This window comes from Lygodium microphyllum, chromosome 25 (assembly GCF_053477565.2).
Source record: "Lygodium microphyllum isolate KBCC chromosome 25, Lygodium_microphyllum_v1.1.10, whole genome shotgun sequence".
NCBI classification, from domain to species: Eukaryota; Viridiplantae; Streptophyta; class Polypodiopsida; order Schizaeales; family Lygodiaceae; genus Lygodium; species Lygodium microphyllum.
This window is the reverse complement of record NC_141159.1, coordinates 28,742,406-28,814,487: the sequence shown is the minus strand read 5'-3', so window position 1 is coordinate 28,814,487 and position 72,082 is coordinate 28,742,406. Positions and strand designations below refer to the sequence as shown.

The 72,082-nt window shown below is 40.2% G+C and overlaps 1 protein-coding gene across 1 annotated transcript; it reads right to left on the bottom strand.

Annotated features, from left to right (window-relative positions):
• Positions 1–12,517: 12,517 nt before the first annotated feature.
• On the bottom strand, positions 12,518–62,886 carry LOC148014018 (kinase family with ARM repeat domain-containing protein). The gene is made up of 10 exons (XM_087666474.1): positions 62,635–62,886; positions 61,691–61,780; positions 29,540–29,592; positions 29,274–29,349; positions 18,096–18,157; positions 17,902–17,980; positions 17,675–17,734; positions 15,773–17,506; positions 14,374–15,258; positions 12,518–13,876 (listed from the first exon to the last, which is right to left on the bottom strand). Exons 1-10 carry the CDS (start codon positions 62,680–62,682, stop codon positions 12,779–12,781), a joined length of 4,185 nt encoding a protein of 1,394 aa, XP_087522600.1. The 5' UTR covers positions 62,683–62,886; the 3' UTR covers positions 12,518–12,778.
• Positions 62,887–72,082: the final 9,196 nt, after the last annotated feature.

The window sequence follows — 72,082 nt, the reverse complement described above, 5'->3', positions numbered from 1 at the left end:
AAAGCATGGCTATGGCGGCTTGTAAGCATAGATTGAACTCATGATGACATTGACCAAGGATTGAACTCAACGGTTACACAAGTGAATTAGGTTCCAAGAGGACAACTTGGACTCATAAACACAATCTTGTGTAAGACTAACAAAGACAAGACACTTAACTGAAAGTACAAAACATAATGACATTGTAATCATTCTATATCAAAAGTGATAGTCAAGTACAATGCTTTATAGTTGTTGGATGGCTACAATTTTCCCTCTCTGTGCATATGGGATTCCTGCAGCTTGCATGTCTTTGGTCCAAATTGCCTCATACAAAGAGGCTACATTAGGTGTGATTGCAAATATTTCAACACCCCTCCTCAATCACAACCAGAAAGTACAAAGTGTGTAGAGGCTTTAGTGAAAGCAACACCTGTAAAGTGTGGGCACACCATAAACATGGCAAAACACTAGAGGCTGTTGCAAAAAAGGCTAAGAATGGGTGCCACAAAACATGATGAACATCCAGAGGCTGTAGCAAGGGCCTTATAGAGGCTATAGTACAAGGCTACATGAGGATTTTACAAGCTTATGATAAAGAAATTTGGGGTAGACAATACATGGCTAAAAAAGTCAGCAAAAAATTGGATTAAGGATCGGCAAGCCCTTGCAGTTTTCAGCATTACTTTTGACATAGATATTCAATTTATTGTAGGTCTTCTTGTTGGAGCAATCTAGCTTGCTCTTTTTGATCATGTACTTGCTCTTTACTTTGCTTGCCGCTTTAAAGTCTTCATGATTGATCTTTTTCTGCTTCTTCTTTTGCTCCGTTTTGATCTTTTGGTCGTCTTCTTCTTCTTCTTTATTGACTGTGCTTGCATCAGTCTTTATGTCCCCCTCAAGCAAAGATAATGTCACTTTTGAGGTTTGCATGATGACCAAGGTAGCTGGAGTATCTTCAAAATCTCCAAATGAAATCAGTGATTGCACTTGAGTGGTGTGAGCAACTCCATTTCCTCTTGCAAATAGAGTAAAAACATCTTCTGCGTAGTACAAGTGAGTAACAAGAGTAGTTGTGTTGCCCTTAATAGTATGTGTCCATATGAAAAACTTCATTTTGGTCATTGAGTATTAGCTTCAAATTTGAGGTAAATCAATAGTGACTTGATTCTTGAATGTGCTAACAAGCACAAGTGATGGGGCAGTGTCAATCCCACTATGTAGTATCAAAAGATACTATGGTTTTGCAGATGGTGATTCTTGTTGCTTGGTGTTTGATGTTACCCTTTCAGCTTAAAACCCCTCCTTGATGGTAAATCAATTAAATATTTGTTGGAAGACTGAGTATTGTAGCAGATTTTGAATGGTAGTAACTCTACTTGACTGAAAAGAGTCAGAAATTGAAGAGCTTGAGACTTGTAGTAGCAATGATGTTGTCCTGTTGAGCTTTGATTTTTCCAGATCTTCCAAAGCTTGATGATTGGTTGATGAAATATTTGCTAAACACTAAGTGATTACTCAGTTTAGAGTGGTAGGAGCTTGAATGTGCCAATAGGAGTGAGAAACTGAAGAAAAATTGAAGCTTTGGTGAAGTTTGGCTATGGCTTTCTAGATTAGGGTTTTGACCCAAGCCTGGTTTTTTACTGATTTTAGGAGCTATAGTGGATCGTTTTCAAAAGTTTTTTTATAGAAATGTAGCTCTCTTTGAGCTCTATCAAAGCTCTATGCTAATCGACCAGATCGCTGGCGGATTCAAGCACGCAGGGTGGACGATGGCGGCAAGCACAGTTTTTAACAAATTTCATCATTTTCTACAATGCTGAGATTATAGATTACTAATGTCATTGAGTTATGGGCCAGGAGGGAGCGCAAGAGGGTTCATGAAGATATGCTCTGTATTTAGAGATCCAGCTCCTTCAAGGTGGGTATGTCCCTACAGGCCACAAACTGAGGTTATGGTAGCAACTAACAGAAGTGACAATGCTGAGCTCCAGATAGGGCAATGTCAAGATCTTATGTGATAGAGAGAACCTTTGGAAGTCAAAGAATAAATCTCTAGAAGAGAGCTTTGAGAGATATACTCTATACAGGAAGTTATGGAAGCTCAAAGGTGGGGATGTATAGGCTAGCTATGGCTGCCACCAGGTACTTTGAAGATGAAGTTAAAAAAGAATGAAGTCATGCACTGATCCTGAGCTGTCCAAGGATGAAGATGAGCTAAAGGAGTAGAGAAGAGACCTGAGACATGCTAAGCCATACTCAACTGAGCTCTGATACCATGTTAAAGATGTGGATCTAGAGCATGGTTATGGCGGCTTGTAAGCATAGACTGAACTCATGATGACATTGACCAAGGACTGAACTCAACTACTACACAAGTGAATTAGGTTCCAAGATGGCAGCTTGGACTCATAAACACAATCTTGTGTAGGACTAACAAAGACAAGACACTTAACTAAAAGTACAAAACATCATGACATTGTAATCATTCTATATCAAAAGTGATAGTCAAGTACAATGCTTTATAGTTGTTGGATGGCTACAGTTTTTCCTCTCTGTGCATATGGGATTCCTGCAGCCTGCATGTCTTCAGCCCAAACTGTCTCATATAAAGAGGTTACATTAGGTGTGATTGCAAATATCTCAACATCCTTCCTCCCCCATTGTCAAAACGTAAACATTTTAGCCTATACCCATACTAGTTCTCAACAAAAGTAAGCCAACACTAAAAGATGGCCAGGACTTCCAATTTTTGCTTTATGGGGTATGCCCAAACCTTATGGGAGTAATCATCAATGAAAGTAACAAAATAGCTTGCCCTACCTAAAGACTTGCAAGGTATAGGTCTACAAACATCAGAATGAACAAGAGTCAAAGGCTCACCCATGTGCATAATGCTAGACTTCTTATGCAAACTACGGGTCCGCTTGCCCTAAAGATAATGATCACAAGAATCAAAACACTTTTAGTCAAGGGACAAAAGATACTGCAAACATGTAAGTATTTTCATTCCCTTTAAGGATTTGTATCCAAGACGATGATGCCATAATGATACATGTGATACTACAACCACTACCAAAAGATGATCAATATACCTAAATACAAGTAAGGGATAAAGAGTGTTAGACTTGGAACCTCATGTCAGGACAAGATTTCCACATATAAGCTTCCATGAGGAATCACCAAAAAAGACAATATAATCTACATCATCCAATTGTAGGTAGGCTTTTAGTCAAAGCCGGAACATGGTATACATCATACAAAGTAAACATATTGCCTGAAGGAAATTGCAGCCAGACATCTCCAATACCAATAATATCCAATGTTGATCTAGACATGCTACGATAGGAGTGGAACCACTCCTTACGAGAGATGGTATAAAACGAAGCCCCTGAATCAAGCAGCCAATACCGGGTATAGGTAGAGAAGGCATCATTCAAGGGCAAAACATCAAGAGAAAAATGTGCAAATATATAATCATCATCAAAATCAGTCTATATGATATTAATCTCTTCAATCTTGACACTCGACTTGCTAGGGACAATGCTATGATCATCATTCTTTTTGTACGCTTTGTTGTTTCTCTTTTCTTTGCACTTGTCATCATACATTTTATGGCACTGTGGCAGCTGAATATGACCTTGCTTCCCACAATAGTGACAAGACAATCCAGACTTACGACCACGAGACTTACTATGAGACTATCCACGTGACTGAGAATGAGACTTCTAAGAGTCTCTCCCATGGCGGTCATTGCCATCCTACCAGTATTATCTCTAACTTTCAAAGTATGAGAGGTGCAAGAAGCATTGATATTCTTTCTATTAACCTCGTCATTCAAGGGTGTAGCCTCTATATCCTACAATTTCAGCCCATTAATAGAAATACTTGCACACATAGGAATACAAAATGTGTCCCATGACCGATCCTCTACATCAAGGCATTCGAGCTTTACACCTTCATGTCTCAATAGCTTAATTTGCAATTTCTACACTATAACCTACCAAATTTGTGCCTTCTAATAGCTGTAATTTGTGCCATCCAACTTCTTAATGTTAAAGATAGCACTATCATTCGATCCACCAACCATAATGCAACAGATGAAAACACAATCCAAGACAAATAAAGTGCTACAAATTATAGCAAAATAGTCCCAAAATCACAGCCAAATCAAGGGTTGAGGAAGACAAACTAAAAGGATGAGCCATCCACTAATTGTAAGCAAGTAACTGTCAAATCCAAGTGATTGTTCTCAGGTAGAATGCGTAAAACTGAAATGACAAGCTGTTGTAATAAACTGTAATAATATGCCAACAACAAGTGTGAGCAATCAAGAAAGACCAGGAAAAACTGACACTGAAGGCTATCACAACTGTAGTATATGTTAGTAACCAAACATGCGGTAGGCATAAACATCATGCACATAGCAGATCTCACGGTAAAGAGAAGAGAACTCCCAGATGCATAACCCACTGAGAAAAACTCAAGATATAACCCAAAAGCATATAAACATTACTGACAACACACTGATAGACACAAGTGTTAGGTCCAAACTAAGCAATCAAATCAGCTCACTGTAGGATAATTGTATCCAATACATATCAAGAGAGTATGTACATGAAGTAAGTGTCCCACAGTCTCGGTGAAAGTAAGCTCAAGCTCAACTGCATAAATCCAAAGCTCTATGGAACATCCAAAGTAGGCTAGGTAAATCCCACTAGAATAAAATCAAATGTCAAATGAGCAATGCAAGCTCAAAACATCAAGTACATGACACCCAAGTATCCAAGATACCTAAAGCATAAGCCCGGAGCATAAAACCCAATAGATTCTTCAAGCTTGTAATTGTGTAAGCCACTAAGATAACCAAGGCATATAACCATAGCCAATATCAATGTAACGAAGTCCAAATCTTAGCTCAAAATCATGACATAGAATATCGGAAAGTATGCATAACAACCAAAGTAGTAGTATATCCACCGAGTATCCCATAAAGTATCGATGAGAAGTAGACATAAGCTTTTCACCAATAAATGCTTACTTCCCTATTATCACAGTATTGAAATGACACTAAAATCTGAGCTATTTCAAGCTCAAATCAGTCCCAAAATCATAAACATACTATCCATATACTAAAATAGCATCCCTGAAGCATCAAACATGCATTATGAAATTTACCGTTTGTTGTCCAAACCAAAATTGTTTTGTTTTATCTTTTGTAAAACAAAGAACAAAAAGCTGCATAGAATCGATTCTATGAGTGCCTAGATCTATAACTCTCGCCATGCTCCTCATTTCTAGTTATACGACGTCTAAATTTGATATCGTATACAAAAGTTATGGCCAAAATACAGCAGTGCTATCAAGCTACCATAGCTCTCCACAACTTCTACAGCATGCTCTATATACACTCAAAATGAATAAAATGGCTACTTCTCGGCTCAATAAGCACTCAATAAGGCTCAACTAAGCCTTGGAAAAAGTCCTCAACAAGCGCGGAGCAAGCTCAAATAAGTTGGAAGGAGGAAAGACTCAATGCATACATCAAGAGGAAGAAACAATGGTTGTCATGAAACTTTGAGTTGAAGGTTTGAATCTGGGCTAAAGCATTGGATGAAGAAGCTCCTCAAATGGTTGGCTCTGATACTACCAATTGAAAGGTAGAGCCTGAGTGGAACCAGCAAGAGAGAGAGACGTCGTATGTGGGAATTCCAATAGCCACACTATGTGATCGACCTTCCCTTCCCTCATTCAAATATCTTTTAAAGAATAAAGAATGAAGTGACATTGATGGATGCCTGCCACCTGTAGTGTACATGTGTGTGGGTACTATTAGTGTAATGAATACATGAGCGATTAGGCACAGGCACCTTTACCCCCAATATCAAAAAGGTCACACAACTGGCATTCTTATCCTAGATTGTATAAAATTCCAATGATATTGCATATGGAATAATCCTTCTGTGCATCCTTTGGAGGATATTAACATATATAATCGAGCTGGATAAGCACAAACTCCTACCAAAAAATAGTTACCAAACTCACCTTGAACATATCTTTGATCTAACTCACTTCCAATAAAATTTAAAGAGTCGTGGATTGACCCATCCTACACCATAGCTCCATACATAACAATTTCTTACAATTGTTAATTGCAAGAGGATTGAATGGAACCCTCTGCAATTGAAGTAATCTTTATGGATCTCCCTTTGGGGCAATGACAGGAATATGTGAGCCATCAATAGCTCCTAGAATGCAAAGGATACCTCTCAAGGCCTCAAAGTCCCTAGCTAACTTCAAAAATTGAGGAGGTGAAGGCCACTTAATATATGCATCCCTTAAGCTCAATGTGAGGACGGCCTAACAATTCAAGGACTATGCCACAAGTTGTACTCTTGGCATATCCATGCAAATTTGCTAAGACATCTAATGTTCTGGTAGATATGAAGAGTAAGGCAAACATGTGTACTAATTCTTAGAGTGGCAGGCATATTACTATTTTTTTTTTCCATTTATGGAGCAAGCTTGTCACACAAGTAATGAAAAGTCTCTTTATTAATGTAAAGACATCACTTGAACATACATGCTAAGAAGGAACCTAGCAAGTAATGTCCAAGAAAATGTTGCAAGCTTGGATAAGCCCAAGCCTTTCAATACTCAAGACCCTTTATGTACATTATTCTCTTTTAACATTGATTGAACGACCCATGTGTTGCAAAACATGGTTGGGCAAGGACAGAATCATGGACTATGCAAGAAAGAAGAAGAATAATAATGAAACCATAATGGCATAAGAGAGACTTGATTGATTTGATAGTTGAACCAAGTAAATTCTTTATAGTATTTTAGCTAGAACACACTCCCTTCACTTTGCTTATGGGATCCAACACTTTGTAATATATTGCATGTGCCTTTAGCACTGCCTCTAGCACCATACATTCTAACACACCCTATTCTAGATCAGTTCAAATCAGTCCCATACCTTCCATATTGACATCAGTTGGCGAGCATGAGGCAAAATATGATTGATCTACTGTGATAGAGCCTACTAGTCTAGTAAGCATATTATCAATAGAGATCCTAGCTCAGATAGCCATTATCATTCCGGGTGAATGTACTGCAGATACAATAATCAGCATATGCGCCTACACAGTTTAAAGAGACGGAAAACCTGGCAAAGTAGAAGGTATCGACAATAAACTCCATGGAGGCAGTGGGTTTGTGCCATTCAGCAGCTCACCCAACGTCCTAGCAAAGCTAGCTAATGTGCAGTAGAGCAGCTGAGCACGGGGATCCTGTCATTCATCCTCATCTTCATGAGAGGCTGAGTATTACCATCTTCCAATCATCCTTGAATCCATCTTGCTATAGACAGCAACTCAGTTTTATATGTAGTCTAAAGAATCTCGTGAGCCCCAATTGGGATCGCTGGGTATGCATCTTTCCAACCTTTCGGTTAGTGCAATCAGTGAGAGTCCTATATTACTAGCTATTTTTTAAAAAAGTGAAAGAGTGTATACATGTATGCCATTTTGTTTGTGCCTGCACATGTACTAGAATGTATACATGTGTTGTGGGGTGTGTGTGCATGTGTGTGTGTGTGTGTGAGGAAATAGAGAGTTTATACAAATGACTATCTAGCATGTGCAATGCAGAAGCAACAAATGGTTTGAAATATGGCTACAACTATATAATCAATATCTCTCACATAGAGGGTAGAAATGTAGTAAAGGGTCTAAGTGTGTAGGGCAAACAATTGTTGCAGTGTATCTAGGGAAAGGTGTAGAGAGAGAGAGAGAGAGAGAGAGAGAGAGAGTGTGTGTGTGTGTGTGTGTGTGTGTGCACGCAATATGTGTGTATGTTTGTGCTCAATGTGTGTGGATACATGTGTATATACACCACTTAAGGACTAAGAGCTTTGGTGTAATGGTAGACATAGTGATGTGTGTGTGTGTGTATGTGTGTGTGTGTGTGTGTGTGTGTGTGCAAGCGCACATGCACGTGCCCTTTAACTACCAATTGTAGATTATCAAGTATATAAAAGCAAAAGGTACGCAATGTACCTACAAAAAAATCATGGGTGTGTGCATGTTTAATATTACAAAAAGATATAAGGCAAGCATATGCCGAGGAAAATCCATTATCAAAGAATATGCATGTGTATTTGTGTGGATACTATGCATTAGAACCATGGGTTAAATTTTGGGGGTGTGTGTGTGTGTGCACATGCGCAACACATGACTATATGAGCTTATTGAAATAACACATATGGAGCACTACTTCATATATTATTTTGTCTATGTATTCATTTATTGACTATCTATGCCTTGACCTACTTTATAGACATCCTCTTAAGGTAGAGCACATGCACAAGTATACACATAAACTAAAGTATTGATCATGTGTGATATGGAACGCATGCACACGCACACGCACACGCACACACACACACGCACTCGCATGCACACACACACACACATGAAGAGAGAGAGGGGGGGCATTAAGAAGGGAAAAAAGATGCATGAGAATGAGAATTTGCAAGTTTTTCCAATACCCAACAAATAGAGCAAAAAAGTATCACCTACACGTTAAAATTGCCTCTTCCACCTCATTCTCAATACTCAATCCACATTGTGGATATTTTCATTGCATCATCCAATGCATCTATAAAATGTAGCTCCCATATGCATGCAATCTTATGGAAAGAAATTTTCTCGACATTAATGGATTCAACTCACTTGAGATTGGCTAGACTTATGGAAATATTTTGTATATGCTTTTACAGAGCCAATTTATACAAGCTTTAGCTATTGGTTGTGTACCACTTTATGATGTGGATGCTATTGTATATGAGAATGTGCAATCTGGTAGAGATGAGAAATACAACATTTGGTTCATTGTCCATGAGAGGTGCGTGCATGCGTGCGTGCGTGCGTGTGTGTGTGTGTGTGTGTACGCGCGCGCGTGCATTTATATTGCCATGTTGTTGTTAATGTCAAAACTATGGGCTTATTGTGCATATGTTATGTGGATAGGTTGTGCTTAGGCCCATGGGAGAAAAGAGACAAGGAGAGAGGATACAGACATGGTGGAGATTTGAGTTCCATGAATGAGAGTTTGTAAGCACTAAATTAAAACCTAAGAGAGGCTTTCTCACATGCATCAACATAATCTAATGATTCGAATCCTCATTTGATTTTCACGTCCATGTTAGGATGAAAAATACAAGACTTACCAACATCAATATCCAATTATTTGCTTTCCATGACCAAATTGACATAACATTGGTGCTTCTATTGAGGCACATCTAGCATTTGGTAATGTTGGTATATCCATACTGCTCTGTGTATCGTTGTTGCATGTGGTATGATATTAGAGATCTCTAGCAAATCACTACTAAGGTACTAGCATATAGTGAAGGTTCCTAGGGGCTTGTGTCTTCTTATTGTTGTGAATTTTATTGTACTAATTACCCATGATCTCAGAGAGGGTGTTAGTAGTGTACATTTTGTGGTTGTCATGCACATATTAGGCCATTTTTTGGGCACTTATATGTGAGTTTGGTGTCATCTTTGTTTTGGGTCTCATCCTATATTCTATAGATACTCCACTTTCACTCTTATAATATTGGATAACATCCAACTAGAGAGAGAGAGAGAGAGAGAGAGAGAGAGAGAGAGTGTGTGTGTGTGTGTGTGTGTGTGTGTGTGTGTGTGTTTCTCATCGCATGTGTAGTCTATATGGTACATCTCATGTCTTAAGTTACAAATTACATTGCCTATTCATTTATTCTTTGAGGTATTGTATCCTCTTTCATTCTTCAATAGTTGTATTCTACTTTACTTACTATGCTTATTCACATGCATGTGTCTACACACACTCATATATGTAAAACAACATGATAAACCCGATTTGGTAGTGGCTTTATGATTATCAAGGATAAACTTTAATACAAAAACTTATGTAAAGTGATTATATACATTCAAAACACAAGCAATGTCAATGTTACCTACAACCATCAACAACGAGACAAGATGAGGACATTGAATTGGCTACGAGAACTCATATTAAAGTATTTGTGTATTACTATGCTATATTGCTAGTCTTTCCATATGGACAAAGTCATGATTGACCATGAATAATGCATCAATAATGTAAACACCGCCATGTATCATTTCCCCTTATGAAATCAAAAGCATGTATCCACCACTATGTCCCCATGACCTTCATTACAATATACATATTCAACTTGTCTAAATTAACTCCAAACTACAAGCTTGCTCATAACACGGATGATCATGCAACCATTTGCCACATGCATTGTTGCCTTATTCGAAATAAGAAAATGCATATAGTGCTTCAATGTACTCACAATGATTAGATTCTAAGTGATAATGCAATTGTTAGCAACAATGCACTGTTATATACAAATTAGGGAATGTAGAGCTCTATCCAAGCCATTAAGACAGCTTTGGAACTCATAAAAATCCCAGCACACTTAAAGTCCTCACCATCTTACATTGAGAAATGATGGTTTTCATCTCGAATGATGGAGTAAGCAACAAACCATGCATTTTCAATCATCTCCTCAAATTCACGAGCTTAGTTCAAAGTTTTGTCCCATGGAATGCTTATTCCCATTATCTCTATCGTTACATTAAATTAGCAGGAGAGTCACATTAAAACCATTCATTATTCAATTCACTACTCTTTTGTGTGTTACTGGCAGCCTTGCAAACATGTAGAAACAAGGCAACGGTTTACTGCTATCAGAATTTCTAACATGCAGGGGTAGCGTTGTCTAGAGGACATTCTGATATGTTGAAATCAAATCAAATCAAACTAGCACTACGACTCTTTAATAAGTCCCAATCGTGGTAATACTGCGACAATGCCCACTTCATGGGTGAGCAGTGACTCCCAATCATGGTAGTACGGCAATGCCCACACGTCAATGGGTGAGCAATCCAAGGAGAAGTAGGACACGTTGTTGTGAGAATGATACATAAAAGATACACCATATGGTAATCAGAGTCATGTGTCAAGAGTAGGTACCATGAGACCACATCATTATTCTCACCAAAGAAGGTTGGTTGAGCTTTTGAAACAAAATAATGTGATAAATTGGTCACCTATTTATCTCGAGAGTACTTGTCGGAGGTCTGCCGCTTGGTGATATGGTGAAACAATGCAAGATTTCTGGTGGCCAATGCTTATTTTGCAATACATGTGTAGAAACATTTCATCTTTCTGTTTCTTGCACGATTGCTAGACAGATTTGGGATTTTATTTCCAGGGTTTGGACCTCAATGACATCCAAAAGGATTACTAACCATGCCTGGGACTCGAGAGCATCACCCCTGATTAACGCATTGCAACCACAACATTCTCATTTGTTTCATTTTCTCGTGTTATATTGAACCTTGGCTCATCCACATCTGATATACTAGGAATAGTTTTATACTTCACTTTGCCTCTAGAATTCATGGTGACATTGGTTGCATTAGAGTATTATTCTTGTAGCAAGTACCTTCTATAATATCAGGAGGGGTTGTCATTGTGATGTGGCAGCCCATGATTAGAGATTATTCACGTAATTTCAATCAGTATTCGTGCATAATGATGCACAACAAGTTTACTGTTCAAGGAATTTGACGAGTTCTTTTTCCTATTGCCACACTTCTAATTTGTTTTCGATTTTTGTGTCCCAATGGTGAATATGGCTCTTGCATGCAAGCAAGACAGCCTCTTGTACATCTGGTTGTTTTTTAATACATCAGCAACGTTAGTGGAAAAAAGAAGAGAGATTCTTAACCTAGAGACCTCAAGAACTAAAATGATGGATTTTGGGAACACTCAACACAAAATGCAAATATATTGGAGGGCTAGCACCATAGGTCACCTAAAGATCAATAGAACTAACAATTGGCAATCCAGCCCAAAAATGGAAACTGTAACAAACGCATATCCTTTTGTGTGTTGACAATTAATGGTGTATGGCTTTTAAGTTATAGCTGCAACTCTACTCGGAGAAAATCTAGTCCACTTTTAGAAGGTAATGGATATCAAGTGTTCCTCTTGAAACGGAATTGGTTCTTTTCTGAGCATCAATTGGGCATCATTGAATGATCAATGGAATTGAAGCATATAGAGCTAGTGATTATAGCATCCAAGCTTTGAGGTAAAACACTTAAAACCTAGATACAGTCCAAGGTACAATAGAGGTAGAATTGGGTTTCGGTTGGGCAAAGTGTTCTACTTGTTAGCAAAGCTTAGTCAAGATAAATGCCTGTGAGTGATTGTATAATAATTGTGTCTCAGTGCATCCTAATGTGCTTGATGCAGAGAGAGAAAGAAAGACTTCCAGCATTGATTATCTTTATACAGTTTTATTATGGAAGGGCTGACTTTGTTGATGGAAATTTTTGGTAGATTCCTCTTTCTTCAGCCTTCTGTTTCTGTTGAACCCATCAATTTAGGAAAACACTGAAAAAAGGTACCTGTATCTCTTACTGACGAGGCAACTGCTACTCCAGAGTCATTTTAACATCAATTAGAGGCAAAAGAGCAACTTAGCAATGAAGTGTGCACAGAATGCCAATGAGATATGACTGTATTCAAGAAGAATAAAGTCTCCCATCTTGCACTTGAAGAGCTTTTACTATACAGTTGTCCTGGGCATCCCTGAGCCTTTCAAGTGCAAGTTCAATAATTAGTTGAATACAACAAAAGTTTCCTTCATCAGTAAGTGATATGTAAGGATATCTTAAGCTGGGTAGTGTACAATGGACCTTATGCCTCAGTTGTGGAATGCACTCAGTACCTGAAGTTCTAAACCAGCATCTACTGCAGCATCAGCAACTGCTTGCAAATTGGAGCCTTTTAGTCTGGAGACAACTCTTTCCAATGATGTAATATCTGCACCTGAAAGGCGCTCCTGTGTGATGCGCTGCTGACTACAAACAGCTGAAAGAGCCACCAATAGTGATAATTGCAGCTTTGATGCAGATTTTGAGCACTGTGTAGTGCACGAGGACTCTAATGCATTCCTCAACAAAGACAACTTTGATGTAATGATCAGAGCTGCCTCCTTTGGAACTGTCTTAACTGCTAGGAGCAGGCATTCAGCTGCTCCTTCGACTATTGGAGGTTCATGCCGGCAACAAAGCTCCAAGAAAACACCGCTGAACTTGATAAGCTCTGCAATGTCACTTATTGTGTCAGTCTGAACCTTAAAATTGCCATTCTCCTCCACAGGACAGCGTACCAGAAGGGACCGACACAACAATAAAATAGGTTCTAGGAAGTCCTCCATATCTCTTGCATTGACAAATTCTAACAAAGCACCAACCCTACCACTGATCCCAAGCTTCGAAAGTGAGCATGTATCAACTTGAGATGATGATGATAAGAAGAGGCTTAGCCTAACATTATGGAGATTGACAGTGGAAAAGTCCTCCCAAAGGAAATCAAAAAACTGAGATATCAGTTTTAAGTGCAGTATATCACTTATATCAATGCATTTTGTATCAAGCAACATAACCAAAAGCTTCTGAGCATACATGGGAATTGGATCATCATCATCCATTAGACTAGGATAATAAGGGAGAAAGTGGTTGCGTGCAATGCTACTTAAATCATTCTGCTTGGAATTACCGGTTTGCTTGTCTCCCTTAGAAACATCCTCTGAAATATCCTCCAAATAAACCACAAGCACATCAAAAAATATCTTCAAGCACAGGAACCGAGTATCACCAGAGCAATTTCTTTTGTACAGCATTGTCAGACTTGGCAACACCTGGGGAAAAAAGACCTCTGGAAATGCAAGTGGAACAGAATTCTGCTGCCCAATGACATCAAAGATCCTCAATAAGTTGGATCTAAATTCATCCAGTCCCTGCAATTAAGCACTCACATCATCAGTTTAATTCAGTCTTCCAAATATCTCACCTTAAAAGTGTGAACTAAAAATGGACAGGCAAACTAATATGCACCACTACTAGGAAGCATTGTCATGCAATTGTTCGTTCAACATACTTTCAAGAGCAAGACTATTTATGAAAAAATGATGAATCTTGCCCTCAATGTTGGTCCTCGTCTTAAAAGTCTGCAGGAATTGGTGAGATTCTCTCTTTCTTTTTGATCATTTTTTCATTGACCTTATCTTTCTTTTTTGACCCTAATAACTTTTCTGTAATATAACTAAGGAAAAGAGCAGTGAATAGATGTCTTTGCACCAGTTTGTTCACCAAAAATAAACAGCCTAGTTTGTCTTCAAGAGATGGAATTATATGAACGAGCCAAAATGAGTTCAAATACAATATTTCCTATCTCCTTAAACTCCATTTCATAACTAATGACTACTGACATACGCAGGAGGTCCAAAAAGATTACCTGAAAAGAAGCTGTTTGTATATAGTTCAGAAACCCTGCCAGCTGTTTCAGAATTGGGCCATTGATAGTTCTCTCTCTAAAGATAGCGCTATCAAACAATTGCAGAATGACAGGAAAGAGAGAGAGGGAGCTTCTAAATTGTGTTCGCCCTGATTGTGCTGGTGAAGCATGAGTTGCACCCATGGTAAGGCGCTTACCACTAGCTAGCTGCTGAACTTCAGAGCCTATGCTATTCAAGATGCCTGGGACTGTTTCAACAATTGCCTGGACCAACATCTCCATACACTGCTGAACATAAGGATCCTTTTCCTTACTCAGGCGATCAATAGCAGCTAGAAGTTTTGTGCTGCAAAGAGAAGACAACCAGCGGCGATTTATCTTGCATAACAGAGCTACACAAATGAATGCCTTTCCACGAACGACTTCAGTACTCTGCTCCAGCAGTGTTGTCAGAGTAGAAACAAGTGTTCTCTCATCCATAAGTGGAATGAGATGTTTGCTGATGTTGCTTCCTGAAGTACTTGCAGCTAAACACATATTGAACAAGTTGAGATTCACCTGTTGTTCCCGGGGGCTTCCTTTTGTTAGACCCGTTAGAAGGTCTTTGAGATTCAACTTCTCCAGCACATGTCCTGTGTTGGAAGAGCTAAACCGTACAAGCCTTACCAAGCAAGAGCCTGCAGTTAAGCGAATATTTTCTTGCTTGGAAGAAGCCTTAAAGATATAGCAAAGATTCTCCAGAACTTCATGGTTACTGAAGCGTATAACCCAATCTCCACCTTGACTTGAAATGTTTTCAATGGTTCTTAAAGCATGCTGCTGAATAATATCATCCTCACCCTTCCGTAGAATTGAAGAAACTAATGCAATGAGTGTGCTTGGAATCTGGCAGAAAACAAGTAACCCAAAGCTTGTGAATTATCGCAAGACTGAAGGGAAACGCAAATAAGACTACCATATGAACAGAGACATAGAGATGAAACAAGACTCTTTTGGGAGCCAGAGCAAAGGCACTAAGTATAATTGGGAACACTGTCACTATGACATACTGACAAGCTTGCTGCATAAGGTGATACAAGACCCAAACAATATAATTATTTTGATATAGCATTGCACAACACTCACATGATTAAGAAGCGATTTGTGTCTACAATTTCACTAATATGACACCCTAAGATAGCTTCATCACAATACGCATGTTTGTGGAACTGGAGGCAAACGGTAATGACAGCACTCACGGAAAGCATTCCTTAAACCATGGAACAGAGTTCCAAAGAGCCCCACATGTAGCTGTGATGAGAGAGGGACATCTTGCATCTGACATATACAGCTCTAATTTCCACGCCTGCAGAAACTTGTATACACATGCATTTCAAAGCAGGAAGTTGCACTATTTTACCTGCCAAGTAGATGAGCTCCTTCCTTCTTTTGCTGAATTATCCATTCCAGTTCCAGATCTTGGGGAACTCTCATTTTGGTTAGCAATGTAAAACAAGAGTTCCCCTAAGGCTGCCATAGAGGACCTACGCACTTTGTCCTGTTTGTCCCGTAAGCCCTCACTCAGCACTGCAATTATTCCTGAGCTTGCAAGCTCCTCTTCGATAATCGTTGCATGTCGAATGAGCAACCCCATGACACTAAGTATCTGAACATGAAGGGTGGTGGTTTTTGGTGTACGCAACATTCTCACCAGCATATGCATAACAGGGCCATTGATGAGGACATTTGCACCATCTACACTCGTACAAAGTGTTTCAAGGTACTTGAGAGCATTTATCTTTTCTGCGAGTGTCATACTGCCACTCACACTGTTCACAATTTTGTTCACAAACACTTCCATCTCCTCAGAGGAGAACTTAACAAAATCTGATGATGAAACAGGATCAAATGGCAGCATAGCTGATTCAAAGTTAAGCCTCTCTGTTTTCTTTGGCATGATGGGCCTCACTGTAAGGTCAGATGCATGCCAAAGTATTTGAGAGCCGATGAGGGAATGTTTGGAGTCTGAACTTACTTGGGTTGTAAAGTTCAGGGTACCTTTCCTTTGTTCGGCAAGGACTGGGGTACGCTGTGCTTTCCTTCGCAAGCCAACACCAGGAGGAGTCGCTGCGATTTCTGCTTGGATAGTTGTTTTCACAAAACCGCCTTTTTCGTGGTCAGAATCATTACCTACACTTCTGTCTGATTCATCAGACAGCAACTCTTGAGCTTTACATGCACTGGTTTGATCTCTGTCATGCTTCAAGGGGGCTGTCTCTTTACACGCAGAAACTTTTTCAGGGCAAGATGAAGAAACTTCTGCAGACTCCTCTTCATCAGTCAAATCACTTTCTGCTTGCTCAGCAAAATCTAGCTCTAAATCATGATTTACTATCATTACATCTGTATCATTACCATTGGTATGGGAGCCCTGCTGTCGATAATTGCCACCTTCAGTTTCTCTTTGTAAATTGGTTTTTACTATCCTGGATAACCTGAGAAGATTCACCCCACAGTTTCTCTGTCCACTATCCTCTTTTGCTGGCCCATAATCCTTCACATTAGGTGTTCTAGCAGAATTGGAATGCTTTGATACAGGAGTGTTCTCACATGCATCTGTTGGTCTTGAAGGTGTTATTGAGGTTTTCCTTTGCCCTGCGTATGTTTCTGCTTTTCGAACAAGCTTCTCTGGTCGAGATGTATGCTGGTCTTGATGTATGTTCTTTTGACCAGTAACACATGTACCATGGGCAGAATGATCCAAACCACGATTAGCCCCATGTTGGAGCAACCGCATTGAATTCGCAAAAGCTGGTTGAGGAGGAAGAGGAAGACACCTCAATCTTGCCTTCCAAAATGGGTGTTGGCATAGCTCTGTCCATTGCAACCTCTTTGCTGGATCTTTTATCAATAAACGACTAATCAAATCCTGAAACTCCTTGCTAGGAGTGCCTTGTAGGCCAGGTGCCACATCAGTCAGGATTGAATTCACAAGTTGTGTAAAGCTGCTTGAAACAAAAGGAGGTCTCCCAGCATAGCACTCATACAGCACACAGCCAACTGCCCAAAGATCTGATGCAAAAGAATGCACACCTCCCTCCTGGAAGAGTTCTGGTGCCATGTAACAGGGTGTACCCCTCTTTGCTTGTGGCAGCTGTAACCAGCATGGACATATTAGGATAGTGACTATGATGATTTTAACAGCTCTGATAAAAGTCCAACTGTGATGAATTTTCAAAATGGAAAGCCTTGATAGTAATGCACTAAAAGCTCCACATTCTAAAGAAAAAAATATAGTATAGAAGGATAGATACTGAAAGACCTGTTGGACAGAATTTTTCGAAATGTCACTAAGCCTCCGTGCCAATCCAAAATCACATAACTGCATCATAAGACAACAGATTTTTAAAACAACAAACCAACCATAGTTGCCGCCAAACTGGAACATGCCACGTGTTTGAATGTTTAAGCACAATACTGTTCAGACAAGAACGCAGCTTGTCAAAGTCATTGCCAGCAGTACTGGACTGGCACTAGCTGATCATGTACCTTCAATCGACCATTTTCATCAAGCAAGATGTTGGATGGTTTCAGGTCACAATATATAACACCCTTTGAATGTAAGAACCTGTGAATCATTTACCATGCCAACCTTATACTTCTGAATCACAAGAAATAATGCACCATAAAAAGGAGTATATTATCATGATCTTGTGTATTCCATTAAGGGTAATGTGGATTACTGCAATGCTTGAACAAGATCATATGCAAAGTCATGAACTGACTCCTCTGGAAGCCGTGAATCCTGTAACATCACAACATTTGGAGGATGACTTTTCAAATTATCAACAAAAACTATATTACTGCTTGGACAAAATCCAAGATGAAGAACTCTGAACCAACTTGATTCAAATATTCGCACTATCACAGGCAATTAACAAAGTTATAAACATATGATCCCGACAAACGAAGTTTCATGGCTTTTCTGCATAAAATGCAATCGCAAGCAATGCTTTGTACAGTATATATACTATCTTCTGTAACCTGTTACAGTGGAATTGTATACTTGACATCCTAATATTGTTACTGACAAACCTTGCGATAATATACAGAGGCCATAATAAAGGTACATGTGGTCTAGCATCCATTCAACGACAAATCTTACAAGAGATTTCCTTTGCTGAGATGTAGTACCAATGTTACATGCAAGATCTAAGGACTTGGCCCTGCTTCAAGGTATGTTCTTGGTGCAACTGAAAAGCCTTATTGAAGCAGCTGTTGTTTAGAAGGGGAAAATTTCTCTTGCACAAAGGAAATGATATTTTGATACAAATGACCAATAACTTCATTAGAAAGGAAAAAGGCAAAGGCAGTTTCCTCCCTGCCCCCATCGTTGTTGTCACACATCTCTCACCTCTCTCCCCTCCTCTCGATCCTTGCTGCTGGCTGCCCACCACCCTGTCATGCAGCCAATTGCACTACTTGCATAGGTTGGGCTTGCTCCCTTTGATCTTGGCTTTTGCAGCAAGTCAAGACTTGGCTTACAACTTGTTGCTTAGCACAATTGTTACATGCCTAGACATCTGGATGGGCACTAGTAGCATTGGTCACAGTGGTCATAAAGTGATTTAGTGCCAACACAATAAGGGTACTTTGAGGTTAGGGCAACCAAGTCCTATTTATAGGACTCAAGCCCCTATTGTGCACATCCATTGTGTGATCACCACTCTTGGACTCTTGGCCTGATGACTAACACATCCGTACACTGGGATGGTGTCGACCAGTGGTATGAGATCAATCCTTGGGATGTGATCATGACCCAAAGTACTGCTAACTCCTAAGCTCAATGATGAGCCCGTTTGGCTCTATGGATAAGGTGAGTCTAATGTCTAGTCCCTTTCATTGTGAGTATGGCTTGTGTCGTGTCCAAGTTGGATCCTAGGGGTATGTTTCATTGGTATCAAAGCATCAACCTGCAATTGGACATGAGATCCAATGGCGTGCATAAAACCACTTCTGTTCACGAAACAAAACCGATTCATGCCTGACAAGTACGCCTTTATCTCATTAAGGGTGGTATGGGACACTATTGACAAGAGGGGCATACATGGGGGGACACATGTTGCGAGTGGTGGATATGAAAGCGAGGTATGTTTTTTATTTTGTACTCGAGCTTGGGTTTTGTGGTGGGACAATGCGTGTGTATAAGGATTTTCAATGGTTCTAATGATCGATGTAACCATCAACTGTTACCAAGACATATTGGCTCAATTATTCAAATTAATTTTATGCTCACTTATTTTGAAAGGCGATTTATATTATTTGAGTCTTTCAAAATATGGCTAAATGTTCATCTTTCTATTCAAAGAATAGCCAAAGGCTAAAATTACCTAGAATTACACTTGGGTCATCATTGACAAGACAATCTAAATATGATGACTCCTAAAATTCAAGAGATTACTATTTTTTAAAGTTGCTCAAATGAAAATTTGGTTTGCATCAAAGGCTCCGAAACTTCGCAAGAAACAATTTTGTCTTCATCGCCTATATCAAACTCTTAACCATTTAAGAGATTTTGAGTAGAAGCTTTAGAAGCTTCTTTCTCTAGAAAAGTGACATGTGGCATCTACAATAGGAGGTGTCATTTTGAAGAGACAAGTGTCTCTACACTAGTCATTTTCACCAAATACTTGTCATGTGTAGCCCTACTTTTCACTTTTGAGTATCCAAGCCCCACACCTATATATTAAAGGTCTCTCTCTTCATTTTGAATAAGCTCTCAAGCTGAAATTTCAACCACATGCTTTATACTCTCCTATCTATCACTCATCCAAGAAGCACTTTTTTACTTAGCTTAAGGTCGTCACATCCAATGGCATCTAATCAATACCGTCCAATAATAATATGATACTAATCGAACTAATAAATTTTGAACCTACGTCCGATTTAAAAAATAATACATATAATTTTAATACATAGACTTAATGTTGTGACTCCAAATAATACACTTTAAACATTTAGAGACTTTATACCAAGAGTTTACATATTAAGAGCTTCAGCCTTCAGGATAGAGAAAATGGCCGATGTTGAGCTTGAAAGTGGAGACAAGGTAGAGATATGGCAAAGAAGAGCTTCAAGGAGTGGGGTTAGAGAGCTTAAGGAGAGAGAGAGAGAGTTTGAGAATAGAGAGCTTGAAATTTGAATTTGAAATTAAAAAGCGAAAGAGAGAAAGAGAGTATATTGCTAAAAGGGGAGGAGAGAGAGAGAGAGAGAAAGAGAGGTATATACAAGTGCATTGTGGAGACAAAGCTTAAACAACACCTACAATTTACCCCAAATGGTCACAAATATGCATTTAAAACAATCGGACAATTTCCATCAAACGCGATCGTTGTGTTGTACTGGACAAGCCGGATCAAACAAGTTAACCCGTCTATCAAACATAAACAATAGGAATTAGCTTGAACTAGTCCAAGCACTAAATAAAAAAATTAGCTTGTTGTTTGAAGTAGACAAAAATTAGGGCTTCATAACCCTAATTTTCAAATTTATAGCAAATCAACCATTTGTATATGATTCAAGCACTTGGTACCCGTAGTTTGTTTCAAAAAATTCTTGTAAAGAGGGAGCGACTAGTTCGTCTCCCAATGTGGTATTGACTCTCTTCTCTCTCTCCCTCTGTCTTTTAATTTTCATGGTGATAATCGATCCAATTGGTTAAATTTAAAGTATTGACATTCTCATGTTCTTCACCACGCTTACATTGGTATCAAAGAGAGGACTTTTTCCTTGAAAGAACTTTTCTAGGTGACAAGATCTTTGGGTGCAACTTCTCACCACGTCAAAAAACCAAGAGAAGAATTTTGATGAACCACCAGAAGGCTCGTGACACTATATTTGTATATTTCTCTGATTACTAGAAGATATAAAGGTACAAGGAGCTAGAAGCAAATCAAGAAGTTCAAGCTTTGATGGAGAGAAGAGCATGGGCAAAGGTCTTTGAAGATTTCCTTACCGAGTAGGCTCTTGAGACAAATGGTATTACAATTGCAAAGACCTACCTCAACATCAAAGGTATAAATGTTATTGATGCAACTAAGCCTATGAAAAATAACACATCGTCTAAAAACTTGAGGATCCACCCAAGCAACGACTTCAAAGTCTCAATATACACAAGCAGTCTCCTCTTGTCCCAAGAATCCCTCCATGGAGAGGGGCAAGGAAAAAGTCAAAGAACCGGCTATTTTCATGGTAGCCAAATCTCCAAAGATGTTTTTAGCTAAGAAAAACAATACTAAAAGAGACTTCAAGCTTAGACAGAAGAGTGTCAAGTTTGATGTTTTCTATGGTACGAGAGATTCTTGAAAAGCTTTCTTTTACTAGACAATTAGATATTGCTTTTGGTGGTGAAGATTATATAGAAAAATCAAAGATTAAATAGTTAAAATTCATTTGAAGAATACTGCTCTAAATTGGTGGCTCAAAGTTATTCAAGAGGAAAAGGAACCCAAGTCTTGGAAAGAGTTTAAGGAGATGCTCGATAAGGAGTTTCTACCTTCATCCTTTAAAGCCGATGTGCAACAAGAATGGGATGAGCTGAAACAAAGTTACAAAGACAATGTTAAGATATATATCAACACGTTTGCAACTGTTTCTCTCAAATTTACCTCTCTTGATGAAGTTCCTTTCAACATGGAGATAAGAACATTTATCCATGGATTACATCCAACAATACAACAAGTTATCAAGATGACAAAGCCTAATACTTTGAAAGCAGTCCAAGTTGCGTCCCTACAAGCTAAAGGATTGCATATGCCATGAATGCTTGGTAAAGCCTCCAAAGACAAACCACAAAAGAAAAAAACCAAGATGTTTGACCAAAAGAAGTCAAATAAACAAGAACCAAAGCATAAGGATGAAGGTACGCCACCCCTGCTATCAAAAAAGAAGCTAACACATCAACAATTAGCAGAATATACAAGAGAAAAGTAATGTTTCTCTAATGGAGAAAAAGAACACATGGCTAGACAATATCCTCTAACAAGACAAAGAGGAAAAACCAGCCCCAAAAGGCACCTCAAGAGAATGATGCGTTTAAGGAATCCTTAAAAAAAGATAAAACTCCATCAAAAAAAACTATGAATTGAGATAGGAGATTATGTAGATCATGAGAGTTTTATCATTTGAGACCTTAGTCATTGTGACATTGTATTAGGAATATCCTAGCATACAAGAGTAGATCCAAACATTCACTAAAGTCAAAATAAATTTAGATTTCCTTTCATGGGTAAAATATATCTTTTGATGTGGAAGTGAAAGAAAACTCTATTTATCCCATTTACAAATTTGTAAAGCAATGAAAAGTCTATTCCCTCATACTTGATTTTTGTCAAAGATTCTAACAAAGAGTATAATTAAAGAGTCCATCTCGAATATGAACAAGGAGCAAATGAGTTTCTTAAAGGCATATGAAGATTGTTTTGTAGACATTTTACCTCACGAGTTACCATCAAAGAGGCCAAAAAATCATCACATTGGCCTCATTCCTAGGAGCTCATCTCCACATAAGACCATTCTATCGTGTGAGTCCAACACAACAAGAGGAGACTATGAAGCAAGTAAATGAGCTTTTGAAGAAGGATCTAATAAGACCCAATTCCTCACCCTTTTGCTCTCAAATTCTCTTAGTGCAGAAGAAATATGAATCTTGGTGCATGTGTAAGGACTACAAGGCCCTCGACAAAATTACAATTCAGAATAGATTTTTCATTCCAAAAATTGATAATATCTTATATAGGTTGGATGGATCCAAAATATTCAACCAGATTAACTTGAAGAGCGACTACCATCAATCAAGGATTGCTCCTTAAGATATTCATAAAATAACATTTAGAACAACTTTTTGTTTGTATGAGTTTATTGTACTATCATTTGGTCTTACCAACACTCCAGCAACCTTTAATAGAATTATGGAAAATTTCTCTAGAGCACACTAAAAGTTTACAGATACTTTCTTTAATGATATTTTGGTTCATTCAAAAAATGAAAAAGAGCATAAGCAACACTTAAAAATAGTGTTTCAAAAACTTTATAAACACAAACTTTATGTGAATGGCAAAAGAGTAATTTTTTTCTAAAAGAGATTCACTATATCCAAAGATGGGATTTCGATGGATCCACAAAAGATCAAGCTATTGTACAATGGCCAAAATTAACTAGTATTCATGAAGTTCGAAGTTTATTGGGATTGTGCTCTTATTACAAGAGATTCATTAAATGATTTGCAATGGTCATTGAACCATTGCATGATTTGACCAAGGAATCTGAGACATTCCAATGAACCAAACTAAATAATGAAGCTTTTAAAGCTCTACAGCTATATATCAACAAAGGATTTGTTTTGATTATACCTAGTTTGTCAAAACCTTTCTTTGTAGAATGCATACTTTTAAAGATTGTATTGGTGCAACACTAAACCAAGAAGGGCATGTAGTTGTTTATGTAAGCAAAAGGTTGCAAAATGAAAAAAAAATGCTACTACCTATGAAAAGGAGTTAATGGCCATCATTCAAGCTTTAAAAGAGTAGAAACACTATCCGTTAAGTGGAGAATTTCTCATCAAGATAGACCATGACAATCTAAGATATTTTCTTAGCCAACCAAAGATTTCTCAAAAGCATAATCGATGGGCCAATTATATAGCTCAATTAACTTTCAGATATTCCATATTTCTAGAAACCAAAGCAAGATAGCTGATGCTCTATCAACAAAAGCTCGAATTCATGCAATGTCTATAATTCATCATACAAATTTCACTAGTACAAGAGATATATATAATTCTGACAAAAACTTAAAATCATTTGAAAAAGTTAACAACTTGATAAAAATGTAAACTCTTATCTTATTAAAGATGGATTTCTTTTTATGAAGAATACCTTATGTATTACTAAAGATTTCAAGCCTAAAGTTATGGAAAAATAACATCTGCTCCTTACATGGCTCATCATGGTATTTTGGCCACAATCAAGGCACTTGAAATATATTTCTTTTAACGAGACATTAAACAATCTATTAAAGAATGTCTAATGTGTCAAAAGATAAAGTTTGATGACCAAAAGCTTACAAGGCTTTTACAACCATTACCAATCCCTAGTCAATCTTGAAAAAGCATTATTGTAGTCTTTATTTTTTGCTTGCTAAAATTAGTAAACAACAATGATGACATATGGACTATTATTGACATATTCAATAAGTAAGTTCATTTCATTCCAAAAAAAAAGACTATCAAGTCTCAACATAAAACTAGAATAATTATTTAACAAATTCTTTCAGCATCACAGGTTACTACAATCCATCATGGGTAATAGAGATCTATGAACCACTAATCTCTTTTTGCAAGCTCTTTTTGAAAATTTAGATACAAAGCTTACTTTTTCTTCTTCTTATCATCTTCAAACAAATGGCTAAAATGAAATAGCCAATATTACAATTTTGAATATGTTAACGTGGTATTATTATTAAGTCAACCAACAATCGAAAAAAGTATTTACCTTCAATAAAATATGTCTAAAAACGCAATTCATACTTCTATAGGTAAAGTAATCATTTGAGATCATATATGAAAAACCGCTCTTATTGCCTATTCTCAAAACAAAAGAAATATTTCATATCGATGAGTTCATGCACGATATGGATACAACTTTTACCCAAGTCAAATAAGCTATCCAAAAATCTCAAGAAAAACAAAAAAAATGCAACAGATAAGTATCAAAAGCACTTAGTTTTATAAAAAGAACATTAGGTGTGGTTGCAATTTGGCAAAGCTCGTCTAAAAAGCACTAAGAAGCCTTCATTCCAAGTCATTAAACTTGCAATAAAAAATTATGAGTCATTTCAAGTCACTAAAAAGATTAATGATGTTTGTTACCAAAGCATTGAAAAATTCACAATGCTTTTCTAAAGCATTATTAAGAGCCTTCACCATTGAAGCCTATAACAGACGATTCATCTGAAGTAGATAAATACGAAGAGATACTTCAACCAAAGCAAATAATCTTTCATATGATCAAAAAACAAGAAATGAACATTTTTATAAAGTTCCTTTTGAAATTTAAAAATCACTCTCATTTAGATTCTAAATGGATGTAAAAAGAGTATTTTAAATACTATCTAAGAATACTTACGACTTATAAAAAAGCTGAGACCATATCAACCGATACTAAGACATATTTGCTCAATGATTCAAATTAATTTGATACTCATTTACTTTGAAAGGCGATTTATATTATTTGAGTGTCTCAAAATATGATTAAATGTTCATCTTTCTATTCAAAAGGTGACCAATGGTAAAAATACCCCACAATTGTACATTGTACTTGGATCATCATTAACAAGATGACCAAGAGAAATTATAGGATTAATCTGAGAGTCAAATTGACCAAAAAGCCCAAATGACTAAGATATTTTCACTCGCGTAAGTCATTGAAACTAGTATACGTCCTCGGATGAGATTATAAATGACCTAATTAAGCACTTAATTATAACAATCAACAAATAAACATAAATTAAAATGCATAATTTATCTTCATGATCTTGGATATTTAACACCCTATTGGCCCCAAAATTGATGTCCCTTACGATATGGTATTTTTTTATTTTATATTGCAAATGAAAGGAGTACAACTAAGATCCTCTAATCTCCTCCGCTAATCTAAGTATCTGTTGCTGTCAAAACTAACCAACAAGCCTCCAAACCAATTTACTCCTTTCTTTGCTTGGAAATTGGCCTTCACCTTGCACCTTGAAAAACAAATTCAATCCCAAATCTGATATTGGTTGATTGACCTCTTAAATCTTCTTGAAATTTCTCGATTTCAATTGCTAAAATTCAAGTATTATGCACTCAATTCTGAGCACACATCTCGAGGCAACTATCAAAATCCTAATTTTTGCTATAAATTAAAATTTAAAACAAAGATTGATTAAAATCTCTTCATTTGATAACTCAAATTGCTAGAAAATGTTGAGATAACTTCAAAAATGATTAGGGACTGAGAGAATACTATAGAGATAAATTTTAAAGTCTCATAACGAGAAACATTGAAAATTTGTTATTGCCTTGCTCAAATAGCCATGGAACCTATCACCTATGGCTTAGGATCACCAAAAAGGTTGTTGCCTCTCTTATATGATATCACATACACCAAAAGAACCTTGGATTACTGTCATCTGCTCTTGGAGGGCTCCAAATTGCTATCACTTGCTGTAGGATTTATCCCTAATGGCCTACAAATCACATCAACAACCTCTCTTTTCTCTCTAACAACCTTGTTCTCTTTCAAAATGACTAAAATAAACTCCACTAATCCTTAAAAACGTTTTTTCCACTTGCATGGGCAAGTTTTGCCAAGGGGTAGCCTTCTAATCCCATTTTTCAACATTATTCAACTTATTAAATTAATATTTAGAATACTAATTCTAAAAACTAATTTAATAATTATACTAATGCTTAAATATTTAATTCCACCAATCAATAATTAAATTGGCTAGATCAATTTATCTTGCAAATATCCTTGAGCAATTATTAGCCTTTAGATCAACATTAATTAATTAATTAATGATTGGACTCTAATGTCACCACCGACATTAATGGCCAATAAATTAGTCTAAGCCAAAATCTAACACCAAGTATCACCTAGTACCTGTCAAGCATAACTTATTACAACTTTTGCCTTTGACACCCATTGCATCCTTGCAATCCTTGGTCTGTTACCATGAAATAACTGCCATTCAAAAATCGAGTAAATTGAGGATTCTTTGTCAATTCAACAAAGAGATTTGTTGTTGTTCTCATCCAATTCTTAAATTGATCATCAAATTCCTTTTCACTTTGTTGGTCATTAGCCTCCTTATGCCCTGAAGGCCTTACATCTTGCCCAACAATAACATTTTCAGCTTGTTGTCCATGGGAACATATTAAGGGCACCAGAGTTAGAGCAATCGAGTCCTATTTGTAGGGCTCAAGGTTCTATTGTGTACATTCATTGTGTGATTATCACTCTTCAACTCTTGACCCAATGGTCTATGTATCCATACACTAGGATGGTGTGGGCTAGTGGTATGAGATGCCAACCCTTGGGATGTGGTCATGACCTAAAGTGTTGCTAGCTCCCAAGCTCAAGGGTAAGTCTGTTTGGCTCTACGATTGGAAGGTGAATCTGATGTCTGGTTCTTTTCATTGTGAGTATGGATTTTGTGAAGTTTAATGTGCAAGTTGGATTCTAGGGGAATCTTTTAACAATCCACTTGTAGTACTTATCAACTAAACATCTTACCACTAGCTTTTTAGAATCATGACCGTTATTGATCTTGTCACTCGTATAAGCTACATCATATTAGATTTTGCCACACGAAGATTTTAACATTCAACTTAGCCCTTGGGTTGTAGCTTGTCTCATGTTCTTAAGCAATAGATGTTGTAAGTAACGTGTGCAAGAAACCTTGTATTTGGTCTTCAAGATTTTGACTTTCAATGTGCAAGTTTTACATACGGAACTTCCAAAATGTTCATCAAATATCCAAAATCCGTGATAATACTATCATATTTGGTCAAAATTCACAATATACAACTCCAGTTTGACCAAAATTTCCATGATGCCCTCAAATGCAAAATTTCAAATATACCCTTACATGATGTTCACAAAAACTTGCCTATGCATCATTCTTTGCTATGTTTTTATGAGGATGATTATATTCCATTATTATGGGATGATATGATCAAGGTTGAAGGTATCATACAATGAGAAAATGAAATAGCTCACAAATCGTGGACACTAATGCAAGTGTTTGAAAGCTTCTTTGTGGCAATTTTTGTTTAAAACATTCAAGGATAGATCCTTGGTATAGGAGACTAAGCAAATTTTCGAGCATTTGAAAAAAAATAATGCAAGTTTATTTTGGAAATTTGAAAGGTATTTTGGGAATTTCCGCAAAGATAGGGGTATTTGGTGATCCTCCTACATAACACATTATGTTGATCTGATACTTTAATGACCTACATTCCCAATTTAAAAGCTTTTTCCAAAAACTTGATCATTTTTGTTGAGCACAATATGCATTTTCAATGTCGTCCTGATCTGTCATCCCAATCCCCTACCTTTATCTACCCACTGTCAAGTCCCTATCCTGGTCCCCTGTAATGTGCAATTAAGCATGCCATACCTACAGGTCATAGGTTTCCAGATAAGCATAAGTGGCATCATTCAGATTTTCTAAATGACTACCTCCTCCAAAAGCAAGGTCATACCTCCAGATCTATACGACATGGTAGAAAAAAGTACTGAACCAGTTGAGAAGGGTTGATTCCCTAGTACTATCTGGAAAGCAGTCCATTCAGGTCGATCAGCTGTGAAACTTCAGAAAAAGTAGATTTGCACAAATAAGGAAAACATGCCGTGCGGGGGGTATTCAGTGTAGAATAGAAAGTCAGACAAGTCAGGGGATTAAAGGGGGAAAATCTATAGGCCACAGCACTAGGGTACAAACACTGATAGTTCAGGAAAGTAAAGTGGTTGAAACCCAAGAATGATCACATTCATGTGTGAGAAGCTGGGTCCCATGTGCTGCTCTTGTGAGTGTGAACTACAAGATGGCTGTTTCTGGGTCTTGAACTGTATGTGGAAGCCAATTAAAACCTTTATGGCTCGTACAAACGTGAGATAATGGTCCACTTATTGGCCTAAGAGAATCAAGGCAGTCAGCTGATGTAGCATGCACAGCTGTCAATTCAGTACCAATAAAGAGGACTGCCTCTGAGAAACAAAAACAAAAGTCATGAGATCAGCACTAAAGCTCTAAACATTCAAAGTAAAAAATACCACCTCCAATAATATATGCTGGTGAGTTTTACACAATGGGCATACCTGACGCAGCAATGTAAGAAGGTCCCCCCCAACACAGTACTCCAATACAAGCCATAAATGAGCAGATGTTTCATACCTATCAGACAAAACATGAAGCAGCCTTGCATCAACTTCAAATAGCATGGGGTATCTACACAACCATCAGACATGGCCCAAATCTGGAATTCCTATGACTTTAGATCAAAATTTCGCCAAAACTTTTCAAATCTCATCTGGGATGTGAAAACATTTGCATTACAAAGCATAAACTCAATGTCGCTTCGAACCATGCATAAAACTTGAGAACATTTGAATGATCCAGAGAATGCAATGTTCGAACCTGTTAAACAGCATAGCTTTAATACTTCCTCCCTCCCTCTGCCTCACCTCCCTCCCTCTTTGTGATACTCATGTACCTTATTATTTTAAAAACATTTAGAACATAAGACACTACAGGCCAAGTGTAATCACATTTATTATTAGCAGAAGATCAACTCCATTCTGCACTGAAATAAAGGGTATCCACACTGCATTGATAAGATAAGATGCTCTGCATACAGATCCAACAAACCTGGGTCCTTTGTATCTGGATCAGAACCAGCACACATAAGGTTGCCTAAACTACTTTGCAAAGATTATATATTGCTACTGTCATGCTCAAGGTAGGTTTAAAGTGTAGAGGCACTGCACTCAACTGCTGCATCCTCTTAAGATATCCTCATTTGAGAATAAGAAGTCAGGGAAGTTTAGAAAAGAACGGAAAACAAGAACAGGCTGTTGAAGATACAAGAAGTCCAGAGGTTTTTCCAAGTACCCTCACTAACACTTTGGGAAGACCACTTACCCAAAAGAAAAATGTTGAAAGAAATACACATGCCTTCAACCTAGAAGAAAGGAAGGACCAAAGCAATCAAAGACCGCTACACCAGCTGCAATGATGGAATCCACGTTTGTCCACTTGTATGTGGTGGATAACACTGCACTACCTTCCTCTTCTTTCAAGAGCCCTGGCTCATAGATATTGATGTGTCAATCATATGGTCTTTTGGAGAGATTGCCTCCAAGACCTCCATGACAAAAGGAGCTCCCTCACCATCAATAATAACCCATCATGCATGTTCATGGTATAGTGACATGGGACAGCCATTTTCTAGTTTCTCGCTCTAGTCTCAACCCATCCTTGTATCGTCCCATTTGTGAGATGGAGAAAGGATCGAAGCTCAGCTCAAAGTGCAGTAGACAATGTAGGAGTGAAGCACAACACCCAATGCAATAGACTAAAAGAGTGTAATCTGAAAGTACAAAGTGCAACCCTTAAACCTTAGGGTTGTAGAGGGTGTTCACACCCGAACACAATAAGTGCCCGTAAGTGTGTGACATAAGCACATATGAGATAAGACAAAAAGTCTGGGGGAAAAAACCTCTCATGCTGAGAGTAAAAAGTGCCCCAATGTCCTACTGATCACCAACACTCCTATGTGAGCCTAGGCGTAAGTGAGGTGTAAGTGAGAAAACCCAACAAACCCCCCTAGAGTAAAGAGTGATCAAGAGTACAAGGATCATCCACACACCAAAGGAGATCAAATTTAAAGCATTGTGAAATGCTTCAAATTTGTCACAAGGAAAAGCTTTGGTGAATACGTCTGCCACATTACTGGTGATAGGACAATAGACAAGACTAATATCACCTGCATGTAGCCTCTCGCTAACAAAGTGATAATGTATCTCAATGTGTTTCGCGCGTGCATGAAACATGGGTTCCGTGCCACTGCAATGGCACTCTGATTGTCACTGAACAATGGAGTAGGCTCCGTAATAGATACATCCAGATCAGCTAGCAAGCATCTAATCCATACCCATTCAATTGTGGTAGTGAAAGCTGCCTTGTATTCAAATTCACATGACAATGTGGCAACAGTGGATTGTTTCTTGCTAAGCCAAGATATTCAAGATAAGCCAAGAAAGAAACAATTGCCACTAGTGGAGTGACATGAATCATAATCACCAGCCCAATCAAAATCACTGTAAGCATATAACTGCAGTGGTCCCCCCTTGGCATAATGTCACAACTCTATAGAAACAAAATTTGTATCCTTTTTCATTATTTGTCACAACTCTATAGAAACAGAATTTGTATCCTTTTTCATTAATTTGTCTATATAATGATTTATTAAATTTATTTCCTTTGCACTAATTAGATATAAAGAAATGTGCATTTCAAGCTTTCAATCCACACATGCACATTATACAAGCATTTCATGATCATGCCATCTTGTTGATTGTAACTGTTTGTTCTGGTGAATCTAGCCCACACTTCAAGGCATCAATCTTTTTTGTGTGCGAGTCTAACCTTGATATGCGTGAGTTTTGGTCACAGGCGCCCAATCGGACCATATAGGTGAAAGTGTGAACTATCTTTTCTCTAACCCACCGTGTGGGTCCACCATAACCTGTGACCACTCATCAGTGGCCAACTCCAATGCACTTTTCTTTATATCTAATTAGTGTAAAGGAAATAAATTTAATAAATCATTGTATAGACAAATTAATGAAAAAGGATACAAATTCTGTTTCTATAGAGTTGTGACAGGATCTCCTAAAATTTAGGGGCCCCCCCAATATGGGTGTCATATGAAAGCTTTTTCCGTGTACATCGCAAAAACGGTATTAGAATCTTCATGTGACTTTCCTATGTAAACAAATGTGCATTTCAAGCTTTCAGCCCACACATACACATTATACAAGCATTTCATGATCATGCCATCTTGTTGATTGTAACTGTCTGTTCTAGTGGATCTAGCCCACACTTCAAGGCATCAATCTTTTCTGTGTGCGAGTCTAACCCTGATATACGTGAGTTATGGTCACAAGCACCCAATCGGGCCATATAGGTGAAAGTGTGAACTATCTTTTCTCTAACCCACCGCGTGGGTCCACCATAACCTGTGACCACTCATCAGTGGCCAGCTCCAATGCACTTTTCTTTATATCTAATTAGTGCAAAGGAAATAAATTTAATAAATCATTATATAGACAAATTAATGAAAAAGGATACAAATTTTGTTTCTATAGAGTTGTGACACATAAAGCAATCCAAGAGATCTAGTGCCCTGCAAGTAACGAAAGACACGCTTAACAACTTGCCAATGTGACATGCATGGCTGATCCATATATCTGCTCAAGGCTGAAACTGCAAACTATATATCCGACCTAGTGTTGCATAGGTAAATAAGACATCCAACTGCTGGAGCATATGTGTGTATATCAAACAAATCACTATCATCATGTAATGACAGCTTTAGTCCAAGTTCCATTGGTGTACAGACTCGCTTGCAATCCTGTAAGCCAAACTTCTTAAGAAGTTTACCAATGTATCGTGATTGTGATAAACCAATACCTCTACCATCATGTATAAACTGAATGCCCAAGTAATAATGCAAAGACCCCAAGTCTGGCATGTCAAAAGTTTGCTGCAAATTTTGTTTGAATGTTGAAATCTGATCAGCATGTATCCCTGTAAGCAAAAGATCATCAACATATAGAAAAATGATCAGCATGGATCCCCCCTCTTCACATGCGTAAAGGATAGACTCAGATGAATTGTTTATGAACCCTTGGCTAAGCAAAAAAGCATCTATCTTCGCATACCAAGCTCTAGGATCTTGTTTCAAACCATATAAACCCTTTTTCAACTTGCAAATCAAGTGTTTGGATCCCTCAACTGCAAAACCAATGGGCTGCTGTACATATACTTTCTCATGAAGTTCCCATGTAAAAATGCAATTTTAATATCCAATTGATGCACAATCCATCCATAATGGGTAGCCAAAGCAACCATAGACCTGATGGTCGTCATTCGGAAAGTAGAAGCAAATGTCTCCTCATAGTCAATGCCTTTCTTCTGTGCATAGCCTTTAGCTACAAGCCTTGCCTTATATTTGTCAATGGATCCATCTACATTCCGTTTCAGCTTGTAGAGCCATTTTGTTCCAATGGCTTTCTTCCGAAAGGGCAAAGACACTAAATCCCATGTTTGATTCTTAGTGATAGAATCCAATTCAGCTTGCATTGCTGCCATCCAATGCACACTTTGTTGTGCATCCTCAAAACATTCAGGCTCCTCATCATCAAGTGTGCTTGCTGCCATAACAAACTCCATGGTATGTGCAGTATCATGCATACGAGCTTGCCTTCTAGTACGACCAGCCATGGGTGCATCCAAATGACTATCTTTCATAGTCTGTAAATACCATCTTGACATTTGTCTTGCCTCCTGACTGTGTAGAAGCTCTTGCTTAATTTCAGTTTCAGCACTTTGCTGAATATTCAGATCACAACCATTAGCCGATTTTCTGCATTTTCCACTAGAGCAGCTGGCTGAACATTGAGTTAACTTGTTGAAACTCCAGTTGAATCACCAAATGTAATGGGCAGCATCCCTTCAAATACATCACGGGCAGCCTGATATGTGTCCAAACCAGCGAGGGACAATTCCGATTTTTCATCAAATAGTACATCCCTACTGACAAACACCTTTTTAGAGACAAGATCATAGAGTCTGTAGCCTTTGCTCTCACTACTATATCCCACAAAATGCATTTGACAGCCTTGTTATCCAACTTTTTCCTGAGTACTTGTGGAATGTGTGCATATGCAAGGCACCCAAAGGTACAAAAGTGTCCAACAAAAGGTTTCCGGCCGTTCCAAGCCTCAAAAGGTGTAATTTTCTTTAATGCTTTGGTGGGGCATATATTCAAAACATGGCAAGCACACATGACGGCTTCCATCCAAAAACTATGTGGCAAGCTCTTTGCTTTCAACATACATCTCTGGCCATCTCCATGAGTGACCGATTCCTTCTCTCTGCAACTCCATTCTGCTATGGAGTATAAGGAGTAGTGAACTAATGGACAATGCCCTTCTGCTTCAAAAAAGAATTCAACATAGAGAACAATTATTCCCCCCCTCGCTCCGAACGGAGAGTCTTTATTTTATAGCTAGATTGGCTCTCAACAAGTGCAACAAAAGCCAAGAATGCATCATACACTTTTGACTTTTTTACCAAAGAATAGACCAAGCAAAATCGTGTAAAGTCATCAATAAAAGTCACAAAATAGTAACATCCTCCCAATGACTTTGTCTACATAGACTCACGTACATCTAAATGCACTAACTGTAACCTGGTCGTGGCTCTAATAGCAACGTCACGAGGAAACGAAAACCAATGTACTTTTCCCAAAATACATCCTTCTCACAAGTGCTCAAGAGGTTTCTCCAAAAGAGGTAATCTATCTAGCATCTGTGTACATTGTAAGAGCATCAAGCTTCCAAAGTTTAAGTGCGTTGACTGATCAATTGAAAGAGCATCCAACTCATATAGCCCATGACATAAAGTGCCAGTCGCAACCAAAGTCATGTGTTCTTTGTCTCTTACCATGCATCTGTCATCATTAAATGTAACCTGCAGTCCACAACATGCCAAAGAAGAAATAGAGAGCAGATTTTTCTTTATGCTTGGCACAAATAAAGCATCCTACAAGCGGAGAATAGAGCCATCAATGGTTATGAGCACAATCTCCCCAATACCTCTTACAAGGTATGATGCATTATTGGCACACTATACAAACTTGCCGACTAGAGCTGCACCAACAAAAGCAAATAAATCTCTCTGCAAGATGTAATGTGCCTAGAAGCACCACTGTCAAAAAACCAAGTGTCTGCATCCTCAGTAGAGCTAAATGCTCGATCAGTCCAAAAAGGGTCATAACTACATGTATAAAAGCAATAGTCCCTGTTTGCAACAAAGAACACGGACTCAGTAGCAATGGAAGAAGCATCAAAAACTGACATTTCTAACTCCTTTTTTTTCTCCTTGGCAATGCACTTTCTACATCAGTGATGTAGTGGCCTGGCTTCTTGTAATAATGGCGTTTGCCCTTTTTGATTTCCATGCCTCCTTGTTTTTTACTTCCTTGTGAAGTGCCTGAAGTCCCAAAGCTCAATGGAGCATTCTTTACTTGGTTGCCTTTGCCCTTTTATCTAGCCATAAAAGCCTACTCAAAGGCTATAACATCCATACCACTATTTCTTCTTGTTTGCTCCTCTTCTAGAAGCAAACTGACTAACTGAAGAAAAGTGATCGATTGTGCGGCAATCCTCATAGTGAGGTTTAAGGTTGTATGAAAAGCCAAGTACGAAAGAGCTAATGAGTTCAATGTAGTAGATATCATCTATGCATTTGAATAGTACTCATCAACATTCATAAGTTGCTCACGCAAGTCTTGAATTTTGTTCAAGTGATCCTGAATAGAATCACCCCATCCATTTTCAATGTCTCTAGCTCTTTCTTTAAGAAAGAGATGCGAGTCTCATTCTTACCTGCAAACATCTGCTCCAAAGTTAGCCAAGCTTCTTGTGAAGAAGCTATTGAACGAATGTGGGGAATGATGGACCACTGAATTGCTAATGCAATCAGCGGACAAAGCCTATGAATCCCGTGTATCCCACGCTTTTTGAGTTGCTGATCTTTGAGTGGCTGATCTTTGAGTGGCTGAAGTGAAGTAGGCTGAGGCGCCCGTTGTCCACGTCCTCCTGGAGGAGGAGTAGCTAAAGCCACAACTCCGGGCCTAACTTCTTATCCACTGACATAATCCCAAAGATTTTTCACCACAAGCACATTCTTCATCATGAAGGACCAAGGTGAGTAGTTATTACCATTCAATCTGTCCTCCTTGGATACATAGGTAAAGACATCTCCTCCCTGATTTGCCATGATAATCAATTACCAAAAGAAGCAAAAGAGCAATGTCTAAGCTGGACCAAACTGAAAATCTCAAAATTTTCAAAAATTACAGCAAATAACTTGCTGCAATTAGTACACTCACGTGCACTCTGTCAAAACTATCTGTTATGCACGCAATCCAAGGTGCAATCAGTGTTCAGTAACACTATACGAGCAAAATCCCCAGAATTTCTTGCCCCAAATTTGTCCAAGACAGTCTATCACTGACTAAAATTGCAAATACTTGTGCCAATGTCCTCAAAAAACTCAAAAGCCCCAAAATTTCCAATAAATCTACCCCAAAATTTGCATTAACTATGTCCCAGACACATACTTAGAATTCTGTGTGTGAAGTCCTCTTGTCCAAAGATGAATTTTGGAATAAAAAATGTAAATTTTTATTTAAAATTTACCTCTAAAAGTAGTCAGTCAAACAAGCTCGTGGCTACAGGTGCAAGCGCAGGGTTAGAAGGGTGGCGGGCTGCGTGTCAAAGTCCTGGCAAGAGCTTGCTTAGACGTAGGCAGAGCTGGAGACAACTGGCAGCATGGCATAGAGCAAGAAGCTGCAGGTGGCGCTAGAGGTAGCTGACGTCGCAACTAGCAGGCGACACAGTAAAGACAAGGCCATAGGGAGCGGCATACTGCACACAAACGAGAGTGGCGAGAGCTGGTGGCGCTTCAAACGGAACGGGCGACACAAACCAAGGGCGTCGCAAAGCAGAGGCGAGACAAACCATGTGCAATGTGGTACAAGTGGGCGGCTCAAGTACAGGCAGTCGTCAACAGGTGCAGTTGGCGCTGGTATAAACTGCAGGTCGTTGGTTCACAGGAAACGATGGACACAACACTTCAACTGCAGACGAGCTAGAGGAGGCACTGGGTGGTGCAATTGGCAAGAGCTATTGGGCTGGACAAGACGCTACTGTGGTGAACCTGGCGGAGGCAATGGCAACAAGGGGCAGAGTTGGACTAAGCAAGAACTCTACTTTGATGCCGAGCAAAGCTGAGCTGAATTGAGTCTCAACTCTGATACCAAATGTGAGATGGAGAAAGCATCGAAGCTCAGCTCAAAGTGCAATAGACAATGTAGGAGTGAAGCATGATACCCAATGCAATAGATTGAAAGAGTGTGATCTCAAAGTACAAAGTACAACCCTTAAAACCTTAGGGTTGTAGGGGGTGTTCACACCTAAATACAATAAGTGCTCGTAAGTGTGTGACATAAGCACATACAAGATAAGACAATAAGTCTAGGGAAAAAAACCTCTCGTATCGAGAGTAAAAAGTGCCCCTATGTCCTACTAATCACCGACACTCCTATGTGAGCGTAGGCGTAAGTGAGGCGTAAGTGAGAAAACCCAACACCATTCTCATCCCTATCTCCAAAACCCATTCCACATTACTATGCAACTTCATGGTGCGAGCACCATTCCCTTAGTCCCCATTCATTAGGATCCTCATTCTGTAGCAATGCCTCTTATGTTCCAAACTTGGGGTTCAACCTTTGATGTGCGTATGGCCTCACTCGTCTCAAAACCCAAGTTTCAAGCACAAGGTTAGAACAAAGGATGCTATATTAGAAAATAAACTTTGGACAAGTCATCAAGATGGCGAGCTTTATCCACTCATTGCCCTCATCACTCACCTTTCTTCTAAGATATGTCTTCTTTGGCATGCCCATTTATGGACAACTTCATAATGAGACCTTACAACAAGTTAGCCACAATCATCTTCTAGAGAGGTTACCAAGTCTTAGTACACAATTTCCTTCATTCTAGCCAAGTTGTCTTGAAGGAAAGCAACATTGGAAACCCTTTCCTAAACAAGCTACCCATTCTCACAAGATTCTCTATGGAAAGGGGATCACTCTTTCTAGCTTCTTAGCAACGACCACCAACCATTCTTCGATGTGGCAATCAAACTACTCTAGCCATTGCCAAAAATTCCATGTTTGATACTCACACAAAAAATTGAGGTTCACTAGCATTATATTTCAAACCACCATCTCTTGGAGAGCTAGAGCTAGAGGATTGTCCCACCAAAGACAATGTTGTTGACATCTTCCCAAAGGCTCTTCCCTTGCTTTCTACACTTCATCACGTGTTTTTTATGCTTGCAATGACTTTTGCAATCTAAGAGGAGGTGTTAGCAATCATGATTACATTCATGTCCCTATAATGTCTCATCTCTTGCTTTTGAGCCTCAATCTAAATCAAATGGGGACATTTGGAGCTCTATCATCGTCGTTCTTTGTCTAGTTTATTCACCTATCACCAATTAAGTCTAGCACCAATCATCCCCTTTGGGTGTCCCAACCATTTTCGAGTTTTCCAAGCCCCATGTGGCACATTTACTATAGTGAGACAAGTTTATGCTGATGGTACAACCTATACTTATGGTCACGCCCAAATCAACATAACTATTATAAGCAACTAAGTATTTGCATTCATCATCCATTCAATTGCCATTCTCAACATTCATCTTCCCATCACCAATAGTTTCCTTCACTCTACTAACCTCATTGTGCACCCTCACTATCATGTCACTCTCGCATTTATGCAAGGGCTCCATCCATTGTATACAACCATCATTTTCAACATTCTATTCAAGTTTTGTTCTTTTCTTTACCTTCTCTCTTTCCTATAAAGAAGAGGACTAAGGACAGAGAAGAGAAGAGAGAGAAGGCTGTGAGAAAGAAAAAGACTAGTCACTAGAGAAAGAGAGAGAGAGACAAGAGAAGAGAGAAAGAAGGAGAGGAAGGAAGCTGTGAGGAAAGTGAAGAGACAAGTTGATTTCAAATTTTTGGATAACCCTAACTTAGTCCCTTTATATCTTTTATACCCTACTAATGTGGTCGAAATATTTCCTCGTATTTTCCCTACATTTTCCACTCTTCATATTTCTCCACTATGTTTCTTCTCTATATCGATCACCATCATCAATCAAGTAGCATGATCATAATTGAAGCATAACATCATCTCATCTAGATAGCATAGAGATGGGACCACCAAAGTCACCAAAAAGCATCCACCGAGAGATCTCAATGAAGCATGCTAAAAACCATCATCCATTGAAGAAGGCTCAAGGAGCACCAAAGAGGGGGAAGGAATTTGCAAAGCTTGAAACACAATCAAAGCAATAGATATAGAACTTGCAATTTTGTGAACCAGAGACCAAGTATCTTCCAAGCTTGAAGAGTAAGCCTCAAAAAATCAAGGTTAGACAAGATTGAAGAAATCTCAAACCACTCCAATAGAAAAGTCTGGATGAAGTTCAATGATATGCAAGATGATAACAAATAATAGAGAGAGAGAGAGAGAGATACCTAATTCAATTATCTTCACGAAAAAAAAAAAGAGTGAGAGAAGATACCTAAGGTACTCATGGTCAACCAACATGAACAATCAAATAGAGTTCACAACTTCAATCACAATTCAAGTAACCACATAGAAACAAGATCCAACAATATACAATATACTATATGAGGCACAACAACACGCAAGAAAGCTACAAGCATAAGAATAAAACAAAATCAGCAATGGATTATGGCACATTGTAATCAACAATGTTGCATAAGTTCAACAAAAGTGCATTGCAAAGCCACAAAATATGCACTAAAGTCTAAAGATGCAAGTTGCAAGTTGTAAGAGCTCCTAGTTGACGCCAAGTCAATATTTAAAAGTTCCGAGAGGCTAAGTCCTCTCATTCATGAAAGATGGTTCCCTTGCACTTGAATGCTCATCCTGCTGAACAACTTCCTCACTATCACCATCACCATCATCATCATCTTCTTCCCATCATACAAAAGAATCAATCTTTGCAATTGATGCGCAAGCTAGTAAGCGAAGATTGAAGCTCACATAAACATGGAGATTCATTTTCATTGCACCAAGATGGTTTTTCTTTTTTGAGTGAATATGCTTGAATGAGTTCCATAGCTGCTCTAAACAAGAAGAGCTAACTATTTGGCTAAGAATACGAATAGCAAACTCTACAACTCTAGAGCTCTTGCCCCATAATCCTCCCATCATAAAGCAACCCCAATATTTTTCATGTCCTCTAGTGCATCTTCTATACCCGAATGTTTGCTAATATAAAAAGGGCTGATCTTTTATTTTGTGTTGCATCTTATGACTAGGATAGATCCTTGCAAGCAATGTGTTCCAAGCCTTGACCACCTCAAGGTCTCTTTCTTGCATCTTCACGTGAACCTCAAGATCAAGCATATATGTTGCAGCATGCATATGAGAGTCATACTCATTCTATCTGTTGATACCTAGCTCCTTAATCTACTCATATATATCAATTTTTTGCTCCAAACTCTCCAACTTCTCAATCGTGAGATCCATATCTTTATAGATCTTTCCAATGCATGGATCCATATCATTTCTAAACCTCAACATATGCATAATAGAATTAACTATTTAATTGGTGTGATTCACCTCATCCCAAAAATCTCTATCACAAATACATTCATTATATAACACAACAGTTTCATTGACATCCCAAGTCCAATTTTCATACTCATCATCAACAAATAGCTCTCTTATTGCACCTTTGAAATAGTGCAATTGACCAAGCATAAGAAAATTATATGCAAATCGTATTTCTAAGTGTTTGAGAAGTTCTTGGTCACTTCTCTTGCACAACTCAACATGAAAGTAGTGATGATTACATATAAATATGACAATCTTTTTGCCTTTCAGAAAATGCAATCCATGGCAAGTCCCAATATCCTTCAACAAGTTATTCAAGCAATGTGCCATGCATGGACTGAAGGTGATCTATGGATACATTGCCATTAAAATATTTCCTACTGCCCTCTTTGTAGGTTCACCATTAGCCACAAATTGCACTACATTTTCTACCCCAACAACCTACACTTAGTTGGACAGGCATCCTCCATGGGAATGAGTGCATCAAAAGAGGATACCCTATGAGAAGACATGATATCAGTAAGAGAGAGAAGTAGAGAGAGAAATAGAAATTTCAAAAGGATAAAGGAGAGATATGGCAGTTTTGAAATCAATAAGTGCGAGAGAGGAGAGTAGAGAAAGCAAAAATGGTCTACACTTAATGTAGAACTAGATCCTCTTTTTTTGGAGGGACAAGGGGCAGCTTTAAGGCCTTGCTCTCCTCTTTAAATTAATGACTACTTTAAAGACCCAAAAACAATTGATTGCAAAAGAGACGAGTGATTATAAAAAAGGAGACTTCAATTTAGAGGAGTGATTATCTCACATTGTCTCTCCTAAACCTTTACCCTTGCAAAGAGAAAGAAAAATTCTCTTCCTTTTTTTAAATTCTACACAAATGGCACTTGCACAAACAAGAGAATTCTCTCTCCATAATAATTTCTCTCTTTCTCCCTTTAATTTAAGACACTCTCTCCACTCGTCTCATTCTCAATGTTTCTCTCCCCTACAATCAAAGCAAACATTGACAGTAAGATTAGTCAACATTAAAGTTGATGGTAGAACTAACATAAGCATTAAATATTAAAATTGCAATAACATTTAATATCACATTAACAATAAATTTAATGGTAACATTAACATTAAATATTAAACTAGCAAAAATTATTGTTAATGAAAATCATATGATGCTCATCCGAGCTACAAGGTCTCAACTTCCAACGATAGTTGCCATAGCCTTGGAGTGGCAAATCCCCGAGCTCCAATTGTCACAATTGTCCATAATTCTCATACACAAGCATCGCCCCAACACAAAACCCAAGCACAAGTACAAAACAAAGGACATGCCTTGCTTTTGTACCCACCACCCGCAACACGTGTCCCCCGTGCACACTGCTCCTACTAGTGTTGTTCCATACCACCCTTTATAAGATGAAGGCATACCTGTAAAATGTAAACCATCACGATTCTAGGAGCAAAAGTGGTTTTGTGCACATTATATATCATCCAATTACAAGTTGATGCTCTGATATCAATGAAACATCCCCCTAAGATCTAACTTACGCATGAGACACAACACAAGCCAAACTCACTATAAAAGGGACTAGACATCAAACTCACCTCCCAACCATAGAGCCAAACAAACTCACCCACGAGCCTAGGAGCTAGCAACACTCCAAGCCATGACCACAACCCAAGGATTAGTGTCCCATATAACTAGCCCACACTATCCAAACTAAGGATATGTTGGCCAATAAGCCAAGAGTCCAAGAGTGGTGATCACACAATGAATGTGCTCAAAAGGGCCTCGAGTCCTATAAATAGGACTCAATTATCCTAACATCAAAGTGCCCTGAATGCATTCGCACTGAGTCACTTCATAAACATCGTGACCAATGCTACTAGCACCCATCCAAATGTCCAAGGACATAACCCTAGGAAGAGTGCTCAAAAATAGGAGCCTAGTACTTGAAATTCAACGACTGAAATATGAGGATTTCAAAGAATTCCAAGAGGTCAAGCAACATTAAGTTTGAGGGTCGAATTTGTTATCCAAGGAGCATATTAAAGATCAATCCCAAACAAACCAAGAGACAAATTGCTTTGAAGGCTTGCTGGTCATTTATGACAACAAGAGGCATGTGAATTAGCACCAAAGATTAAAGAATCTCAATTGTATTTCATCCATTTGCAATTAAAAATAAAGAAATATCACAAGGGATGCTAGTCTTGGGGCCAATAGGTTGTTCATTGTTCAATTAAGAGGTAAAGTATACATTTCAATTTATATGAATTGATTACTTGTTGTAATTACTATTAAATCAACTTACTCCCACACTATCCGAGGAGGAAGGCTGGTTTCACCGATGCTCCAATTTGCTTCTAATGGGAGTACTTTCACGTTTTATTGCAAAGCTTGGCTTTTAGAGCCTGTCAGATCTCTCTATATGCTTATCTTATATAAACACTATTTTTGTAGTTATTGATCATCAATGTGGGCTAATCTTTATTTGATATTTGATTATCCAATACTTCCTCCTTTCAGACGAGTTGCCAATCATGGATACATGCTTTGTTATGTATTGAGCTTCACTATTCATGAGCAATGAGTTGGTTGCAACTTGGTAGATCTCACTATTGCTTAGAGATCTCTTGTGCACAATTAGCTTAAGCCTTATGTGCTCAATTACCCTTTGTTTGGGATACATCTATGTATTTGACACTTTTGGTTCTTTGAGAGTATTTGATACTTAGAGCTACATGCTCTTTATTGGCCACTACTAGTTGCATTGTGAGTCTTGTTACTATTTGGACTTCCCTAGCAATAGAAGCATTTTATCTTGGACATTTGTCCATAGTTGATCTCTCATTTACTATAATTTTATGGATAGTACTGTTGTAATTCAGCTTTGAGCTATTTTTGTTGTGAGCAGACACTTGTTTCAAGCACTCTATGCTTCTACTTTGTGAACAACAACATATTGATTTGTACTCTTGTTGTATATATTTTTGACTCAATTTTGGGGCTGTTTTATTGAAATTACAACAGACCATACTCTCTTTATTTTGCAATCATAATGCAAGAAAAGCGTTCGGTGTATTGAGAAATAGGCTCACGATATCTTTGTTGTAGAAGATCCCATTGCTTTATGGCTTTTTCACGAAATTGAGAAGGAAGGAAATTCTGCAAAAACTTCTTTTTGAAACTCTCCCAGGTAGTGAGACAATCAATGCTCTTGCGAACCACGGTCCACCAAAGGGACGCTCGATCGACTAAATGATTAGTGACACATTTAATTTTGTCTTTTTCAACGTATGTCTCTTCCTGAAAGTAATCACCAAACTCACTGATAAATACAAGGACAGTCTTTCCATCTCGAGTTTCATTAAAAGTACGAAATTTGAAATTTCTTTTACTTATCTTTGTTTCTTTGCGGATGGATTGAGCTTCGAGCGTCGCATCGATGGTTCATCGGATAAAATCTTCAGATTATGGTCCATCTGTGTCGGTGGTAGATCATTGCAAATTGGCCAATTGAACTTGTAAAGCTTGTCGGGCTCTTCGTTCTTCATCAAGCTGCATCATAATTAAATCCAATTTTTGTTCCATCACAGGTTCAAGAAGATCGCCTTAAGTCATTAAATCGTCTATATTTTATTCCGTCATCCTATAAAAATCCAAAAGACCTGACACTCTCAAAATCCAATTAGCGGGATGAGCGTAGCTCAAAATTGAGTATACAAGGCTTATAGATTTTTTTTTGCCTTTTACGGTCTTCGTCTTTTGCGGTTGCGGGATTTGTAGTCTTCGTAGAAAGTACGTATGACCTTCTGCGTGTGCTGAAACTGGTTCAGCAAGTCTGCATATGTGAACAAAGTCTTCCAGGGAACAATTTTGTAGTTCTGTGCTTCTGCGCAAGAACAGTCCTTATGGGGATAATTGAAATTAGTCTGTAATGACTTGTGGGAACTTGCTGGACTTGCAGAGTAATTCAACTTGCAAAACTTGATAGACTAGGAAGATTTATGACTTGTAGCTTAGGTGACTAAGCTTGGAGTTGACCAGTCGACGATTTTTTAGGGAGAGAGAGGGAGGGGGGAAAGAAAGGAGCCGTTTTTGTCGCCGAAATTCACGCTGAAGAGCCACTGTTGCCGTCGATTTCAAATTGAATAGACTAAGCTTTTTAAAGCTTAGTTCTAAGCTTTAACTTAAGCTTATGAAGTTTTTATACTATGGAAGCTTACTGTTCTTTCTGTGTAAAAATGACTTGATGAAGGAGATATTGATGTGATCCTCCGCCTCCTCAGACCGGTCCTTCCCGATCATAGGCTGTAGACAGAGGTTCTTGACCGCCAAGAATCCACCCGTATCGACTGTTCGCGATGAAACTCACTGTAGAGCTCAATCGTTCCAGGAGCTCCGCCTTCGCACAAGATGGATAGTGATTGGAAACTCTCGATCTCAACTTCGCTTTGATACCACTGGTGCACAGATCGGATGCAGTAAGCGCACGTAGTGAGCGTCGAAAGATCCCCAAGAACAAAAGAACTCTACTTTTTGCACAAAACTCAAGGTAAAAAGCATGCACGACATGAAGAGACCAATTGGGTACAATCTCTCCCCATACCTTGTGTGAGCGCTCCACAAAACATATACTTTATATATTAATCATCTTCAAGCTCAAATAATAGCCTAAATTACAAAATAACACGCTTTTGGCTTTTGAGTTTGCTTTAGTGTCAAATAAAAATAAAGCTAATGAGCGGGCACCCTAGAAGTCAGTCATACCTAATACAATGTCCAAATACAAATATCATAATCGTACGCCCATGCGCATACAAAAATAATAAATAAATATCCAATGCCTTGATAAATAGGTGCGACAAAATATAGACACCATGCTTAAGGTATATGTCCATCAAAATATAGGTGATAACTCGAATACACGCTATCCTCCAATGCTTTCCTCCGCCACTACTGCTATCTCTACACATCAACTGAAGCATTCACAATCGTTAGTGAAATAATATAATTAAACCGACAAAAGTGAATACCTAGCAGTCTTCAGCTACATAAATAAATCAATTGATTAAAAATCAATCCTAACCTTAATTTATCATGAGTGCGCACTCTAAACTCATAAACGTTTATTAATTTAATATATATTTTACGGAATCACCCGCTATGAAATCATCCATATAGATACTAAATTAACGAAACGCTCGAAAAGGATAGGCGTCCCCATCGACTTCTCGCACAAAGAATCCACTTTATGTATGAGCCCCGATAATAAAAGTTTACGGAATCCACCGTGGCACGAAATCCACCGTGTAATATGTCTCGTGGCATCAAAACTCCACATGGCATGTTACTTATTGCGAGAACAAATGCCTCGCACATTCCACGTGGCTATCTTCATGTGTATTCAAAAAAGTAAAATCAAGAACGAGGCAAAGCTTGTCTCGATTTAACATTTTTTGCTAGAATGTCAAGAACTCCCTCATCCAAAAAATCAACTAACACGGTAAAAGAGTTCTAACAGCCAGATTTAGAGGTAGATGGTGTATCCACTGTCTTGGGAATGGAACGAGAATAACGACGATCCCATGGGGTAATCGCATTACCTCTAACATCAAAAGCCAACTTAGCAAGTGGGCCCTTCGGACCATCCGTATATACTTTTCTAGTGGACTGATTGCGAGGAGCAGAAGAAACCATAGCATGAGTAGTGTGCTCTAAAGACAACATAAGTACTCAAGAAATCTTGTGAAGCATTAGGCATAGTATCCGCCATGCCAGCATCAAACCTTTTACCTTTTTTGACACGTACATCTACCCAATCATTGTCACAGGAATCCAAACCCGAAACATGTTGTTTGCCTTTATCCAAAACTTTAGGTGGCTGGGTCACATCCTACGATAGAGCATCAAGCACCATATCTTCCATGGGAGAGGCATCTGAAGTCGGTTGCTTCGCTAGACATTCGGCCATAAAATGCCCTAATTTTCCACACGAAAAACAATGCCCTGCAAAGTTACCCCATTTCAAACGAAAGTGCAAAGGATGCATGCCAAAGCAATTAAGACGTAACTAAGCAGGCCTTTTCCGAGCAGTGTCCCATAACATACGCAAACGGTTACGATTCGTGGCCCTTAGACTCCGGGGAACCCAAACAGTGCCCACAACGGCCATGGCATCCTTTCACAGTGGCCAATAGACAGCCAGACAGTTTTCCACTTCAACCCACACCGGGCATTTGCGTTGAAGCAAGCGCTGAAAATTCGCCATTAGGTGCCATGGCACAACATGGACCAAACGGCGATCAAAGAACATTGGCAATTTAGTCAGCAAATCGACACGATGCTTCTCGGATTTCAATAGCGCCTCATAAAAGCCTCGAGGCCCAACAAAAATCTCTTCAACACACTCCCCTTGTAGTAGACTTTACAGCCATTGGCGAATATAGGAAAGCATTGGGATCCTACCAATGAAGAAGAGTATAACAACACGTTCATAAAACATTGAGAATGACCGCAAAACATTTTTAGAATCCACAGTGGCTTTCAGAACATCTTCAGTTAAAGAGTCAAAGAACGCTTCATAATTATGTTGAACATAATCACCAAGCAGAGTGTTGGTAAACTCCAACAAATGCTCCCAGTCAACATCCTGAGAATCCACAGAATCAGAAGCAACCTGAGCATAAGAACATTCCTGATGATCCATTGTATCTTCCAGAGTATGCTTGGTGCGTTTGCCCGCAGGCTGGAAGTCAGGACCAGATGGCATCTCCTCTGTGCAAGGAACCATATTCTCTGGTTTCTCTGTTTCAGAATTCGGACCAAGGGCTGCCACCGTTTGGTCAATAAAGGCCATGTCCAGACCAGCCATATTGTATCACCACTTTAACAAGAGATCTGAAGCTATTTGCAAGGCGCTCTCTCTGCTACCACAGTCTGCCTGCTAACTTGTGCAGTGTCACAGTCATGCGCTCCCAGATCCTAACAATTCTATGGTATGCCGGCTTCTCCCTCTCCCCCCCCCTCTCTCTCTCTCTCTCTCTCTCTCTCTCTCTCTCTCTCTCTCTCTCTCTCTCTCTCTCTCTCTCTCTCTCTCTTTTTTCGTAAAAGGTAATTGTATTAATTACGAAAAAAAGTACAAGTTTACATGATTACAAGATACACAGGGGCCCTAGGCCGACGTGTGTAAAATCCCAAAACTAAGCCACGAAAAAGTTCCACAAGTCATGGCAAAGACCCAAAGGGAATTGCCCTGTGCCAAGAAAGCAAGTCCTCCCGAGGGAGCAAGTCTGAGTGCCGAATGAGATCTATCTGCCAATGCAAGAGACCTTTAAGCCGAGCAATGTGTCTTGGTACATCAGAGGCCGAATCAAAAAGAAAGGCATTCCGCGTGGTCCAAATGTGCCAGCATCCCCAGTATCTGAAAAAGTGGAATAAGATCTTCATATGCAACTTGGCGGTGTGGGGTATTTCGGGCGCACAAAAACCCAATCGAAAGGGGTTAGTGAGGATCCCATCACTGCGCGTCAAACTTGTGACAAGAGTGACCGGATATTCTTGGCGAGGGGGCAAGAAATAAACCGGTGTCGAGCCAATTCCACAGTAGTGGTACAGAAGAAACAATTGTCATTAGAGATTCTCCGCTTGGAAAGGGCCGAGGCAAGAGGAAGACCACCAATCATCACTCGCCAAAGAAAGACCTTGCATTTGAAAGGTGTCTTATTCAACCAGCCCTCCATCACAGTTTCCTTCCACCATGACTAAGATTTCCGCAATCCCCATATAGTATTAACTTTCACACCCAACCACTGAATACCTTTAATGAGAAGATACACCTGATTAGCAGAGGCCTTTTCGAGACTCAATCGGCCTGCAAGGTCCCAGTCCTACCAAGGACGATCCACCGCCAAGGCAGGAAAGGGTTGCCTGCCACGAAGCACCGACAAAAGCTGCTTCCACAAATCACGATATCCACGCGGGATCCTGAACGTCTCCTGGCAGTACGAAAGGATGCGAAGACATTGCGAGTGGCAAGGGTGGCATCCGCAACTGAAGTCACACCCAAGTGGACCATGAGATTAAATCTTGGTCTGAGCTCATGTTTGTCTTCTAATGAAAGTAATCTCGAGACTGCCAACAATTCCAGTTGAAAGGAGTTAGTATGCAAGCGGTCCCCCACTGGATGCCAACGTGCCTTTTGGAGCACCACTTTCCAAGAGCTGACCAAATGCAGTAACAGAGAGGAGGAGGGACAGGAAAATCGAGAGTCTGCATTAAGGACATGCCACCAGGAGCATCGAAGACGTATATTACCATGGCAAAGCCCGCTATCCTCAAGAAAATAACGGGCTATAATGGTCCACGGGTGTTGATCCACACACATAGCGCAAAAAAGGGACCAACGAAGAGCAAGCAGATGAGTTTCAGCATCCAAAATAGCTCCACCACCCAAGCGTTTGGGGGTACATGTATGTGACCATGAGATCCACGAAATACCGACATACAGTGAATCCTTCTTCCATAACATGAAACGAATGGGGCGAGTGAGAGCCTTCAAAGTAGGAGTCCACGGCAATAAGGGCAAAAAATATGTGAGCATTGGCAACATAATTGTCTAAGCCACTTCAAGGCGGACATGGAATGGCCACGCTTGCGACTTCCAATACATAAACTTAGCTGTCAGTTTCTGTGAAATCCATTCCAATAGTTCCTTTGGCCTAACATCAACCCCCAGTGGATATCCAAGATGCCTGACAATGGAGCCACGGGAAACAACCTGACCCTGCCAACCCAATGACTGTAAATCCGACTCCGTGCAACTGAGAATGGCTGATTTGAAGGCATTGATGCGAAGACCAGAAGCATGACCAAAGAGCGTCCAAACATCTAATGCCTTGCGAATGTTGTCCTTGTCCGCACGCAAAATCATAAAGCTATCATCAGCCAGAGATTGGCTAATGAAGTGCTCTCCCAAAGGAAGAGACAATCCGGCCAGTTGCGCAGAAGCCGCCATTGAAGATAACATTGAAAGGACCGGGTGAGTCGCCAGGGCAAAGAAGAGAGGACTCAAAGGGCAACCCTGTCTCACCGAGCGTACAAGGACAAATGGCTCTGTAACCCCACCATTAAGCATAACGCGTGAAGAAGCCGCAACGCTAATGGTGTAGATCAATCGGGACATGTGAGTACCAAAACCCATGGCAGACATAAGTTCTGCAAAAGACCAGTCTAAATAGTCAAAAGCCTGTTCCGAATCCAATTGAATCAATATCACTTCCTGACTGGAGTGCCTCGCATAGTCAATAGCCATTTGCACATTTAAGATATTATGCAGAATATTGCGGCCCTTTATAAAACCATACTGAAGAGGATGCACAATAGCTGGAAGGTGCTTGTGAAGTCAATTCGCCAGCACTTTGGAAAAGATTTTATACATCAAGCCCATCAAAGAAATTGGTCTCCAGTGTTGCAACATTGACGGTGAAGGGACCTTTGGAAGCAGTTTAATAAGGCCTTCTTTCCATGAGGAACACATGACCCTTGTTTCCCAAACCTGCTGAAACATGGCCGCCACTGGCTTCACCAGCTGGGTGGCCGAGCTCTCAAAGAATTCATTGGTGAGACCATCCCAACCAGGACTTTTATCCTTAGGCAGGTGTAACAAAACATCCATAACCTCCGCCTCGCAAATATCTGCCTCCAAAGAAGTTTGCATATCAAGTGGAACCTGCTGGCGGACCAGATCATAGAAGACCGAGCGTGCATGCGTAACCTGGTTGGAAGGCGACGGAGAAGAACTAAGAAGATCCATAAAATAATTTCTGCACATATTGACAATGGTCTGCGGATCAGTGACCATGCGACCTTCTGAATCCTGGAGCCTAGTCATATTTTCTCGAGCAGGAGATGCATGCAGGGCGCGAAAGAACTTATGAGTCTGACACGCACTATCTTGCAATGTGTCAGTCAAGTTGTGCAGTTTGGCCTGCTGATAAGATTTCAACTGAAATACTTGAATAAGATCAGCCAAAAGTATCGCCAGTGACAGCAGAAATTCATCATCTGGAGTATCCACCAACAGCGAACGGACCAAAGCCAGTAAGTCCTCCGCTGCGTGTCGACGCCGCCGACAAAGAGAGGCATGATGGATCCCATATTGTCAAGCAACCCGCTTCACATTAGAGAGCAGCCGTGCAAAGGAAGCCAAGCCCTCAGAGGCGAAGTCCAATAAAAACCTCTCGATCAATTGCTGCATATAGCCCTGAAAGATTGGATGCTTCAAATAAGACGAGTCGAAACGTAAAGGGAGTCTATCCAGCAACTACATAAAAGGTGCAATAGGTTGTGCAAGCATCTCAAGCTGGAGAGGGAAATGGTCCAACAAGGCATATTGCTGCAAGACTTTCATTTCCAGCATCTCGAGAAGAAAATCATCCCCCTGCATGATATATATTCGGTCCAACCGCGACCAGGTAGTTGCATATTGTGCGGAATGAAAAGTAAACCCTGAAGAAGAAGGGTGGAGCCAAGACCAAAGATCTTGCTGAAGTACGTGAAGAGCAAAGACATTCCATACCCGACTTTTCGAAGCATCCATTACCGAATGCCCTGAAATGGACTGAGAAGAGTCAACACACATATTGAAATCCCCCATCAAAAACCCCCTTCTGCCAAGGGACATGGAGCTCTGCAAAGTCTTTCAAAGTTCCCGTCGAGATGCAGGGGTCATTCGGAGCATAGAGGACCGGCAACCATAAAATCTCTCCTTCAAATAAAACTTCAATTACCACAAAGCGGCCGTGTACATCATTTTTAATAAGAACAGGCTGGTATTTCTCATGGACAATCATAAGCACGCCCGAATAGTGCATAGCATGTGTCCCTGCATAAAACAGGCGAAACCCATGGCAATCCACAACTTTTCCTACTTCCCCATGACTCTTGTGCTCAACTGCACACAAGACATCCCACTGGTTCTCATGCAAAACAGTCCACATGGCATGTTGCTTATGATGAGAACAAATACCTCACACATTCCACATGGCTATCTTCATATATCTTTCAAAACAGAAGAATCAGGAACGAGGCACCTATTGCCTCGATTTCACCTTTTCCGCGAGAGCATCCAGGACACCTTCATCCAGAAAATCGGCTAACACTGCAAACGAATTCTGGCGGCCCACTTTAGAGGTAGATGAAATATCCACTGCCTTGGCAATGGAACGGGGATAACGACGATCCCAAGGTGTAATCACACTACCTCTAGTATCAAACGCCAGCTTAGCAGGTGGGCCTTTTGGACCTTCTGTATAGACTTTCCTTGTACACTGATTACGGGGGGCAAAAGGAACCATAGTACGCGCATCATGCTGTGATGAGAACATTTCCTTTTGGCGCATATACGTGCGCACGGAATCCTGTGAAACATTAGGCCCAAAATCCGCCAGACTTGCATCTAATTTTTTACCTTTTTTAAGACGTGCCTCGAGCCAGTCATTGTTACAGGAATCCAAACCCAGGACTTGTTTACCTTTACCCAGAATCAAAGGCAACCTACTGTCAGAGTGCAGCGGTGCGGAAGCATAGGACTGAGAGAGAGAGAGAACGTAGAGAGAGGAGAGAGAGAGACAATGGAAGATGAAGATCCGCTGTATAAAGTGTGCTGTATACAAAGATATGCAGATATGTACACGGGCGCAGTGCGCTGGATTGCGTGTCTCCACCTCGACGATGCAACCTGCTATTCACCTCGAAGTCCGCTGCAGTCTGCACTGTCTCTTGTCAGAAATCTGCGAACAAAGACGGAATCTGTGCATGCCACCAGTTTGTAATCTGCGAGCTCACTGAAAAACCTCGGCTTTAAATAGCCAGGAAACAGGGCGCCAAAAAAAACCGGCTGCATTAAATGCAACCGACTGACAGGACAGATCGGACTGCCACGTGGCAGTCCGACTGTGCAGTCTGACTGCACCTGGACAGAAACTGTCCGACTGCACCCGGACAGGGTCTTTGACTACTAACACCCCCTCTCAGAGCCTGGGCGGGACAGAAGGCTAAGAGATCTAGAATGTCTCCGAAGTAGAGCCTGGGGAAGTGCCTTCGTAAACAAATCTGCAAGATTGTCCTCCGTCTTGTAGTACTCCACAGTGATGGTCTCATCCAAAAGCTTCTCGCGGATGAAGTGGTATTGGATCTCTATGTGCTTCGTCCGGGCATGAAAAACAGGATTCCGTGCCAAGGCAATGCAACTCTCATTGTCACATTGCAGCAAAGTAGGACGAGTTTGAGGGCAGCCAAGCTCCTCCAATAATCTCTGAAGCCACACAACCTCACATGTGGTGAAAGACGCGGCCCGATACTCCGCCTCAATAGACGAAAGGGCTACCGTAGGCTGCTTCTTGCTACTCCATGAGATAACACCTGCACCCAAGGTAAAACAGTAACCTGTAGTAGACCACCTGTGGTCCACATCACCGGCCCAATCCGAGTCGCTCCAACCTGCAAGTACAAGATCTGTACCATCTGTCCCTGCAGGATAATGAATCCCTAAATCAAACATCCCCCTCAAATACTGAAGTATCCTCTGAGCAGCCTGCCAATGCACCGTCTGAGGTTCACTCATGAACCCTACCAAGAGCCCAACAGCAAAACAAAGATCAACACGAGTATTGAGAAGCCAAATCAAGGATCCAATCAACTGACGATAGCGGAAAGCATCCGCCATGGGAGAAGCTGAATGGGAAGTGGCCTTCCAGTTCGGATCCATAAGAGTAGAAAGGGTCTGACAATCCTCCATCGCAAAAGAAACCAAGAGCTCTTGTACATATCTCTGCTGAGAGATCAAGATCCCCCTCTGAGACTGATAAATCTCATGGCCCAAAAAGAAATGGAGTAGACCCAAGTCCGTCATCTTGAACATCCGATGTAAAGCTGCCTTCGTCTCTTGGACCTTCTGTGCATGATCACCTGTGATAATCAAATCATCAACATATAACACAAAAAGCACACAACCATCCTCGGAAGTGTGAACATAAAGCTGCGGATCGGCCTTAGAACGCCGATATCCCAACTGTGACTGAAGGAACGAATCAATCTTCTCGTTCCATGCACGCGAAGCTTGCTTGAGACCATACAAGGCCTTCTTCAACCTGTAGACTTTTCCATCTGAAGATCCAAAGCCAGGAGGCTACTCAACATAGATCTCCTCCTTCAAATCACCATTGAGGAAGGCCGACTTCACATCCAACTGGTAAACAGGCCATCTCCTATGGCCAACCAAGGCAAGAACAGCTCTAATGGTCGCCATACGAGCAGTGGGGGCAAAAGTATCATGACAATCAATCCCTGGGCACTGTGCAAAACCTTTAGCAATAAGGCGAGCCTTGTGCTTATCCAAAGAACCATCGCTAAGGTATTTGGTCTTGAAGACCCATTTGACGCCAATCACCTTCTTATTCAGGGGGCGTGGCATGAGTAACCAAGTGCCATTCCGCTCAATAGCCTCCAACTCGGCTTCCATAGCTTTCTTCCATGGTGCGGACTGTAAAGCCTCCTTCACGGAGATGGGCTCTTGATCCTGCATAACATGGGTCATCAAACAATAATTAGAGCAAACAAGCTCCGTAGTATGTGCTTGGTGTCTTCGTGACCGCCACGGACCATTTTGCAGTCCCCACTCCTCAAGGACCCCTCGATCCCTGAATCACGGAGTATGTCACAGGCCCAACGAGGAGGAGGCGGGACCTCCCCTCGTCGCTCTCCATCAACTGAACACTCCGAGATATCCACTGGTGATAACTCCTCGGGGGTGACCGGTGGAACAGTAGACTCTGTGTCAAAAACAGAATCATAATCAAAAGGCACGGGCTCCAAAGGAACTGTAGTAGGAGCCCAACTCTCCCTCGGAGCTCCAAGAATGGGATGCTCCTCACACATTGATATGGCCGGAACCTCCACAAACCGCACATCTCGACTAGTGTACACATCCCACTTAACGGGATCATACAATCGATAGCCTTGGGACTGGGAGCTGTAGCCAACAAATACCTGTCTTCGGGAAGCTGCTTCAAATTTATCACGGTGAGCCTTGGGAATGTGAACATAGGCATCACACCCAAAGACCCTAAAGTAAGAAACATCGGACTTAGTCCCAAAGTAAGCCTCAAAAGGTGTCATCCCATCAACGGCCGAAGTGGGGGATCGATTAAGAATGTGGACTGCAGTAGCCACAGCCTCGCCCACAAAACCTAAGGGGTCTGTCGGTGCTCCATCATGGTGCGCGCCATCTCGATCACACTGCGGTTTTTCTGTTCAAGAATGCCATTTTCATGAGGAGTGTTAGTATTAGCAAACTCCTAGTGAATACCTTTATCTGCACAAAAACGAGCAAACTCATTAGAAACAAATTCACCACCCTTGTCGGATCGCAAGGTCTTCAATCTCCAGCCTCATCGGTTCTCCTCAAAGAGAAGCCAATCCTTGAAGTGGAAGAAAGCTTCTGACTTCAATGCCAAGAAATAGGCCCATATCATCCTACTGTAGTCATCTACGATCAGCATGAAGTACGAGCTCCCACGCAAGGACTCGTTCCTCATAGGGCCACATAGATCCGTAGATATAAGCTCTATCGGTGAAGTAGACCGCCGCGAAGCTGTGTGGGAAATGGCATCCCTATGCTGCTTCCCACGAATGCAGGAGACACGTGGCTGCTGGCTCACCACTATATCCAACAACCCTCGAACAAGCTGTCCACGTGACACCCTCCGAAGATAATCATAGTTAAGGTGACCAAACCAAGCATGCCATAACTCTGACTGTGTCTGAGAGGTAAGAAGAAGAGTAGAGAGGGCGGTGGAAGACTTCAATTTATAGATGTCGTTCTCCTCATATCCGGATGATAGAACCTTCCTTGACCCACGATCAAGGACTCGCACCGAATCACTGTCAAACTCCACCAAAAGTCCAAGGGAGCAAAACCGACAGAAGATGATACCCTAAACCTGGTACATGCAAGACCTCGGAGGTATGGGTACCACCACGTCCATCTGGAATAAGCTGCATCTTATCCCGTCCTGCAATAGACACTGAAGAGCTATCTCCAATGAGAACTTGCCCCCGCGAAGGTCACAACTGGGCAACACCATCTGATGAAGGAGTCATGTGCCCGGAGGCACCACTGTCAATGATCCACTCTCGAGCCTGGGGAGCCGTCATCGCAACATCAGAAGCATTCGGTGAAGAGTCCTCAATGACAGCTAGATGAAAAAATGCAGCTGATGAGGGTGCAACCACCGCGCTCCGGAATCCTTCGTGTCCTTGTTGGTGTCTTTCTTGTCTTTGTCAGGGCAATCCTTCTTCCAATGGCCAGTCTTTTCACAAATATGGCATGTGGATTCTTTGTCCTTGTCCTTGTCCTTCTTTGACTTGTTATCCCTCTTCTTCTTTTGGTCCTTCCCCTTCTTCTGAGAGGCTTGACCTATCAGTGCCTCCGACTTGGAAGCATTCTGTCCCTTTAGTTGTTCCTCTTGGTCCAAGACCATAGGAACCAACTCTTCCCAACCCCGAAGCAATAAGGGCAGAGTAGAAAGTACCGAATCGTGGCGGCAATTGGGACAATAGTGTGATCGTCATGTCTTCGAAGGAAATCGGCTTCCCCGTATTCTGAATCTACATCTGAAGCTGTCTAAGCTTGTTGATATACTCCCACAACGAAGAAGACTTGTTTACGGACAAGGTCCGCATCTGAACCTCCAAAGAAACTCGCTTCATAAGGGTCATCCGGTTGTACATCTGATCAAGCTCCAGCCATATCTCCCGAGCCACCGTCAAGTGCTCAATGTGAGCTATCACGGCTATAGTACAAGACAGAAAAAGAAAGGAACGAATCCTGGCATTCAATTTGTCCCAATGAGACTGAGCCTTGGCTAACTCTGCACGAGCATCGAAAGAGAGTTTGAACTCATCTCTTACCGAGGGCCGGTCGATCTCCTCCTGTACAAGCTCCGCCAACTCATAGGACTCAAGGATGGCCAACATCATGACACGCCAGATGCGGTAGTTGTCGCCATCGAGCTTCTGATCTGCGGGAAGAGCCGGTAAGACAAGCACCTTCCGGTCCATAATCGTCTGGAACTCCAAGTCAATCTCTATAGACATCTTCACCTGTAATGCCTTCACAAACACAAAAGCAGCCCCCTCTAACTGTGAAAACTCAGCCTGCTAGGGCTCTTCCGCGTCTTGAAACTTCTTCACCCGCAGAGGTGATGAAAAAGCAAAACCTGCACTTGAAAGCTGAAAACTCAAACTTCCTCCTCGTCAACCAGCAGAAAACAGCAGCAAATCCACCACCTGGACTCCTTTCCTGCGCGCCCACGCTTGCTTCAACCTTGTTCCGAGGCGCAGCCCTCCTGCCTGCCCTCAAATGCTGAAAACGCAACCTTGTGTCGCGATAGAAACTCCTCTTCAGGTTGGTTCTGCGCTCAGCCAGCCCTTCAACACTGCTCTGATACCATGTCAGAGTGCAGCGATGCGGAAGCGTAGGACTGAGAGAGAGAGAACGCAGAGAGAGAAGAGAGAAAAAGAGACAGTGGAAGATGAAGATCTGTTGTATAAAGTGTGATGTATACAAAGATATGCAGATATGTACACGGACGCAATGCGCCGGACTGCGTGTCTCCACCTCAACGATGCAACCTGCTGTTCACCTTGAAGTCCGCTGCAGTCTGCACTATCTCTTGTCAAAAATCTGCGAACAGAGACGGAATCTGCGCGTGCCACCAGTCTGTAATCTGCGAGCAGAAAAGTGTGGGGGACTGCTGAAAAACCTTGGCTTTAAATAGCCAAGAAACAAGGCGCCAGAAAAGACCTGTCGGCTGCATTAAATGCAGCCGACTGACAGGACAGGTCGGACTGCCATGTGGCAATCCGAATATGCAGTTCGACTGCACTTGGACAGAAACTGTCCGACTGCACCTGGACAAGGTCTTTGACTGCTAACACCTACGCATAGGAACGTTCCGACGAACCCATTATCTCGTCAGAAGTATGCTTGGAGCATTTGCCCGCAAGCAGCAGGTCAAAACCAGAAGGCATCTCCTCCTTGCAAGGAACCATATCCTCCGGCTCCTCTGTATCCGAATCAGGACCAAGGGCAACCACCGTCTAGTCGATAAAAGCCATATCTAGGCCAACCATACTATTGGCCTCTCTTGGTCAAGGCGCGCAACCAAGGGCGACGTCGCAGGCCCGCAGGGCAGGTCAGCTGACGTCCCAGGTTCGCAGGGTAGGTCCGCAGGGCAGGTCCACAAGGCAGGTTAGCCAACACCCCCGGTTCAGCAGGGCGGGTTCAACAGGGCGGGTCAGACGAGGGGCCAGACAGGGGCACCAACACAGGGAATCACGTGGCAGGTCATCGTGCAGACGCAGGGATCGCCGGACAGGGAAAACGGCACAAATGTGCGCATGAGGGCTCGCAGAAGCTCAGGTCGACGTTGAGCCGGGTTCAGGCGGGGCACGAACCAGGGCGAAGCAGGGCAGGCGGGTCCGAGCGGGCGCGAATAGGCACGGACGGGCACGCGCAGGCACGGACGAGCACAAGGGACGGCGACTGACACGGCGCAGACAGGCGACGGTGGCGACTGGCGCGGGCGTGTCAGACAACGACGGCGACAAACCAGACGGGCGCAGAAAGGACGGGCCAACAGTAGGGTTCTCTCACTCTCTCGCTCTCTCGCTCTCTCACTCTCTCTCTCTCTCTCTCTCTCTCTCTCTCTCTCTCTCTCTCTCTCTCTCTCTCTCTCTCTCTCTCTCTCTCTCTCTCTCTCTCTCTCTCTCTCTCTCTCTCTCTCTCTCTCTCTCTCTCTCTCTCTCTCTCTCTCTCTCTCTCTCTCTCTCTCTCTCTCTCTCAATCGCAGAGTAGGGCTCCCCACGAAGGATTGACGCATGCCAATTTGCAAGATAGATCAACCAATTGTTCACAGGTAGGCGAGGGCAAGGCTCGAACAGGGCCAATGTTTTCATCTAACTCTAACAATATTAAAATATATTTAAATTTTAGGGTAATGTATGATGCAAGTCTAGGGTCTAAATCATACTCAAATCATGCTTTTATATGCATTTGCGTTTGATGTTTGATTCGCATATTAAAAAACTATATCCATGTCTACTCATTTTAATGAGTTTTCACTCTATTTGCAAGCAACTTACATCTCAAAAGATCACCTTTGATGATAAGATTAAGTCTATGTTTTTGCCTCATCACTCGTCCTGAGATGCAATATATTTCATACTAACAGCGGTGCTAATGCTACTGAGGATGGTTTTAAATGTTCAAATATAGAGAGAGCTTTACTCATTGAGAAGGTTGATAGAAAGAATATTAATGCAGCCCGCACCTCTCATCCTCTCACAGTTAGAGGCAAGAATAATGCTAAAGGCAATTATGACTATCATAGTGAACCAACAACAAAATATATCTACGTCTAGATCTCATGGATAGAATTCCAATAAATCCCATAGTGCTAAGTTTTCTTGTCCATGTCATAATAACGGATAGCAAGGACATATACAACCACAATGCCACAAGATGTACCAAGATAGACATGATAAAGGCAAAGGAAAAGTACATAATAATGCTAAGTCATTGGATGATCAATGCATCACTAAATCCACTGTCAAGTTTGAGGAGATTAATGTATTGGAGTATAATTCAAACGATTATATCTTGATTGCTTCTTTACTTGGTACCACACAATTGACCGATGGTCAATCTTCGTGCTTTCAATGCTAGTTATTTGTTTCAAGGGCTTCCTTTCATATGTCCCCACATCTCAATTGATTCTATACTCACCGTACCATTTTTTGCTCAATATGCTTCAAAGATGATGTATGTGATATTATTGGCATCAATGATGTAAGTTTATAGTTTTCTACTAGTACTTCTTTTGTTTTGCATGATGTACATCATGTCCAAGCTTTGATGAAAAGCTTTATCTCTACTCGACAATTACATGGTGTTGGTTATTATGTTTCTTTTAGTACATCTACTTGAAAAATCACTCATGGCAATCTCACTTTCGATAGAGATAACAAAATTGATAGTCTTTATTCTTTACTTATTTCTAGCTCCATTGATCATGCATTGGCCATCATTGATTTTTCTCATGTATCTCTATGGCATCGTTGCCTTGGGCACATGTCACTTAAAGGAATGAAAGTTTTGATTCTTTTGCAATATCTCCCATCCCCTAGACTACTCGTGTTTTGATTATTATGATCATTGTTTATATGATAGACGAACACATAATACCCATGAAAAGTCTGGCTCTACGTACATGGGTAAGCCCTTGGCTCTTGTTCATTCAAAAGTTTGTGGTCCCATACCCTGCCAATCTTTGGGTGGTGCTAAGTACTTTGTTACATTTATTGATAACTTTCACATAAAGTTTGGGCCTATCCTATAAACCAAAAGTCAAAATTTTCCACTTTTCAACACTTTGTTATTTTGGTTGAGAACTAGTTTGAACATTGGCTAAAATACCTACGATCCGATAAAGGGGGTGAATATGTATCATGTGCCTTTGAGCAATTTTGTGATAATTGAGACATTAAGAATCTGTTCACCACCCCCTACACTCCACCCCATAATGGTATTATGGAGCACATGAATAGAACCACTCAAGAGAGGATCCGTAGAGTACTTAGTTATATAAGCTTACCTCATATATTTTGGAATCATGTAGATACTACTACAATTCACTTGATTAATAGATCCCCATGCATTACTCTTAGTGGTAGAGTTGAAAAGGAGAGATGGTCTAGTAAACCTCCCTTACATGCACACTTGAAAGTCTTTGGATATAAGACATTTTGCCATATTCCCAAAGACAAGCGCAACAAGTTGGATCCAAAATCTATCAAGTGCATCTTTCTTGGTTATGGTGATGCAAGTGAGATAGGCTATCATCTTAGGATCCTCTCAAAAAGTTATCCATAGACATGATCTTGTGTTTCATGATAATAAGATGCATAAGCAACTTGAGTAGGTGATTGAGGTGTCCTAGGTGAGTATCATAAGCAAGTTTACATCCCAAGAATAGGGATGAAACTAATTCATCACTATAAGCTCAAGACAAAAAACTATTTTTCTAAAATTTGCAACCCATGTAAGACTCAATGAGTCATCAACATAAGCTTGAGACAAAAATCAATTGACAACTAGCAATTGCAACCTATCTAAGACTTGCAAGTCAAAGAGTATATCCCTATCTAATATCAAGGGTATGAGAATAGCATTAAACAAGGCACCGAGTAAGCAACCTTCACGAACAAACTTACCTATGATTAATCCACAATGTATCAAAAAAACTCATCCAAAAATGAGTCCTTCCCTTTAGTGCACATGCTAGCTAAATAATACGAACACAACACAAGTAGCACTCTTCCGTGCTCTCATATCAAATCAATCTCAATGTCTAGTCAGAACTACATAACAAGTATGACATGAAACTTCTTCCAATCTTGACATAGGAAGGGTGATATGATGGAGCTAGTGGTTTGGTGAAAAGAGCATTGACACGAGCAATTAAAGATGCATGGAGAAAGGTTGCAATGTGCTACGAATATTGTACATTTTCTAAAGGCTAATCTAACTCACAAGGCACAAGAAAACTACGAATCAAAGCAAAGAAATGACATGAGAGTGTTTTGGGAGATCAAAACCAATGATGTCAATAGATCTAATATATGGGAATGCAAAGCCATGTCGAATCCATGCTCTTTGGGGATGCAAAGCCATCCCAAATTCACATTCTTTGGGAATGCAAAGACATCCCAAGCCTACACTCTTTGCCTTGTATTTGTGGGTATTTCATTAGCATGTCACTTAGAGCAAGAAGGCTATCATGTTATTCATCTACTTCTAAAGAGAAGGGCCATTGCAAGGCCACAAGAACCCTATAATAACCATCAAGGAGTCTTGATCAAAGACTTGGACAAGCAAGGTTCAAAAAGGCTCTGAATCAAGACCCCAACAAACTTACAAACTCCCATCAAACTTGCGGAATTGCACCCATTCCCCTAGTGACCTCAAAAGCTCTGGAATAATAGAAACAGTCACCCTAGAAGTACTTCACTGTAGTTCCACAAAACCCAAACACAGGCATGCACCTGGGTATTCATTTTAAATATGCTATCAAAAAGCATCTACAAAGAAAAATCTTACTTCTTGCAATACCCGACTTTTTTGGGCCTTGTCCACACTCTTGATTGCATAGTACTCAATAGTTTTCTTCTTCCTTCCTTTGTAGACTGTCTGCATGGACAAAAGGAGCAGGATAAAAGAAGGTTAGCACCTCTATAGAACAAAAGAAATCTAATAGCATGCCAGAAACTATCTAGGGTGGAAGTTAGTCACAACAGATTGAATTTAAGCAAGTCTATGTTCATCAAGGATGAAGATCAGCGTGGCTGATGATCAGGTAGTATTTCCCAGCTTCGTTTCACACAGGAATAACCACAGACATAGCCTGTGTTCTGCCCTGACTGTGATTGTAAAGCGAATACCAATATCCTGCAATAAAAGATTTGTAGAGCAGAAGTTCAGAATGTCAATTGCCCTTGATGTGCATTATGGCTACTGATTCTATTGAAGATCCTATCCACTCCTTGTAGTAGATAGTGCTTTACCAGCAAACTTTAGATATCTTAGGTTTCTCAGAAGGCATGAGAAGGCACACGAGGGACTGCCAGAGAAAGACTGCTGATACATCTGAAGCATATATCTGTGAATTTGGGGGTCGTTTTCAAAGCGCTGGCAGAGAACGAGCTCTTGATACACAATAACAAATAGTGAAGCTGTTCCCAAAGCACATTGGGCCAAAACTGCTCCTGATACACGACTTCATATATCAAGACTGTTCTCAATGCACATTGGACCAAGACTGTCGTTCCCAATACACAATTTCGCATATCAAAACTGTTCCCAAATGCACATTGAGCCATCTCATGGCATATCAAAACTGTTCCCAATGCATATTGAGCCATCTCATGGCAGTGGCAGTACCTACCTCACCAATTACAGCAAATTGGGCAATCACCTGCAAGCGTTGGGCAGAGCACTTCTAGAATGCCATTATGGAGCAATGAAGGTGAAAGGATTTTACTTACAGAGTGTTTCCCGCGGCCAATTGCCTCATAGATGTGGTATTGATTCATAGGGGAAGCGTATCGGTGGAGCTGTAGAAGGAACTTTGCAATAACATGTGCAGAGAGCTGCAGGGGGCGGCGAAGGAAGGGGATGTCCTGGTCTGTTAGCAGAGAAGAAGAAGGGAGCCGAGGGCGTTGTGGGGTTGAGACGACAGAATGAATAGAGCAGCAGGGCGGGAGAAACTCCTCTCTCACATGCCTTCTCGCATTTTCGAAAAACCATTATTAAACGGACTTTTGGACGAGTACGAAAACTGAAGGAAAATTTTCACAAAGGAAACCATGTAGCCCACGCACGTGTATTGATATACACAAAGGAAAACATGTAGCCCACACACGTATGAGGAAGATGTGTATTGATATACCCATGTGTTATCGTGTTTTGCACACATTTTAATGGCCATAGTAAGTGTATCGGTCTCCTTCCAATCTCATTGGCATAACGAGCAAGATGATGTGTCATTGTAGATGAACATGCTAAATTTTTGTCTTTAAGCGGGAGACTCGTGTTAAGGAAAGGGGCAATGATCAATCCAACAAGGAAATTTTGACAGAGATGTCAACAAGATGTTTTGCACTTCCTTGATGTGTGTGGTGTTTGAGTGTTCATGTTCCAATCTCCAATTAGTAGAGTAGGTCGAGTTTTCCTGAATAAGATACCTAAGGGCAACTTTTCACAAATAAGATCCCACTTCTTAGCCCCCATTATTAAACCAACATGATTACAAGTCACCACCATGCAAGAAACGCCATGCTATTGACTAAGGCCTAATCAAACTCCTACCTAAGTCCATTGGCAATGTCAATAACCAATGGAGACCACTTAACATGTTGAATGTATGCTAAAAGATCATTGTAAGGATCTTGGCTATGCAAATCAATTTTTTACTATCTAGCATTTTGCAATCTAGCTTAAATGGGTTCATATGTGGTTCCAAGTTCATTGATATTGTCCTTATTGTATGGCCTTTATGGAATGCCATGGGAAAGAAAGGGTAGTTTCAACTAATTATATGGACCCTCATAAGACCCATGATTGTGTTAGGGAGGACTGTCTCTTAGCAACAATGATCAGTCTTGGTTTTGATGCACTATTTTATAAGATGGTCGGGGTTCTATTCACTAATACCTTGGCTCTGATTCGCATAAATGGATCGATCTCACAATCACTCAAGCTTCATAATTTGGTCAAGTAGGGCTACCCCTTGCACACCCCTATTCATAGTTATTGTTGACTCTTTGTTCAAGATGATTAACTAGTGCTTCAACGTGGCAATATCAAAGGTATCCCTCTCCCTAGAGATTTGTATTTCTACAAAATATCATTCATGAATGGTAACTCCAACATCCAAATGGCTAACAAAGTAAATATGAAAATGTGAAATGACACCTATAATATTTTCACGTGTGTCTCTCTATCTTCAGCATTGAAGAGATAGATTATATTTGTGGGTATTGGCGAGGCTGTGGCTTCAATACTATTGTTTCAAGATAATTGGTATTAGCTCTATGTTTAGATATCTTGATTATCCTCAATGATTGGAGATTTCATTAGCTCCAAAGGGTTGATGGCTTTCATAGAAGGTAGAGGGATATACTAATACATTAAGCTTGATCCCACTAAGATTTGAAGGGGTTTCCGTGCCAATAGATAAGATCTTCTAGGCCTTAATTACATTTGTGGTAATAGCTTGCCCCCTACCTAAAGCTCGCAATGGTGGAAAGTTACCAAGAGACTATCTTTGGAGGGTTAGAAATTCAATTTGGGTGGCCAAGAACATGTACCATCTCACTCAAACCTCCGTAGCTCTTGCTTCCACGTGTGCTCTCACTCTTGCTCCACCCTTCAATTGGTATCAAAGTAGGCATTCAAGGAGCTTCACGGACATTTGCTTCAACTCGGGAAGCAAGCTTCATTCACAATTTTCATGGCAGTTACTCATTGAGGTACGCATTAGTCATGTTGCTTCTTTGATCACTTCCACACTTTCGTGACCCTAGCTATCCAAGAAACAACACCTCCTGCAAATGTGAAAACATAGCCAGAGATGGACTTCCTACTATTTGCATGTTCTATATAATCAAAGTCATTGTATCCCACAGCTCTTGTATCTTGGCCACCATAATAGATGCACATAGATATTGTTTCCTTTAGGTATTGCATTATACCCTTGATAGCATCCCAATGTCGTCTACTAGAGGTATAGCCATATAGCATGTTATAACTCTCACGGCAAATGCTATGTTAGGATGAGTAGCTATCATGGCATACATCAAATTGCCCACTACATATGCATAAGGGGTCTTGGCCATCTCGGTCTTCTACTCATTAAACTGTGGATAATCGTCCTGACTAACCTTCACATGAGAAGATAAAGGACAACCAATAGGCTTAACATCCTGCATATGAAACCACTCAAGGACCTTTTGAATGTACTCATTTTGTGACAAGTGAGGGAGCCCCTTGGAGTGATTGTGTGTAATATGCATCCCAAGAATATGTGAGGCATGTCCCATGTCCTTCATCTCAAAGCTCTTCTTGAGCTAATCTTTCAAGGCATCTAGCTCATTATGAGCATGTCCAACAATCAACATATCATCCACATAGATATTCTTCCCAGTGGTCAAGATGGCAGCCCTTCTCTTGGTTTTGGCCTTGGTTGCATATTTAGATTTGAAGCTTTATTTGATGGCTATAAAAATAACTTTCTTACATGGGGACTTGCATGAGGACATTTATATATAGCAGCCTAAGGGCTTTGTGGAAAAGGGCACACCTACTATGCAAGTTGAGAAAGAGTCTCTATGGACTTAAGTAGTCACCTAAGAAATGGTACCGCAAGTTTGATGCTTTTATGCATTCATGAGGTTATTCCCATAGCACTATGGATCCGTATATTTATAGGAAAAAGAACTATGATGGTAGCCTCATTATTTTAGTACTATATGTTGATTGTTGGAAGTGTTCTAATTCTGTTGGATGCTATGAAGACTCAACTCAAGAAGAGCTTTAAGATAAATGACATGGAGCATGCCTCTCACATACTTGGTATATGTGTTATATACAACCTCTCTAAGGGACTTCTCTATTTGTCCTAGAAGGAGTACATCTAGAGAGTACTTAAGTAATTCCATATGTAGGGTGGTAAGTTTATTGATTACTCATTACCTTCTCATGTAAAGGTTAGTCAAATAGATTGAGATGATGAGAATGTCGAGATGGTCAAGCTCCCATATACATCATCAGTAGGTAGGTGATGTATGCCATGATAGCCAGTTGACCTCGCATAGCATTTTGTAGTGAAAGTTGTGGCTTGTTATATGGCGACACCTAGCCAGCGATAGTGGGATATCGTGAAGGGTATCATGAGATACCTTAAGGCCATTGTGAATTTGTGCATTTGTAGTAATCACCAAGATATTGAAGGGAGTGAGCCCTGAAGTAGAAGCACAGAGTAGAAGCAAGAGCAAGAGAGAGAGAGACGCACAATATGTGAGAACTCCAACAATCACAATGTGTGAGCCACCTTCCCTTCATTCAAATGTCATTGAAAAAATAAAGAATGAAGTGACAGTGATGGATACTCAAGTACAGGTACGCAAGTAATTAATACACGGTGCGGGTACTATTAGTGTAACCAATACACAAGCAACTAGGCACATGTGCCTTTACCCCCAACAATCTCCCACTTAAAGGCAAATGTGCCCCTAGAGAGAAGAGAACATGAAAATAGTGATAAAGTACAAGTGTACATAGAGTATCATAAGATGATGAAAGACATCATCTCATCCAACATCCATCAACTTCCTAAGGAAGGCAAAACACTCTATTGATAGACTTTTAGTGAGCAGATCTGTAGGATTTTGGTTAGTTGAGATCTTGAAAAGCTCGATGGACTTGTCCTCAATGACCTCTCTAATAAAGTGGTAATGCACCTCAATGTGTTTTATCTTCACATGAAAGATCATATTCTTGGCCAATTGAATAGTACTCATAGAATCTGAATGTAGTGTAGGGACCATATCAATAATACCAAGATTGGCCTAACCAGAGAGCCTACTTGCAAGCCTCAGTGGTTGCAACATACTTTGCCTCTGTAGTAGATTGGGATGTGCATTGTAGCAAAGGTGAAAACATAGCTAGGGATAGACTTTCTACTATTTGCATGGCTTGCATAATCAGAGTCAGTGTATCCCATGACTCCTATATCTTGGCTACCATAACGGATGCACATAGCTGTTGTGCCTTTCAGGTACCTCATGATACCCTTGATAGCATCCCAATGTCGTGTGCCAGGTGTAGCCATACAACATACCATAACTCCCACTACAAATGCTATATCAAGATGAGTGGCTATCATGGTATATATCAAACTACCCACTATAGATCTTAGCCATCTCGGTCTTCTACTCATTAAACAAGGATAATTAGCTTGACTAACCTTCACATGAGAAGGTAAAGAATAGCCAATAGGCTTAACATCTTATATATGAAATTGCTCAAGGACCTTCTAGATGTACTCCTTCTATAATAAGTAAAGGAGCCCCTTAGAACGATTGTGCGTAATGCATATCCCAAGAATATGTGAGGCCTATCCCATGTCCTTCATCTCAAATAGCTTCTTGAGCTAACCTTTCGAGGCATCTAGCTCATCATGAGCACTTCCAACAACAATCAGAATATCATCCACATAGAGGATCAAAATCATAGGCTGCCATTATGAGCATTCTTTTGTATAAACATAAATCCATATCACTATGGGAATATCCCTATGAATACATAAAAGCATCAAACTTGTGATACCATTCCCTAGGTACCTGCTTAAGGCCATAAAGGCTCTTCCTCAATCAGGACACTAGGTGGTCCTTGCCAAGTTTTGCAAAGCCCTTAGACTACTCCATGTAAATCTCATCATGCAAGTTCCCATGAAGAAAAGCCATCTTGATATCCATTTGATAAAGATCCAAGTCAAGCTAAGCAACCAAAGCCAGTACCAAGCATAGGGTAGTCATATTTATAACACGATAAAAGACTTTATTAAAGTCCACACCATACTCTTACTTGAAGCCCTTAACAACCAGTCTAGTCTTGTATGCCGGCTTGGGGCATCCAGGGGTACTTTTCAATTTGTACAGCCACTTGCATGGAAAAACACACTTTTCACTAGGCAAAGGAACCAAATCCCACATATGATTTTTCTATAGTGAGTCATACTTTGATTGCATGGCCCTTTCCCAATAGTGATTATCACCTCTGCGTATGGTTTCATCACAGGTAAGAGGCTCACTAGTATTTGTCACCATAACATAATCCATAGAGGGCGCAAACCGCTCAAGCTATCATCTATCTCTAGTAGATTGCCTTAAAACATGATATGGGCATGTACATCATGAGAAGCATAAGGAACCTGGGCCACTGGAGCTTCAACCTATTGCAGGCTGTTGTCTAGTTGGTTGTACAATAGTAGGAGGCTCCTTCTAAAATATCACACTACGTATCTCAATTATATGCTTAGGCTGCTTATGCATTTTCTCCTCATGAAAAACAACATCATGGCTGTGGATAGCCTTCCAAGCTTGCAGTCTCATAGGTGATAGCCCATTTTATTTGCATCTCCATAACCAAGAAATATGCATTTCACAAACTTAGGATTGAGCTTATTGTGTTTATCATTGGAAACATGGTAGAAAGCCTCACAACCAAAGACACACAAATGAGCATATAAGGAAGGTTTTCTAGACCATACCTTCTCTACAACCTAATAATCAAGATCACTACATGGGGATTGATTAATCAAGTGTACGACAATAGTAATAATCTTAGCTCAAAAATGATGTGGTAAGTCTACCTAACTAAGCATACTATGGACTCACTCCTGAATTGTCCTATTTACGCACTTAGCCATATCATTCCGGGGTGGGGTGTACGGGGTGGTCAACTGACACTCAATACTCCTCTCGTCATAAAACTGCTCAAAGGCTTTAAAGACATACTCACCCCCATTATCTAGTCTTAGGTATTTTAGCCTACACCCAAACTGGTTCTCAATAAGAGCAAGCCAATGCTAAAATATAGCCAAGACTTCCAATTTCTTCTTAATAGGGTATGTCTAGACCTTATGTGTACAATCATCAATGAAGGTAATGACATACTTCATGCCACCTAATGACTTGTAGGGCATGGGACCACATACATCCGAATGAACAAGAGCCAAAGGCTCACCCATGCATATCATGCTAGACTTTTTATGCATATTATGTATCTACCTACCATATAAACAATGATCACAAGACTCAAAGCACTTATAGTCAAGGAGAGATACTGCAAATAGGTAAGCATTTTTATTCCTTTCAAAGACATGTACACAATGCAATGATACCAAAGAGATACATGTGAAACTGCATCCATTGCCAAAACATGGTCAATTGACCTAGATACAAGCAAATGGTAGAGAGAATTGGGCTTAGTACCACATGCAATGACAAAATTCCCACAAGTAATCTTCAACAAGGAATCACCAAAGGAGACAACATAGTATGTATTATCCAAAGTGCCAATAGAGATAAGGTTCTTTGTGAGAGCAGGTACACTACGTATATTATGAAGAGTAAACATGCTACCTAAATCAATGCAATTGGACATCAATAATACCAACTATATCTAATACCGGTAGATCATTACCCAAATGGGCAGATCCAGATCATACTGCAATAGGAGTGAAACCGCTCTCTATAAGGGGTCACATGAAATGAAACCCTTGAATCTATCAACCAACATTGAGTATATCCTAACACATTAGTTAGCTAGTTGTGAAGTATCAAGAGAAGAAGGTGCAAGTATGAAATCATCATCAGAATCAATCTAACGACATTAATCTCTTCAATCGTAATGCTAGACTTGATAGGGATAATGTTACGATAATCATTTTTATCTTTGTACTTTACCCTTGCCATTTTCCTTGTGCTTGTCCTCACACATTTTATGGCATTGTGGCCGAATATGTCATGCTTTTCCACAGTAATAACAAGTCAACAAGGACTTACAATCACATGACTTACTACAAGACTATCCATGTGATTGAGAATGAGACTGCTGAGAGTCTCTCCCATGATGGTCATTATTGCTCCTATCATTATTGCCTCTAATTGTCAAAGCATGTGAGAGGTGCGGGAAGCATCAACATTCTTTCTGTTAAACTCTTCATTCAAGAGTGCACCCTCTACATCCTGTAACTTTAGTCATTCGGTAGGCATGCTTACACACATAACAATAAGAAATGTATTCCATGATTCAAGCATTGTGACCAAGAGGAAGAAGAGAGGGAGATCACCCTTGAATTCAATCCCTTGTGAATACAAATGGTTGAGAATAGAATGAGACTCATTTAAGTGAACCGACATGGAAATGCCCTCCTTCATGTGAAGGTCCATGAGTTTCTTTAGCCCCAATACATTGCAAATCTTATCCCATAAGTCCCATGCAGTGCCCACATTAGAGACAACATTATAGAAGAATTTCTTAGAGAGGAACAAAATGATTGTGGACTTATACAACTCATCCAGTTTAGTACAATCATCTACATCAATACATTCATGCTTGACACCCTCATGTTTAAAAGGCTTAATCTCCATTTCCTACACTAAAACGTGCCAGATTTGGGTCTTCCAATAAAGTTGTAGTTAGTGCTATCCAACTTGTCAATATTAAAAATAGCACTATCATTAGAACCATCAAGCATAAATGGGACCAAGCAAGTGCACAAAAGGGAAAAGCAAGCTACTATAATAACCTACAAATCAATCCCAAAACCACTTCCAAAACAAGTTGAAAACAAGGGGTACTACCAAAGTAATGAGCTGTCCACAAACTATAGGTAAGAAACTATCAAACCCAAGTGATTGCCCTTGAATAGAATACATAGATATGAAATGACAAGTTGCTATAATAAATTGCAGCAATATGCAAACAATCAATTGTGAGTAACCAAGAAAAGAAAAGCCAGGAACAACTAGCACTAAAGACTGTCACAATGATAGTGTATTAGTAACCATACATGCAAGAGGCATAGATGTCATGCACAAGGTAGGTCTCATGGTAAATGAAGAGAACTACGAGATACATAACCCACTAAGCAAGGCTCAATACATAACCCAAAGGTAGATAAATATCATTGACAACACTTTGATGGACATAAGTGCCAGGTCCAAGACAAACGATCGAATCACCTCATAATAGGTAACTGTATCCAATGAGTATCAAGAGAGCATGGAGATGTCACAATGAGTCCCACTGTCTCATTGTAATAAGCTCAAGCTCAAATGTATAACCAACTGCTTTGTAATATATCCAAGTGTCAAGTAGCAGCTCCTACTGGAACAAAAGTCAAATGCTAGACAAGCAAGCAAAGCTCAAAACCTCGTGTGAGTAGCATCCATACATCCAAGATCCAAGTAACAGACAAAAAGTCAAATGCTAGACAAGAAAGCGAAGCTCAAAACCTCATGCAAGTAGCATTCGTACATCTAAGATCTAAGTAACAAACATTAGAGGGATCAAACCCAATGTAGTTAGTAAAGCACTTACTGTAGCATCCAAAGAGGTAAATGATAGCCAATGTCAAGTGTCCAAACTCCAAGATAGCTCAAGCGCAAGTCAAATGTGAAGCTCAATGTCCATCACATAACATAACCAAGAATGTAGCATCCATATTAGAATACATCTAATAGATGGCTCATGTATCATCCAATGATAAGAGGTAGAAAGTGTCTCAGACGAATGCTTGCTATGATAAATGACAATCGAAGTCAATGAAGCCCAGCTTCAATCTCAACCCAAGAGCATGCTGAAAGCATAGCCAAATATGTGGCATAAACCATATACATTAGTGTAGCATGTTGAGTAGTCAGTAAGTATCAACAAGCAATATGCATGAAGTTTCTCTAACAAAATAGCATTCAGCCATGCTTATTACAACATTTAAAAACCATTGTAAAACTAAGCAAATGAGTGCCCAAATCAATCCAATAGCATCCCTAAATGATTCATCAAATAGACATCCCAGTAAGCACAAGTAACCTCCATATAATGAGCGAAGGGCTATCCAGAACTATATTAAAGCAAATTGTCATTAATTGTGGGCTAATGGCTGAACCCAGGAGCTCCAATCGATGCATAAACTCATGCCAAAGGTGGCAGTATGATGCTAAGTAATTGCCCAAGGCGGGAGCAATGCCAGGAGAGCTGAAGACGAGGTGGAATGGAAGAGGAATGGACCAAGTCTGAGTAGGAAGTGAGACTATCTAGGTAGCTCAAACCACGCCTGCTACATTAGGAGCTCTGCTAGTTGTGATAATGCCAATGGGGCTCAAGGGGAGCTCAGTAATGCTCCAAAACATGCCTAGACAAGTT

Excerpts from the sequence above, each read along its gene's own strand:
- LOC148014018 (XM_087666474.1), bottom strand. The coding sequence starts at position 62,682 with ATGAATCAATACCACATCTATGAGGCAATTGGCCGCGGGAAACACTCT. Across the intron at positions 17,981-18,095 it reads GATCTTGTTCAAGCATTGCA|GTTCTTACATTCAAAGGGTG; the intron begins GTAATCCACATT and ends AATGATTCACAG. Across the intron at positions 17,735-17,901 it reads ATGAAAATGGTCGATTGAAG|TTATGTGATTTTGGATTGGC; the intron begins GTACATGATCAG and ends CTTATGATGCAG.